Source organism: Chionomys nivalis, chromosome 19 (assembly GCF_950005125.1).
Source record: "Chionomys nivalis chromosome 19, mChiNiv1.1, whole genome shotgun sequence".
NCBI lineage: Eukaryota > Metazoa > Chordata > Mammalia > Rodentia > Cricetidae > Chionomys > Chionomys nivalis.
In genome coordinates, this window is record NC_080104.1 from 12,748,960 (window position 1) to 12,820,158 (window position 71,199).

The window sequence follows — 71,199 nt, forward strand, 5'->3', positions numbered from 1 at the left end:
GTATTAGCTTAATCTGTAAAATTTGATCATATGGGCTGGACATGGTGGTACACACTTTAATCCCAGTATTTGGGAGGCAGAGGCAGGAGGATCTCTGTGAACTGGAGGCCAATGTGGTCCACATAGCAAGTTCCAGGACAGTCAGGACTACATAAAAACCCAGTCTCAAAAACAACACCCCCCTCCCCTGCCAAACTGAAACCAAACCAAACAACAAAAAAAGTTGATTACATGGGAAATTCAAGGTAAGTAAAGTTGGCTCTTGCATTGTTCTCTTAAAGGCACAGTAGACAAATAGGCTGAGCACATAGTAGGACAGCAGTCTCAAGTGACCTCAAGGTGTATTACTAACTCTGGCTGTGAGGTCCAGCAAAAGCTCCATTCTCTTAGAATATAAGACCTATTTTTATGAATGCATGGCCACAGTTCCTCCTTTTTATTTTATTAAAGAAAAAGCATGTTGATTTAGATGGTCACTGGTTGGTCAAGGCATAGTGTGTTGTAGGGCCAGCCTGAAATCTGCACCACTTCCTTCACGGTTCCTTTTGAAATGTTAGCAAAGGCATGATAAGACTTTGAGAAGGAAGACAATCAGAATGGCTACCCCTGTAAAAGATCACACCTTGAGATTTAGTCCTTGTGCATTCATAGTCACGGTTCTCTAGAGTCAGAGAGCTCACGGAATGAATCTCACTCTATAGAAAGGGGATTTATTAGAATGACTTACAGGCTGCAGTCCAGCTACTCCAACAATGACTAGCTGTGAACAGACAGTCTAAATTCAGTAGTTGCTCAGTTCTACAAGTTTGGTGTCTCAGCTGGTCTTCTGCGTATGCTGGAATCCCAAAGAAGTATGCTCCAATGCCAGTGAGAGAACAGATGGGCTAGGTGAGGGTAAGCAGGCAAACAGCAAAAGCAGCCTTCCTTTATGTCCTTATATAGACTTCCAGAAGAAGGTGTGGCCAAGATTAAAGGTGTGCCTTCCCACCTCAAGATCCGGAACAGAGGTGGATTCCTACCTCAAAGGTTTGGATGTGAAGTGTACTCATCCACTTCAAACTAAGCAGAAAATCTCTTACAGGTGTGCCTTGCACTTCAAGATTGTAGTTCATTCCATATATAGTCAAGTTGACAACCTAGAATAGCCATTACAAGTCCACCTCTTGTTAACTTGACACACAATCATATCTTCTTATGTCATGATTAATTTCCAAATGAAAACAACCAGGTCATAATATGCCTAATCATTATAACTATCTCATGTACAATCACAAACACATTTATTATATATTTAACCAGGTCATAATTACACCTAACATGATATAACTATCCCTCATATAATACAAACACATTATAAATTTAAAATATGTGGCAAGGTCCCTTGGGGGACATCCTATTAGTATTCTTTTAATTGATGTTACAACATATAAGGAATTAAAAGAAAACACAAATATCTGTACATGTGTTAACAAAATACAGCAGAAATACTCATGACAACTATAATCCTCATTTTTTGCAACTGGTCATGTGGCCTTGGCTGGTATTTATAACTACCTTCCTCTCCTACCCATTCTGTATTTCCTCCACCATTGGCAAGCACATTAGCAAGTCTTGGTTTTTTTTCTGGAGGTGAGACCCATACCTTCATTCCTGATGTGTCTGTATCCCTTGTCATCCTGCCTGGATTAGGCTGTTGTAAATTTCCCATTGACTTTAATCACAGGGCATGGTGGCACCAAAAGATGCTCTAATGGATCTCCTGTACTTCAGACAGAATCCTTATTACTTCCATTGTAGAGAGTCAATCCAATTTCCCTTTGGTAATCTGGATCAATCACCCTCCTAAAACTGCTACCCTTTTCTTAGCCTGTTGGTTTAAGGGCATTAGAAGCACAAAGTGACCAGAGGGAAGCTGAACTTCCAACACAACGGAATGTCTGGAACCAAAACTTGTAGGTCAGCAGAACTTAGGGTCACGGGAACAGGAAACAAATTTTTTCCTAGTGGGTCACCAGGGGTGATACTAACTGGAATTATTCCCCTTTCTACCTCTTGATCCCTAGATCCATGGATCCTCGCTATGGGAGTGACTGTACCATATATTAGATGTTGATTCAAAGCATATATGGCCTTTTGGAGAACCCTGCCCCAGTCCTCCAGGCTGCTGCCATCTAATTGGCACTGTAACTGTTTTCAAAAGGCTAGTCCATCTATCAGGCCGGTTGTTTCAGGATGGTGGAGAACATGCTAAGATCAGTGGATTCCTGACTGTGGGCCCACTGTTGCATTTCTCTGGCTGCGAAGTGAGTTCCCTGGTGAAGCAATACTGTGTGGACTACCATGTCGGTGGATCAGGCATTTTCTAAGTCCACAGATGGTATTTTGGCAGAAGCATTATGTTCAGGAAAGGCAAAGTCATAACCAGAATAAGTATCTACTCCAGTGAGGGCAGAGCGTTGTCCTTTCCACAGAGGAAGTGGTCCAATGTAGTCAACCTATCACCAGGTGCCTGGCTGGTCAACTTGGGGAATGGTGCCATATCTGGGGCTCAGTGTTGGTCTCTGTTACCGGCATATCTGGCAGTCAGAAGCAGCTGTAGCCAGGTCAGCCTTGGTGCATGGAAGTCTATGTTGAGCCCATGCACAACTCCCATCTCTGCCATCATGGCTGCTTGGTTCATGGGCCCACTGGGCAATGGCAGGAATGGCTGGGGAGAGAGGCTAACTGTGCAGAGAATGGGTCTTACTACTTGATTACTGAACTCCTCCTCAGCTGAAGTCACCTTTTGGTGAGCACTTACATGATAACTCATACCTGTCTTCCACACTGGCCAGATAGGAGGGCTAAATGGAGATGTGTGGGAACTACCACCCCTTGATGGTGGCACTAGTTTCTGCAGTTCCTCCAGGGATGTGTTACTGTTTCTGATTCACTATTTTCTTTGGCAGTTGCCTCTGGAATTCTAAAGGCTTCCATTTAGTCTTTCTAATCATAATAGCCCTCACGCCACAGGTCAGGAAACCAATGTGATATTTGTACCAACTTCTAAGTATATCTATCCCAATTACACGTTCTGGTACTGGGGAAATAACTAGAAGATGAGTTTGGGGACCTACTGTGAGTTGGACTTCAGCCAAAATTCCATTAACCACCTGGCCTCTATTAACCCATACTTTAACTGGAGGGCTAGTGTTTCTTGGGATCTCCTGGAATCAATGTCAATTCAGGACCAGCATCGAATAGACTCTGGAAAGTCTGATTGTTTCCTTTCTGTCAGTGTACAGTTGCCCTTGTAAAAGGCCATAGGTCCCTTGCAGGGAAGCCTGGAGAAAGACTAACTGTAAAGCTTTTAGCTATCTTTTCAGGGTCTTTCCTAGGGGAACCTGGCCATCCGTTTATTTAAGAGGTTCTCGGTCTGCAAATTGACTCAAGTCTAGAAATTGATTCACTGGCCAAGAATGTCTTTTGTCAAGGCCCAGTATAGCCCTTCTTTCATTTGTTTGAGAATTTTTCTGCTTATACAGATCAAAGAGAAATGCAGCAGGCTTCTTATTGATGTCATGCCTGGAAACACCATGATTAGTCAGTACCAAAGGTCCATTCAAATCATGCCAAAATAAAATTCACTTTGTCTGTGCTGACCATTACTGGTTAGGCCATTATGAACATTGTTTTTTCTATGCTGCCGATATAATTATGATCATCGTGCCTTGGGCAATTCAGTGCTGCCACCTGGTCCCTGCTACCTTGGGGCTCAATTAAACCCATTGCATTTAATTCATCCAACTGAGCAGCAGCATCTCCAATCCTAAGGTTTGGCACGAGGAACAGGGCGACCACAAAGCTTTTCAAATGTGCTGGTGCCCCTCTCACCATTTTGCGCCTTATAGGACTAGTGAAGGGCATGTCTTCTGGACCCTCCCATTGAGAAGGTTCAGATTTTACACAATACACCCACTCTAGCATTGCAATTTCCCTGAGCCTTAAAATCCCTTCATCAACACTAAGCCAGGAGAGATCAGGCATCTCCAACTCCTTTTCAGTAGGCCATCTTTTGATAAATGCTTCAACCAACCACTCAAACAAACTTTTGACCCCCTTTTTAACTGTGCGAGCTTCCATATTAAACCTACAATCTCTACTCAGAGGGCCCATGTCAATAAACTCAGCCTGATCTAGTTTTATGTTCCTTCCACCATTATCCCACACCCTTAAAACCCATTCCCACACATATTCCTCAGACTTCTGCTTAAATGAAAGAGCAAACACGTTAAGCTCCTTAGTAGTGTAGTGCACCTCTTCACCGACTACACTTTCTACCTCCCCTCTAGAAGCCTTCTTTGCTTTAGGTCCAGTTATACATCTAGAGGCAACTCTTGGTGGGCTCTGAGGGACATCAGTATTGCCTTGATTGGCATCTCCTTCAGAGAAAGTCACTGCTGGATTAATTTCCTCAGTGAAAGGTGAAGAAGGCAGTATCTCAAGGGGTGGGGCCGAGGGTACTATTTCCTGAGGTGAGATAAGCCCTTGAGAATCTGAGGGTTCAAAGTTCTCAGCTTTAATAGGGTCCTCCCACACATCCCCATCCCAAGTTACAGGATCCCACTCTTTACCAACTAATGCCCTTACTTTAACCGCTGACACCCTCTGGGGCTGAGCCGTGGATTTTCGCTGTAGTTCAGCCAATCTTATAATGAGGGCTTCAGTTTGATTTTCCACAACTCGAGCTCTGTGGCTGCTGGCAAGAAAATTCTCTTCCAGGGCACACTTAGAAACCTTTAGACTATTTATTCGCATCTGGAGCTGGTCATTTTTGTCACTAAGTTCTTTGTTATCCTTCTTCATTTTCTGAAGTTGGTTAATTTTATCACGGAGCTCATTCCTATCCTTTATCAGTTTATCTAGAGATAGTAAGAGAAACCAACCAGCAGCATTATTTTCCTTATTTTCCCCCAAACTGTCAAAAGTTGCATATACAAGGTTGTCAAATCCACTGTCGCTTACAATTGGTGAATCAGGATAATCAAATGCTTCTATCTCTTTAAGTTTGTAATACAGTTCACACCATGGGCTTTCAGCATTCTCCAAGATCCCAGGAGAGGGAGTGGCTGTAGTTGAAGGTGCTGGTGAATTGAAAAGCCTATTCCAGATACTTAAAAGATTCATCTTTATACTTCTCTTTCTCTAGAACCACTGCTGGCACTAAAATCTGTACTAGTCAGAGTTCTCTAGCGTCACAGAACTTATAGAACGAATCTCTCTTTCTCTCTCTGAATGACTTACAGGCTGCAGTCCAGCTACTCCAACAATGACTAGCTGTGAACAGACAGTCTAAATTCAGTAGTTGCTCAGTCCTACAAGTCTGGTGTCTCAGCTGGTCTTTGCATACGCTGGAATCTCAAAGAAGTATGCTCCAATGCCAGTGAGAGAACGGATGGGCTAGGCGAGGGTAAGCAGGCAAATAGCAAAAGCTTCCTTCTTCTATGTCCTTAGACTTCCAGCAGAAGGTGTGGCCCAGATTAAAGGTGTGCCTTCCCACCTCAAGATCTGAATTAAAGGCCTGTGTCTTCCAGCCTCAAGATCCACATCAAAGGTGTGTGTTTTATTCCTACCTCAAAGGCCTGGACTAGAAGTAGATTCATTCATTTCAAACCAAGCAGAAAATCTCTCATAGGCGTGTCCTCCATTTCTGGATTGTAGTTCATTCCAGATACAGTCAAGTTGACAACCAAGAATAGCTATCAAGTCCTGAAAATCACAGAAGGGTGCAGTCAGTTACTAAACACCATCTTAAAGTGTTCATTCTGAAAATAGAAATTTACAGTTGCTATGGCTTGGCTAGGAGTTAAGGCCACTGGAACAGCTGGAGTGGTAACTGTGGCAGCTATGATAGCTGCAAGAATCACTCCAATGAACTTCATATGTGTATGTTCTCGTGCATAACTAAATTGTATTTTTTTTTTTTTTTGAGACAGGTTATCTTTGTGTAACAGCCTTAAGCTATCCTGGCACCAGCTCTGTAGACCAGGCTGGCCTTAAACTCACAGAGATCCACCTGCCTCTATATCCTGAGTGCTGGGATTGTGTGTATCACCACTGCCTGGCATAAGTAAATTGTTTTAGAGCAGATTCCTCCATGCCACTTAAAAAATCTTAAAATCACAATGTAGTAAGAGGAAGTTTGGTGAATGGGGTAAGAATTAGACATGCACAGGCCTTTTCTGGTGAGGACTCTGATCACTGGCTAGAGTTAGGTCCACACCAGTATGATCTCATCTTAACTTGATCACATGTGTCAAGACTCTACAGTATTTCCAAATGAAATGTACATGTTAACATGTATAGCTTTTGTTATTGGCTTTAATCTTGGTAAAGTGGAGGATGGGGAATGCTACTTTTTTTTTTAAGTGAAATCCTGAAACATATTTATGGAGTTTTCCATGTGACTGATTTTCTGAGGGACATTTGAGGAAAAGTATGTTGGATAAGACGTGGCGCAGTTCTCTTTAGAAGTGGCCGCTTGCTTTGCTGAAGGTTCACAGTGATAACAGTCTGGCTACTTGATGGTGACAGTCCCTGTGCTGGAGGAACCCTTTTTTGGGATCTCATTCTGACTGATGAGGCTGGAGTGGTACTGTGAGGATAGCAGATTTATGTGTGGTGTTTCTGGATGTGGGGCTCTGATCTCAGGGGTTCCAGACTTTCCATCTATGGAATCCTGAAGGGGCACAAAGTCTATGTGTTCACAGGTGTTCAAAGACAGCTGACAGGGCTGCTGTGCTCAGAAGGGGCAAGCATATCACTTGGAGGCCCAGTTCACACAATAAAAGGGGCAGTGTTGGTGCATCTGACTCAGATTTTCACCAAAGACATGGTTGTCTCTATAGTTCAAAACACAGGCAGTCCACAATATCTAATGGGAGGTTAGAGATTCGCAGGCCAGCAGGCACAGAACTTCACCCCACACTAAGCACGAAGAGTATTGGATACCTAAATCCAGTGGCTGAATCCAAAAGGGGACGGTGGAAGCAGCTACGACTTGAGAATGATCTCGATCCAGGGGACCATGCTGAGGCCAGAACCTACTTCTAAGTCTTTAGAGTTTGTGTTTTGATTGTTTTTCACTTTATCTGTGATGCCTTTTCTTTCCATCGTTGTCTCTATAGTTCAAAACACAGGCAGTCCACAATATCTAATGGGAGGTTAGAGATTCATAGGCCAGCAGGCACACTGACCTCTTTTGGATCCTGCTGTAAAAATTCCCAGGGAGGTGTCTTTAGCTCTGCTTTGATCTGGTCAGCCAACTGGTGTGCATATGCGCATGCATGCGTGCCTTTGGGTGTGATAATAACAGAGATGTGTTGCTGGCAAGGTGGGCACGAGCGAAGGGTTATACATCTCTACAAGGAAGCAATGCAGAGAGTCCCAGAGGCGGAAAACTGCTTCTCACCCGGCATACTGCCAGTTGACAGAGCTGAGTGAAATGGAACTGTAGCTGGCTAAATCCATGTGTAACCTAATACATTACCCCCTTCCAACAGAAAGCAGTGCTTTTTTTATTGATACAATTTCTTATTTCAAGGAAAAAAAACAACAAATCGAATCAGGAAATTCGTCACGTGTTCTCGAAGAGGCAAACGGAAGCACAAACAACAACCAAAACCAAAACTACTATTTTTCCCTAGCGACCTGGGGTGGCGTCAAATAACTGCTTTGGAATAGTGAAGAAGTCTGCGTGGGGAACAAGGAGAGGAGACGGCAGAGGGTTTGACAATGCACACCTTACCGAGGTTTTGCTGACTCGCAACCGGGCTCTGAATTTACGAACAAGCGAGTCCTTCGTCCCACTTTTCAGTCGCCGCCGACCCAGACTGCAGGGGCAAGAGTCGGGCAACTGACAGAGCCCCAACGGCGAGCGACGAGTGAAAGACGCCGGCGTGATATTTTCATGGGGTTCTAGGCCATCTTCTGAGCCCCTCCGGGGCTGCGCTGAAGTTTGCGTGGCTCTTCCAGGAAGGGCGAGGGACGTCCTGGGGGAGCAGTCACGTCGCTCAGATGGACGATCTCACGGAAGCAAGCGGTCCCGCACCCAGCGCTCGGCCCTGATGGCTGCCCTTTCCCGAGGATCCCACGAAGGACCCGTGAGGATCGCCGAGACGCCCGGCACGGCCCGCGCTCCGTTAAACAACTTAACCACGCCGTCTTCGGGTCCGCCCGGGGTGGGAACGCCACGCCCCTGTCATTCCCACTGGCCACCCCCGCGTGACGCCAGGACCAATCCCGTCCCTGCGCTCCCAGCCAAGTGCCACCTCTGTCATCTCGCGAGAGTTTTGTTTTTCCTCCAACCTGTCTCGGACCTGCGCGCGACGTCGGACGCTTTGGCCCCAGCGGTTTGATGATTTTCTGTCAGTCTTAAGGTTCCAAACAAGCCGCGTCTTTTTCCCTTCGGTCATTGAGATCTCGCGAGATTTACCGGGCTGCCCCAGCTGCGCCTGCGCAGACCTCTTCAAAGCGAAGGTCGCTCTTGGAGGAAGTGGCCTCTTTGCCTCCCGTGACCGGAGCGCCGTTACTACTTTCTCGAAGCTCCTCTCGGCCGCTTGCCGGGACACTCCGCCGCCAAGATGCCTCGGATTATGATCAAAGGAGGCGTCTGGAGGAATACCGAGGTAAGGCAGCTTTTCCCGCCGTCCGCTGCCCTCAGCCGGGTCCGGTAGCTTGTGCGCACGCGCGGGGAGGTCCGGGGCGCCGTGGCTGTCCCGCGGGGTCTCCGTGGGGCACCGCAACTGTGAGGGCCCCCGGGGATCCTTGCCCTGCGTGGGTGCGGCCGCGCCTCACCTGAGCACCTCGGGGGGGAGCGAGGTCGCGACTTGTCGCCCCGCGCTCGCCGCCTGGCATCTGCTAGGCCCTTGGACACTTATTTGTTCAGTTAGGGACGCGCCCCCTCACTCTCTCCTGGGACCCCGAGGCTGCCTAGACTGGACCTTTGCGGAAGCGTAGTTTTTCTCCAGCTCCTTTCTTTCTTGGCTCTTACCCAGTGCTTCGCTCTGATAGAAGTCGCTTTGGCTGCAACTTTTGTTTTTCATTGACTTCCTTACAGTGGGGCAGGTGGCGCGTTTTCGCCTGCACCTCTCTGCTTCTCTGATACAGGGGCGTAGCTGTCCGCTCTGCAGATGCCAAGGTCTTGTCTCTTACCTTGCACCGCCCTTGCCGGGATAGGAGCCAGTTAGGACAAACTACGTATTTGCTTCCAGAAATGTAGTAGATCATGCCACGGGTGAGCGGAACGGGAGAAGAAAGGAAGTAAAATAGAAATTAAGTTTTCGTGCATTTAATCAAATGCACTGAATGTATGAATACCCTATGTCTGTGCCTTATTGAGATATCTTCCTATTGCTTGCCATCTTCCTGACCATCCTCCAGACTTAGCTCAGAACACTTCTTTTGAGTCTTTGTCCTGTTAAGAGTTAGATGTACCTGGGCACACACCTTTAATCCCAGCACTTGGGAGGCAGGGGCAGGCAAATCTTTCTGAGTTCGAGGCCAGCCTGGTCTACAAGAGCTAGTTCCAGGCACCCATTTTCATTTGCTACAGCTTATTTTGTTTTTGCAAGCACTTCAGTGGAGTTTAGCTTCTCTAAGTCTCAGTTTACTCAATTTTTTTTTTTCTTCAAGACAGGGTTTCTCTGTGTTAACAGCCCTCGCTGTCCTGGAACTAGCTCTTGTAGACCAGACTGGCCTCAAACTTACAGAGATCCACCTGCTTCTGCCTCCCGAGTGCTGGGATTAAAGGCGTGCGCCACCACCGCCTGGCCCCAGTTTACTCATTTTTTTAAAAAATAAGTCAAATAACACTGTTTACCTCTTGCAGTGAGTTAGTAGTTTGAAATACTGAGAACACTGCTTGGCCCATTAGTAGACTTTCAGTAAAAATGGGTTGTTTTCCTCATCAGACATCACTGCAAGAGGACCAGACTTTGGAATTGTAGAATTAGTATGAATAGTATGAAGAAGGTTGCTTGGTGATGTTTGGGAATCAGTCTTGTGGGATAGGTACCTCCTGTGTATACGTTGGTTGAAGTATAGAAAAACTTCATTAAAGTCATAAATGAAGGCACTGAGAAGGGACCTGCTTGCATTGAGTCTATTTAAACTAAAGAAGAGATGACTTCTGAGGCAGAAGCAGAATCACAAAGTCAGGTAGCAGCGGGATTCCTCTGTGTTGGTCAAAACTTTGCAGGTATGTGTGTTTTGGAGATATGGTCTCATGGAGCCCAGAGTGGCTTTGAACTTGGTATGTAGATGAGGAGAACCCCTTTAACTTCTGATCCTCCTGCCTCTACCTCCAGTGCTCCGATTACAAGTGTGTACCATGCATAGTCTCTTGGGACTCAAACCCAGGACTTCATGCATACCAGGTGAGCCTTCTCCCAACTAGCAATGAAAGATGAGTGGAGAGACTCAAGGACAAGGCTTGCAGTTCAAGTTCCTTGTGGAAAAACCCGACACTAAAGTGCTCAGCTGCATTCATGATGACTGTGAGCTCTAGTGTCTGAGTTCGCCTGGCAGGTTGTCCTGGTTTGGGATGTGTTTTGGGTACCCTGGTGAAAGAGCATTTGGAGATTGGAGTATGCAGAGAGAATTGACTGAGATAGAGGGAGCTGTGCATTCCTGGGCTGTTGTGGTAAGTAGGGTGCTGGAGAGGAATGTCATGTTGAATTACAGTCTAGGTTGCTTCTTGAGGCCTGGATAGGACATCTTTGGCTCTCTTTCCCGGAGTACTCAAAACCTGGTTCAAGGTAGATATTCAGAAAACTTTTTTTTTTTTGAGTAAATATATATATGCGAACTTTACCTTTGTGAAGAGAATGATAGATGCACACTGAGAGGTAATCTCTGTGAGTCTGTCATAAAGTAGTGTTTTCAGCCCTGACTTTTTCTACTTCCAATTTATTCAGGGGGCAAGTAAAATGTCCTTCAAAGGATTTTTTTTTCTTCTTAAAAAACAAAGATTGTTGGGGACCAACAATCTCAACAAAAATACCTTTTGCCAGGGTAGAGGTGTGGCGATTTAGAAATATAGTAAAGAATATAAAGATGTGAATGAACATCATAAAACGGAGAATCATATAGGATAGTATCGGGAAGGAATTCCAGTGAGTACTGAAATTTGCCCGTGTTTAGTTTCCAATTGCTTTAAATACCCTGACCCCAAAAGAGTACCTTTTGGTTCAGGTGGAAATAGGCTCACATTTTCAGGCCTCCACAAAAGATTATTTTCATTTTTTTAAAAAAGTGTGTGTCGGGCTGGAGAGATGGCTCAGTGGTTAAGAGCACTGGCTGCTCTTCCAGAGGTCCTGAGTTCAATTCCCAGCAACCACATGGTGGCTCACAACACTCTATAATGAGATCTGGTGCCTACTTCTGGCCTGCAGGCACACATGGAAGGAATGTTGTATACGTAATAAGTAAATCTTTTAAAAAAGAAGTGTGTGTCTGTGTATGGACATGTTCACATGAGTACAGCTGCCTTCAGGAGCTCGAGCTTTGGGTCCAAGGAGCTGGAGCTGGTAAGCCGTCTGACGTCAGGTCTCCTGCAAAGAAGTGCATGCTCTTAACCACTGAGCTAGCTCTCCAGTCATCTTCTGATTCTTTTTTTTTTTTTTTTTTTTTTTTTTTTTTTTTTTTTTGGTTTTTCGAGACAGGGTTTCTCTGTGGCTTTGGAGCCTGTCCTGGAACTAGCTCTGTAGACCAGGCTGGTCTCGAACTCACAGAGATCCGCCTGCCTCTGCCTCCCAAGTGCTGGGATTAAAGGCGTGCGCCACCACCGCCCGGCTCATCTTCTGATTCTTTTATGCTATTTATCATTAACTGTTAATGAAGTTTTCACACCACCCCTTTCTAAATGGTTGTGTGTATCTTTATAGGAAATCTGTAGGAGTTATTTAAATTTTGTCTTTTCTCATTTGGAGGCTTGTGACTGAAATGTACTCTTTTTGGCAACTCTTTTAGGATGAAATTTTGAAAGCAGCGGTAATGAAATATGGGAAAAACCAGTGGTCTAGGATTGCCTCATTGCTGCATAGGAAATCAGCAAAACAGTGCAAAGCCAGATGGTATGTATCAGCCAGTAAGTGGAACACAACAGGATCCTGAGTGTGAGGAATGAAAGGTCTCTTTGAAACATTCCTGCGATGAGCAAGGACTGTGATAGAGAGGGAAGTATGGAAAGAGATAGGCTTCCTATGTGGTCTTAAACAAACCATTTTTTTTTCTCCCTTTTACCTTGTCTGTTTTCTCACAGTTTAGCATAGTAATACTTAGTACTAACTGATGGGTTGTGAAGCCCTGTCTAAGTGAGTTTGTGTATTTATTTCAGAATGCCTTGTGAGACAAAATACAAAATCTTATAAAAGAGATAGCTGGACCTCAGCTCAGTGAATGAGTTGTGTTCTGAAAGTTTATAAATTGGATGTCTTAGGACTTGCTTTCCCAAAGAAATAATAATACTAAACAATGCTTGATTTTCTTGGTCAGGTTGTGATTGGTTTCCTTGTAATAGGGTTGCAGTATTGCATATTTGCTACACTAAATGCAACAGATGCCAGCATTCCACTTGTGTCACCTTATTAAGTCACAGAGTAGTGGACACCAGTGTGTGTTCTGGCCTTGAATGAATAGGCCCCAGCTGCAGCCTGCGTTCTTTGGGTCGTATGAAGTGACCCCATTTCTCAGGCTTCTGGATGGTGGGAAGGGTCAGGTGCAGAGCAGAAGGAAAGTGGTTCTCAGGTTGCAGTAGTTTGATTCCCTTTTCCCAGTGACTTTAAGCTCCATTCCAGCTCCAGCCCCAGTGGTGGAGAGGACTCTCATCCAGCCAACCACGTGATAGACAAGGCAGATGGAGCGGACAGTAGAAGACGGAGGATGATGTAGTCGTTTTACTGTAAATTTAAAAGTACAGCAGATGAAAGCATACAGTGCTAGAGAAGTAGTCAGGGTATTGTGAGACTCAGACATAGAAAGTACAGTGAGGTTGTAATATAGAAAATGCAAGATAATTTCAGAACTTCTGGAAAAGAACAAATGCAGGGTGTGGCGGTGGAAGCCATTAATCCTAATGTGGGAGGCAGAGGCAGGCAGATCTTGAGTTCAACACTAGCCTGGTCTGCAGAGTGAGTTTCAGGACAGCTGGGGCTACACAGAGAAATCGTGTCTACCCTCCCACCCCCCCCAAAAAACACCAAAACACAAATGGGAGAAAGTTAAGAACAAATAAAAAGAAGTACTAGCTGGAAAAGAAGATGTATGATTGCATTTCAATCAAATTAGATTTTTAAGTATTACTAATTTTACATACGTAAAATACACTGTAATGTGATGAGGGGAGGATGAGTCAGCTTAACTTTACAGTGAATATTCTCTTGTCAGAAAGACTAGTGTTAGTAATTGAAGGATGAGAGCATGTGATTTTAACAGTCAGTACATCTTATGTGTAAACTGGAGATTTAGTCTGGGTAACTGACTAATTTAGTTTGAAATGTTGTCTCTAATAGGTATGAATGGCTGGACCCAAGTATTAAAAAAACTGAATGGTCTAGAGAAGAGGAGGAAAAACTCCTGCACTTGGCCAAGCTGATGCCAACGCAGTGGCGGACCATCGCACCCATTATTGGAAGAACAGCAGCCCAGTGCTTGGAACACTATGAGTTCCTCCTGTAAGTGGACCTCTTAGAGCATCTTGAAGAATATGGACATGTGTTATTGTGTTGAACAAACTTAACAGCACTTCCAGCTTAATTATGACTGTGATTAAAGCCAGAGAAACTAAAGACATTGAATTCTTGTTCCAAATGTCACATGGTTGAGGATAGTATGTCTTCTGTTTCCCCTTTAAAAGGACAATTTACAAAGTATTCAAGCCATCTCATCTTAGAAAAGTGAGAGAGTGAGTGAGGTCATAGGGTCACCTGGCACCAACTACTGAGGATTTATTAGGATGTTTTTGTTCTGTTCCAGTAATGTCTTTTTGTCTGAATGTTCTGCATTTGTAAGGACTGCTTGTTTTCATCATGAATTTCACTGAAATTAGAGAATTTTAATGCTACTTTATTCATGTGAAGCATTAGTAAAGATGCTGCTTTTCATAAAACTCATCTATTGGTTATTTTAGCAAAGAAAGAGTACCAGAGCTGGGTACCTTGATAATTTTTTCTCATACCAAATGATATGGTAATTAACTCATTTGGTCTGTGTCCTCCCCCTCTGCCCAGGGACAAAACTGCCCAAAGGGACAATGAAGAAGAAACAATAGATGACCCCCGGAAACTAAAACCCGGAGAGATCGATCCAAATCCAGAAACAAAACCAGCTCGTCCCGATCCGATTGACATGGATGAGGGTAAGTGGATGCTTGGAAGCACTTTAACTGTAGATGACTCTGGCCTACCTTACTCTTTGTAGTTCCTGCTTGAACTCCTGACTTTTTAGTTTTATCAGAGGTTATTATTCTAAGTTTCTCCCTATTTATGTCTGACCTCCCCTTTTTCTAAAATTACAGAGTAACTGTGGGTTTTTGGCTGATACTACTTTCCATTTCTTCATTTCTTTTGATGAATTGAGTTGTGTAGTAGACAGATGTCCCAGAGATGAGTGGTGAGTTTTCAGGATCCTGTTTCTCAGGATCTCTCTTTCTAGAAGACAACAAACTAATGTATTGGATCTCAGTGTTTCTTTGACTTTAGGTTGATTTCTTCTCCACTTAAGGGCTGCACTGCAAGACACTGCTGGAAGCACACTGCAGTTCTGTGAAGTAGTGCGTCAGGAGTAGAGGATCTGCCTCTGCTGTTTACTATATGTTTTACCTCAGCCAGTCACACAGGCTCTCTGAGCTTGATTCGCCCCTGTTGCGGGTGGAGAGTAATTATCTATTTCACCTTTCTGCAGGCATACAGTAGTTTTTCAGATTTAAAAGTCTGAATGCAGAAGTTCCCAAGGGTAACTAGTTAGTGACTAGCTGTAGACATCCTTGTGACTTAGGAAACCTTTAAGCTGTAGGCACCAGGCCTTCCCGTGTTCTTACTGAGGGAAGAGTAGAGGAGGACAGTGATGTGGGTGGAATCTTAAGTCTTGTGTGTTGGTGACCAGCTTCGCAAAAATAGCTCTTGTCAGGGTAGAGGCGTGGGGCTTTAGGAATATAGTAAAAAATATGAAAATAATAAGACAGAAACATCTAGTGTAGTATCGGGAGGGAATTCCAGTGAGTACTGAAATTCACCTGTGTTTAATTTCCAATTGCTTTAAATACCCCTGACTCCAAAAGGTAGGAGTAAGACAAAAAACTTCATTTTTTTTTTTTTTTTTTTTTTGGTTTTTTCGAGACAGGGTTTCTCTGTGGTTTTGGAGCCTGTCCTGGAACTAGCTCTTGTAGACCAGGCTGGTCTTGAACTCACAGAGATCCGCCTGCCTCTGCCTCCCAAGCGCTGGGATTAAAGGCATGCGCCACCACTGCCCGGCCATTTTTTTTTTTTTTTTTTTTTTTTTTTTTTTTTTTTTGGTTTTTCGAGACAGGGTTTCTCTGTAGCTTTGGAGCCTGTCCTGGAACTCCCTTTGTAGACCAGACTGGCCTCGAACTCACAGAGATCCGCCTGCCTCTGCCTCCCGAGTGCTGGGATTAAAGGTGTGTGCCACCACCGCCCAGCTGTGACAAAAAGCTTCATTAACACGATGCTAGGAAATGAACATGCCAATTGAAGGTCTCAGGCTACATCCACAGTTAATCTTGAGAGAACAGAACTCTGATTTAAATCTAGTTGGGACCGTTGAGATAGAAACTAGAGGTAAGTTCTGACTCTTTGACCTTTGGTCTAGGTGGAAATAGGCTCACATTTTCAGGCTCCACAGTCTTGTTACATGGATGGCTGTCAGAGCCCCATGAGTAGTTATTGTAGGGTTTCTCTATTTGTTATGTGCAGTTTGCTGATGATAAGGATGTTACAGTAGAGCTTCCAGTGAGGGTGAATACCTGCTGCATGCTCGATAGCTTCATTTTCTTTAGCTCTTCTCAGTATCTCTGAAGTAGGATGCCTTATTCTTTTTTTAAAGGGAACCATTTCACAGAGTAAATATGCAACCAGGCTTACATAGCTAGCAAGTTAGTGATGGGATGATTTGTAACCTGACTTTCTCTGATTTCACAAGTTTTCTTTATCTTGTACTAGTGGTAAGGACATTCATGTTCTTGTCTGTCATTGTAAGCACTCAGGTGTGCTTGACTGCTGATGTTGGAGAGGAATTTACGTTTCCTTATCTTTACTTTTGCAGATGAACTTGAGATGCTTTCCGAGGCTCGAGCCCGCCTAGCTAATACTCAAGGAAAGAAGGCTAAGAGGAAAGCAAGAGAGAAGCAGCTGGAAGAAGCAAGGCATGTTTTTTCATCCCATGTCCAAGAATTAGTTGTGCGTTCTCAGGAAAACTTCATGGTTGTCAACTCTGGCCAATTCCTATTTTGCTATTACTCTTCAGTTTATTTATTGTTCTGGAACAAACAAAAACAACTTTTGTATGTTCTCCCTAAGCATTTCAGAGTAGTTATAGGAAAAATACACTTTAAAAAAACTTTACAAAGCATGGCATTTGATCTAGCGTACTATGTTTGATCTATTGTAGCATTTTGGCATTAGGTGGGCTTTTACATGACTGTCGGTTGCCAGTTCCTCACCCTCCTTGATAAGTGTTGCGCAGGTACTGGGTGTGAGGCAGGAATCCCAGCTGAGCAGAGTGGGAGTAAATGAGCCTAGAGCCAAATTCTAGGCTCTCAGAAATTTTCATTTAAAAAGTGTGTGAACTACATTAGGCATTGTCTTTTATTCAGGCTTTTCCCTACCTTTTCCTTGCTTCCTTCTGGTTAAATTCATAATTAATATCATTCTGTTGTCCAGAAACCAAGATAAATTTGGTTACGATAACATTGTTATCATGTGCAGCTTGTTAGCTTGTGGGATTTGGTTATTGGACTATTTCCTCACCCCGCAGTCTACGCAGGGCCTTTTTTGGCTCCTGGGCTGTCTAGAAATTACTTCTTGACTTGGTGGGAAGTAAGAACTGTGTTCATATTTACAGTGTCAGAAGCTTGAGATGGCAAATGCTTTTTGGCATAGCTGACCATTTCTTAACTGTAATCAAATTGATGGGAGTGTGACTCACGGAGAATGAGCAGAAACTAAGAGGAGGCGCTCTCTTTCCAGCTACCTCCCTGTTTTGTATACTGTTGAGGGTTAAGTAATGTAAGATTTCCATTTTTGTTTAAGGCTATTTGGGAACCCAGTTTTTTGAACACCTTTTTCTCATGTGAATTGGCAAAGAATACAGTAAGAGTATCTGTGAAAGGCTTTTAAGTTTGATTAGGATTGATTGATTGAAGTACATCTGTGCAGATTTTAATTTCTTGCAGCATCTGTGTGTTTATGTAAACTGTGCACTGCATATGTCCTGCAACAGGTAGGACTGACCTGTGTGTGAAGTGTGGTACAAGAGTACTCCAGATGTTAAATTGCTGTTTAATCTGTTTCTTACAGCTTAAAACCACTTTCACGAGTATGCTTTTCTTTCTACTTCTGTTAATCTTTTCATCTTAGGATGTGGTTGATGCAATAGCATATGCTCTTGTTAGATTCACTTAGCATGATGTTGGGAATGTTCTCTAATGTGTTTAGTCTTTGTTTCTGTCATTTAAAGAATGCAATTTACTTTTTGGAATACATCCTTCAAGACTTTTCATTGTTGATGTCTGTAAACCCATTAACATGTATACTTAATTGGATCATTCCTTAGACACATCTTTAAATAGTCATTTGTTAATCTTACTGGGGTTCCCCTGTAAATGTCTGATTTCTTCACAAGTCTCATATTTTTCTTAAAAATGATGTTTTATATATGGTAACTTTATAATATTGTGGGTATTGTACCCTTTTCCCATCCAGTTTATTGTTAATTGTTTTGAGACCAGCTTCATTACTTTAGTGAAACCTGTTCTTTTGCTGTCCTCGAGAGATGAGCAAGCTCTGCTGTTGCTATTCATGCTCAGGGAAGGGGAGTCTTGGATCCCACAGTCACTGGGAAGGCTTCTTGTCGATACCTTTTCCTGATGGCATCCAGCTGTCTGCTGTAGTGCTTCAGCAGTGTTCTGGGGTTATGAACTGTACTGACAATGGATCTGATCTAGTTTGGGGGTCCTTTGAAGAGATAGTTCTGAGATTAGCCTTTGAGATTTCTTCTGACTTCAGGAGAGCTCTGTCCTCCCTTTCAGTCTCTATCAAGCGGGTGCCCACAGTCTACATGGAATCTGTTCCCTTTCCCGGTTGCTGTTTGTCATAGCTTCCTTTGCTTTTGAAAGATTCTCCTTTAACTGGAGTTCATGTTGTAGATAAAGTCAGTGCTTTTAGGTATTGCTTCTTCTCCAAGGCTCTGACTGTGTACACTTCTGGTTGACACTCTTGCTTAAGGAGCTGAATGTGCTGGGGAGCAGGGGTAGTAGGCAGTCCTTGACACTCTCCTAGGGTGGAATCTTCATTCCAGAAGCTGGAGCAGAAAGAGCTCTCAGGGCTGTATTCCCAGCTAGTGTGCCCAGGGAAGAACTCTTGTTTGAGTAGAAGAAACCTTGCAGCTGGGTGTCTGGTGGCAGAGTGAGAAATGCTGACATCCATCCTGTTCTAGCTCTTCTGGACTGACAACGCTATGGCTGCTAGCTGTCAGGGAGAGAGCCATGCTGTTGGCTGTACCTCTGTGGAGTTTCCTCTTCTAGGAGCTGATGGGTAGAAGGCAGATGATCTCAGCTGCTTGTCTTTCTCACCAAGTTTTGGTAGAGTTTCTTGAATGTTTAATATATTTGCCATGACCTTTTTTTCCTCGGGAGTGTTTATTGAGTTCCGTGTGCTTTTCACATTGGTGGTCACTCCTGTGTATGTGCTGCTTTGTGAATGTGTTTTCTCACCAACTCTCTAAAATTATAGCACCGTTGGGAAATACAAAGGAAAACTGAATCAAATGGAATTTTACCCTCCATTGACTGCCACTGTTCATATTTCTGTCCTTGACTTCTTCACAGTGGCTGATAGAAATGCATGTAACTTTTTGCATGCTTCTCTATCTGTCCATTTAACTTGACTTTGCTATAGACCTCTTTGTGTAAGAGTGAATTTTTGTATGAAATGCTTTCTCAAGATTATACAGAAGTTACGTACTCCAGAATTTATTGGTGAATTAGATTGTGGCCAGTGTCAGCAAAACAGTCTTTGATTAAGTCCTTGCTTGTGTTGATTTATTTTCTTGATTGACGTCAGAGAAGTGACTTAAAAAATATGAAAAATGTTATGTTTTTAATGTATGTATGTATTTTTTTTTCTTTCTCTTTTTTGAGACAGGATTTCTCTGTGTAACAGCTCTAGCTGCCCTGGAACTAGCTCTATAAACCAGGCTGGCTGGCGTTGAACTCACAGAGATCTGCTTGCCTCTGCCTCCCAACTGCTGGGATTAAAGGTGTATACCACTACCTGCTTAATGTATCTTTCTAACTTCCTAACTTCTGTTTTTTGCTTTTTTTTTTTTTTAACTTCAAAATAATGTTTCTCTGTGTAGCCATTGCTGTCCTAGAACTTGCTCTGTTGACCAAGGTGGCTTCAAACTCAGAAATTTGCCTGGCTCTGCCTCTTGAGTGCTGACATTAAAGGTGTGCACTACTACCTACTGGATCTAAATTTGTTTTGAAGAAAACCATTTGATTTTCTCATTGCCTTTGCTGGAGACTGTTTTCTTCCTGTGACACCTCCCTCCTTTTTTGAGAGGGACTCATTGTCATTTCAGAGGACCACAGTTCTGTTCCCAGCTCACAATCACTTGTTCTAACACCCTTTTTTGGCCTCCTTGGGCATTGTGTGCACGTAGTATCCACTCACATAGATATACATACACACACATAAATAAACATAATAAGCCAGGCAGTGGTGGCACACGCCTTTAATCCCAGTACTTGGGAGGTAGAGGCAGGTGGATCTCTGTGAGTTTGAGGCCAACCTGGTTTACAAGAGCTAGTTTCAGGACAGGCTCCATAGCTACAGAGAAACCCCCTCTTGGAAAAAAAAATATTTAAAAGCTTACATAAATTTTAAAAATAGTATTTTATTAATTCTTTGAGAATTTCATACACTGTATTTTGATTTTATTCACCTTCAATTCCTCCCAGGTCCACCTTGTACGTAAACTATTTTAATCAATTTTGATTAGTAGTATTTTTTAATTTTGTTTTATGAATTTTTGTGATGCAGTTACAAAATTTAAATCTCAGCATTTGCTACTTGACTTATTAGTAACTATATTCTTTTTTTTTTTTTTTTGCTTTTTTCGAGACAGGGTTTCTCTGTGGTTTTGGAGCCTGTCCTGGAACTAGCTCTTATAGACCAGGCTGGTCTCGAACTCACAGAGATCGCCTGCCTCTGCCTCCCAAGTGCTGGGATTAAAGGCATGCGCCACCACCGCCCGGCAGTAACTATATTCTTATTCAGAGAGAAGGTGCACATTCACTCACAGTTTCTCTGCTTTCCCTTTTTGCGTTGTTGTGTTTTTAAATCAGAGCTGGAATTTAGCAAATAGGGTGAGCTAATGGCTTGAGTAAATACTTCTTTTTCAAATAACAGATGGCTTTCTTAGCACTGTTGGATTAACCCATCCCTGCCTGGCAGTGTTGATTTTCAAAGTGATTCTGCATTTTTTTCTCCAGGCGCCTTGCTGCCCTCCAGAAAAGACGAGAGCTTCGAGCAGCTGGCATAGAAATTCAGAAGAAAAGGAAAAAGAAGAGAGGAGTTGATTATAATGCTGAAATTCCTTTCGAAAAAAAGCCTGCTCTTGGTTTTTATGATACTTCTGAGGAGAATTACCAGGCCCTTGATGCAGATTTCAGAAAATTACGGCAGCAGGATCTTGATGGGGAACTAAGATCGTGAGTCCCTTTGAGTTTGGAAATAGGAGCAGTGGGGCTTTGGGAAAGCCTTTACTTCATCAGCTGGGTTTTTAAGCATTAGAGTGATGGGGCCTCCTGATGCTCTTAATTGTTTAATGGATTTACCTTTGTGAGAAAGTCAGTGAACCTAGGCTCTCATGGTTTTAGTATACAATGTGATATGCAGTTATTTAACAAAAACATTTCATCTGTTTGTTGTATTTGTGTATGTGTTCTGTATGTATATATGTGACATGTATGTCGTGGCATTCATGGAGGTCAGAAGACAACAGTAGTTTCTCTCCTACTATGTGGGCCATGGGGTTGTCAGGTTTGGGAGGCAAGTAGCTTTACCTCTGCTAAACCATCTCACTTACCTGATGTATGTTTCTTGAATTAGTCCTCGTTTTTTAGTAGATTGTTTACTCCCTGATGACTTTTTTTTTTTTTTTGAGCCTGCATGGGTATTTTGCCTGTATGTATGTGTATGTATGTGTACCTCTTATGTGCCTGGTGCTCATGGAGGCCAGAAGAGGACATTGAATCCCCTGGAACTGGAGTTACAGATGCTTATGAACCACTAAATGGGTCCTGGAAATTAAACTAGGGTCCTCTGGAAGAGCAGCCAATGCCCTTAACCACTGAACCATCTCTCCAGCCTGATTACCATTACTAATGACATCTTTTTTTTTTTTGTTTTAAGATTTATTTATTATGTATACAACATTCTGCCTCAATTTATGCCCGCATGCCAGAGGAGGGCGCCAGATCTCAGTACAGATGGTTGTGAGCCACCATGTGGTTGCTGGGAATTGAACTCAGGACCTCTGGAAGAGCAGCCAGTGCTCTTAACCTCTGAGCCATCTCTCCAGCCCCCTTATTTTTCTTACAAAGAAAAGAAGAAATGTTTGCTTCATTCTTAAATCTTTTTTATGTACTTAATTTATGTTTTTTGTCTCTCTTTGACCATTTTAGAGATATTTGAGTCTTTCTGTGAGTCTTAAAACTATTGGCATGTTGTAGGGTGGGTTTTGTGATTGTCAGAGGGTTTTTTATTTGCTACTTAGATCACTTTGTTTCTGTTGATAGGAATTTTACTTAACTATACCAATATAAATCAAAATATTCATTATATAGTATATAATAGCATATAATATGAATTATACTTTATAATATGTATTTATTCTCTGACCACTATAAGATGGAGTTTTCTTGAGTGTTTAGGGCCTTTGTTTATGTGGGCTCTTCAAATAGATCAAAAAGAAGGAAACTGATCATTTGGAAGGAGTAGACTTGACTGGGGTAGGGAAGAAAACAAACAGGTAGAACTTTAAAATACTGTCTGAGGCAGGTTTAGGCTTTCAACAACCTTTGGGTGGCATTTATCATTATGAACATACTCTTAATAGTTTTTTCTTTAATTGGGCAGCAAGATGGTGCAGTAGGTAAAGGGACCTACTGTCAGACCTAATGACCTGAGTTCGCTATATGGTACTCACGTGGTGGAAGGAGAGAGTCAGTGCCTGCCATTTGTCCTCGGAATTCCACATATGCATTATTCTACATGAGTGCATTCCCAACCTCCAAATAAATAGATAAATTAATAGATAAAATGTTAAAAAATCTTGTATGAACTTTTAAAATCAAAATAACTTAATAACTGGCGATTCAAATATTTGTGATGTGTTTTAATTCTGTCTCCTTTATCTTTTTCTTCATCATTTCTTCATCATTGTACATTCACATGTATTTCTATGTGAATATAAACATAGTAGAGTTGTACTTTTATTTTTATTTTGGTTTTTCAAGACAGGGTTTCTCTCTGTAACAGCCCTGACTGTTCTAGAACTCACTTTGTAGACCAGGCTGGCCTTGAACTCACAGAGATCTGCCTGCCTCTGCCTCCCAAGTGCTGGGATTAAAGGTGTTCTGTAGAGGCATTTCATTTGTATTTTATTTATTTTTTATTTTTTAATTTTTTATTTTTTTCTGAGACAGGGTTTCTCTGTGGCTTTGGAGCCTGTCCTGGAACTAGCTCTGTAGACCAGGCTGGTCTCGAACTCACAGAGATCCGCCTGCCTCTGCCTCCCGAGTGCTGGGATTAAAGGTGTGCACCACCATCGCCCGGCTTCATTTGTATTTTAATAAATAAAGTTTGCATGAAGGTCAGAGTAAAACAGCCACACTGGCCAGCCCTTCAGACCAGGCAGCAATGCTACCTTTAATCCCGGTAGCAATGCTAGCTTGCCATAGAAACCAGGCAGTAGGGGTGCACACCCTTCATCCCAGAATTAGAGAGGAATAAAAGACAGGAGATAGCTCTTAGTCTCAGTTTCATTCTGAGATTCCTGGAGGCAGGATCGCCTTTCGGACTGAGGTAGAGGTAAGAGCCAGTGGCTGTTTTGCTTTTCTGACCTTCAGGTTGAACCCCAATTTTTATATCTGGGGTTTTATTTAATGTGTTATAGCGTGTACCCTCATTGCCTGGTGAGTTGGTTGTATTTTTGACATAATGTTTTACTTATCTTTCTAGTTTTAGGTTTTAAATTTTAGTACTTAAGTTAGTAACCTTTGTTTTGTTAATAATTCTGTTAAGTTTGTATTCTTAGATATTCTAAATTAGGACAGCCTAACATTGTTTTTTTTTCCTTCTTTTTTGTTTTTTTTTAATTAAAAATTTCTGCTTCCTCCCCACCTCCCTTTTCCCTCCCCCCTCCCCCCACTCCCCACTCTCCTCCCCCTCCCTCTCCAGTCCAAAGAGCAGTCAGGGTTCCCTGCCCTGTGGGTAGTCCAAGGTCCTCCCCCCTCCATCCAGGTCTAGGAAGGTGAGCATCCAAACAGGCTAGGCTCCCACAAAGCCAGTACATGCAGTAGGATCAAAATCCAGTGCCATTGTCCTTGGCTTCTCAGCAGCCCTCATTGTCCACCATGTTCAGAGAGTCTGGTTTTATCCCATGCATTTTCAGTCCCAGTCCAGCTGGCCTTGGTGATCTCCTAATAGATCAGCCCCACCGTCTCAGTGGGTGGGTGCCCCCCTTGCGGTCTTGACTTCCTTGCTCATGTTCTCCCTCCTTCTGTTCCTCATTTGGACCTTGGGAGCTCAGTCCATTGCTCCAATGTGGGTTTCTGTCTCTATCTCCATCCATCGCCAGATGAAGGTTCAACCACTCTGATGGGTCCCCCGGAACAGGATCAGGTTCCTTTTGCCGTAACATTGTTTTTGTATTTAAAAAATTATTTTCTTAGAAATGAAATTGTTTTAAAGTCTTAATATTTATGTAGCTTTGGATATTTGTAACTCAAAATTTTTTTTCTGTCTTCGTCTATGGTGAAGTGAAAAAGAAGGAAGAGATAGAAAAAAAGACAAACAGCATTTAAAAAGAAAAAAAGAATCTGATTTGCCATCAGCTATTCTTCAAACTAGTGGTGTCTCTGAATTTACTAAAAAGAGAAGCAAGTTGGTGCTACCTGCCCCTCAGGTAACTGGATAAGCCTGTGGTTGTGTAACTTTACATGTGTATGTCATATTGAGCAAATACTGATTTCCAGTAGCATTTTCTTCTCATTAATAGTTTTGTACAAGTACTATGTTCTTGGTGCAAGCAGTCTTTTAATATATTAGTATAAAACATTTTAAGTATAGTGAGCACATACAATACAAAGATTAGCGTGACTCCTGTGCAATGGTGGCATTCAAATTTATGATCCATTCCATATTCAAAAAAGAAAACATGAAGCCGGGTGGGTAGGCAGGGTGGAGTAGATCTGGGAGGAACTCGGGGTGTTAAATATGTTGAGAAAACATTGTGTGGAATTTTGAAAGAATAAAAATACTAAAACACTTAAGTACAGAAATATAACTATTGTGGCCAGTTGTTTATAATGTGAAAATTTTACCCCATAGTAAAAGAGGAGCTTAATTTTTTTTTTTTTTTTTTCTGAGACAGGGTTTCGCTGTAGCTTTGGAGCCTGTCCTAGAACTAGCTCTTGTAGACCAGGCTGGCCTCAAATACACAGAGATCCACCTGCCTCTGCTTCCCTAGTGCTGGGATTAAAGGAGTGCGCCACCACCGCCCAGCTATTTTAGAAATTTTAAAGCCAGGCAAAGTTAAGTGGTACAGTGAGGTCTGCCCTTGGCCCAGGTCCAGCAGATCATCCTTCTGAAACATGGTGCTTTGTTCTCTGTGGAAGAGTTTACCGGGCTGCTTGTGTCGTTCAGATTTCAGATGCAGAACTCCAGGAAGTTGTCAAGGTAGGTCAGGCCAGTGAAGTTGCTCGGCAGACTGCAGAGGAGTCTGGAATCACAAACTCTGCTTCCAGCACTCTCCTGTCTGAATACAATGTCACCAACAACAGCATCGCTCTGAGAACACCACGGACACCAGCCTCCCAAGACAGAATTCTGCAGGTATGCTGGCATATCGTATAGTGAGCCTTTCGCATTGTTGATCTTTTAAAAGTGCCACTGTGGAGGACAGACCATGGTTTGGTTGTATATGGGTAAGGCCCATTTGAACCAGTCTTGCTCCCGAAACACTTCTATAGCACAGAAGCTGAACTAGCAGGCCTGCTCAGTGATGACAGTTTATTCACAGCATTTTGGAGCTGGCCTGACCCTCTTTCTTCATTTTGTCCTTGTCAAGAAGGTGCAGGCCTTACAGTGTCATGCTTATAAATTTTGTGTGTATAGATGTTTTGTCTGCATGTGTATATGTGCACCATGTATGTGTGATCCCTGCATAGGTCAGAAGAGGGCGGTGGATCCTTGGAACTTGAGTTGCAGACAGTTGTGAGCTGCCTTATGGGTGCTGGGAATTGAACCTGGGTCTTCTTCAAGAGCAACCAGTGCTCTTATTCTCTGAGCCATCTCTTCAGCTCTCCCCTCCAGTTGTTGACTCTTGGTGGCCACTGTATCTGAAACTTTGAGGAGCTGCTGCTGTTGGTCCCCAGAGCTGCTCAGAACACTGGACATGGAACAGAGCAGTGTAAGGATCTGTGTGTGTCAGCACCTCCCACAAATGGCAGCTGCTCCCTCCTAGTGCATTCTTACCTTCATTTTGCCTTTGATGAACTATAGGGGAGGGAGCTTGTGGGAAGATTTCAGTATGTAGAATATACAGATTGTCCTGCTTCTCCATCCTAGGTGCTGGGGATATGGACAGGTGGCGTCCACACCTGGTGACAATAGCTTATCTTGACATGTAAACTGTATTCAGAACTCCTGATGTGATGTGTTAGGTTGACAAAGGAATGAAAGTGCTGAAATCCATTATGGAAGAGTATTCACTTTCTTGGTTTTCATTGATAGAATGTGTACAAATTCTGTCTGTGTCAAGGTTTGTGTAATAGGACCAGAGGGAAGGCTCTGCTAGCCTTTCTGAACTATTTTGCACTCTTCTTTTTCTTCAGGAAGCTCAGAACCTCATGGCCTTGACCAATGTGGACACTCCATTGAAAGGTGGGCTTAATACCCCACTGCATGAGAGTGACTTCTCTGGTGTGACCCCACAGCGGCAGGTTGTGCAGACTCCAAACACGGTTCTGTCTACCCCTTTCAGGTATTGTGAATATAGCATGTTTTATATTTTTAGAAAAACTTGAGTCTAAGGACCTGGGTAGCATGTTTTTTTTTGTTTTTTTTTTGTCAACTTGTCTTTCTGATGTTTCCTAATTGGGTGTGCCTGGTGTCTTTGGAGGCCGGGAGAGGGTAATGGATCCCACAGAACTGGAGCTAAAGATGGTTGTGAGCCACCATGTGGGTGCTAGAAATTGAACCTGGGTCTCGTTTGCAAGAGCAGTCAGTGCTCTTAACCTCTGAGCCATCTCTCCAGCCCTGGTATTTATTTTTAGGTGGTAGCTCTGCCCTTTATGGGTTATTTAGGAAAGAAATCCCCACGGTTCATTAGACGTCTAAATGACAGCAGATTCTAAATGATTCTTAAGAAACATTGGAAGCTAGTGTTTGTATAATAGTTATTGCTTCCTGTGAGGCTAGAGAGAGCCTAATCTCTATTTTCCTGTGCATATCTTGTCTCTCAAATAGATTGTAAGCTCCTTGGGGGCAGGGACCATGTCTTAAATGATAACACCGCACCTGTTGGGAACAGCTGTCTGGCAGTATCATCAATCTGGAACACAGCCAAGATACAGGAAGTAAGCACCCAAAACTAGAAAGGCCTTGAATTATAAGTTGCTCCTGGACTTTATTGTTAAGAGAGTCTAAACTCAGAGCCTTTTCATACTTAGATGTGACTCTAAAAATGTGGTGTTTGTTTTCCAAACAAAATATAAAGGCCTAAACACTTAAAGTGCACATTTGATGGGAATGAATATGACAGGAAAGCTAAAAACTTAAGGGAGGCAATAAATGATGAGTGTGTTGAGCTGAGTGAATCACGGGCCCTTAGTGCCTGGGGCCAGCCTCCCTGCCAGCTGCCTGGTCTCAGTTACCCTGACGCATTAAAGTCGAAAAGTGTTAGGTGGATCTAATACAGGAAGGCAAATACTAGCTATTAGGTTAGAAGCCAATATAGTACATGTCAATACTATGTTCACTAGACCAAACTTCTATCTCAATCTAGAAAATGTACTGAAAGCAAGATAGAGGTTTTGGTGTTTTTATTCCTTATTTTATGCATTTATGATGACTTAGATTTCTGTTTGTCTAGGACTCCTTCTAATGGAGCTGAAGGGCTGACTCCCCGAAGTGGAACAACCCCCAAACCAGTCACTAATGCCACCCCAGGTAGAACTCCACTTAGAGACAAGTTAAACATTAATCCCGAAGATGGAATGGCAGACTACAGTGATCCCTCTTATGTGAAGCAGATGGTAAGTGTCAATTCTATTTTATATTTATATATTCAGTGCTAGGCATTGAACCAGGGACCTTCAATCTGCTAAGCAGGTGCTCTGTACTGAGAGTCATTTTCAGCCCTAAATTTTAAATTTTACTTTTTTTATTTTTATGTTCATTAGTGTTTTGCCTGCGTGTATATCTGTGTGAGGGTATTGGACCCCCTGGAACTGGAGTTACAGACAGTTGTGAGCTGCCACATGGGTGCTCAGAATTGAACCCAGGTTCTCTGGAAGAACAGCCAGTGCCCTTAACCGCTGAGCCATCTCTCCGGGAACCCCATCCCCCCACTTTTTTTGTATTATCAAATCAAATGTAGATCCTAACAACTTTTTTCTCTGTCCCTGAAGAGTTAGTTTTGATACATTTTGAAACAGAAAATACACAGTCAAGATTTTGTTTGATCTTCTTTAAGAAGACAAGAGAATAAACAAAACATTTCTGAAGTTGGGGTCATTTTTCTAGAGTTATTACTACTTTTAATTATTTTATTTTTATACATTTGAACATTTAGAAATTATTTTCTTATTTAGTGTGTATTCATGTGGCATATGTGGTGCACATATACTGTGTTATGTATGTATGGGTCAGAGGGACAACTTACAAGAGTTGGTTCTCTCCTCCCACCGTGTACATCCTCTGAAGGAGACTCGGATGATCTATTTTGGCAGCAAGCACTTTTACTGGCTGAGCCATCTTACTAGCCCAAGCCACTTGTTTCAGAAACTTTTTTGTTTTGTTTTTGAGACTCAAGCTGGTTTTGTGTTTGTGGCAATCCTTCTGCCTCAGCCTCCTGTGTTTTGTACTTATAGGCATGTGCCACCATGCCCTGGTGTTCTGTAAATTCTTACAGAATGTTAGTCAATACTTAATGGTGTGAATTGAAAAGAACCTATTCTTTCTACAGGAAAGAGAATCTCGTGAACATCTCCGTCTAGGGTTGTTGGGCCTCCCTGCGCCTAAGAATGATTTTGAAATTGTACTACCAGAAAATGCTGAGAAAGAGTTGGAAGAACGTGAAATAGATGATACTTACATTGAAGATGCTGCTGATGTGGATGCCCGAAAGCAGGTGAGACTCGTTAGAAAGCATCATCAGTGTGGCCATGTGTATGTTGGTAGGCATTAGACCAGTGGTTCTCATCCTGTGGGTCTTGACCCCTCTGGGAGTCCCATATCAGATATTTACATTACTATTTATAACAGTAGCAAAACTACATTATGAAGTAACAAATAATTTTATGGTTGGGGGTTCTAACCACAAAATGAGGAATTGTATTAAAGGGTCATAGCATTGGGAAAGGTAAGAACCACTGCTTTAGACGGAGGAATGGTTGTCTCCAGGTTGCTACTTTGACTTTTTCTTATATCGTAACAAAATTCTTCAAATTATGTCATTTAACAATAATATGCTCACATGTATGTTTGTGTACTCAAAATACCTTAATGGGCTTTTTAAGAAATGTTTGTGTGCACGTGTGTGTATGTTTAAACACTGACATTCATTATGCTTTTCCAAGTAACACACAGATTAGCCTTTTAAACATTGCTTCAATCTAGTGAAGAAAGGATGTTAAAGACAAATAGAAATTGGATTCATTTTGAGTAGTATTAGGTCAGTATAGACTGATAAAAATTGGGTTTGGAAATTGGAGTGTGTCAAAATATTACCAGCCTCTTACACTGATGCAGCGTACAATTGCTTGCTCATCCACTCATGGTATAGTTTTACTTCCATTTGAAAGGAGAAAATGACTTTGAGTTAGCTTTCTTTTTTCTCAGACATTACATGGCCCTTGCAGCTGTTTGTCTGCCTTGGTCTCAGGGTGGTTGTGAGAGTAGCATCACTGGAGAGCACGCTTTGTTTTCTCTAACGTGCTGCAGTTTTTCTTGCAGCAGGGCAGATGTGAGGACTAAACTGTTGGATAAAACTTTAGTACAGAAACTGCCGTGATGAATGAACTGACCCTGTTGTTAGCTTTGGTACATGGTAAACATCAGGCTCCTACCTGCTCAGGCATGGAACTTGTGGAAAAGCGTTAGCTCCCACACCTGTTTCTCTATAGGTGAAAGAAACACCGACATTGTGATGAATTGATAGGATGGTTAACCAAACTTAATTGGCATTCCTTTGAAGGTTACCCTTATTAAAAAACAAAGTGCTTTTTAATGCATATTGTTTTATTGCTGCTGCTGTGTCAGAAATAGGATTGCCAGGTGGTGCCTGCGTGTTCCAGCATTTCATGGAACTGTAGTTAAGACTTGCTCTGAGGAATACTGAAAACTTGCACTTTGACTTCCAGGACATTCATTAGTTTGCCTTTTGTGTTATTTTAAGCCATATACATTGACGTTCACATTAATTGCAGTGTGTATTTGAGCAAAGCATATTACTAGTTCTGAAGTCTAGTGGCAGTCATTGCCAGGCTGTGTGCTGTGTCTCTTTCCTTCCGTTCTTGAAAGGGCTAGTGAAGAGGGAAAACAAACAAAAACAGAAACTATTACAGTAGGCTGATCTGGAGAGATGAAGTCTCCCAAGGTTCACAATGGCACCTGATAGTTTTTTTTTATAACTTTTCTTTCAAGTAAAACTGCTCTGTTGTTGCCTGGTTTATACCCAAGAGCTGGTCATCAGAGCTAATTACTCAGCCTGTAAATTTCTTTTAAATGGCATCTTTAGATGTAGCCTTTAGATGGTATACTTTTAGAAGCCTAGAAGAATATAAATACTTCTTCTGCCTTGTTAGACTTGTTGGTGTCCATATAGCGTTATACAGAGTATTCCGACAGTCAGTCGGTGGTGGCACTTTCACAAAAAGATGTGTGGGGGTCCTCTACATTGTCACAGATTTCACCCACCAAGATCTACATGCTTCCTCTGATTGTTTGCTTTGTATACTATCATTTAAAAGGAAGAGAACAACTTTTTAAAGTTTCCTCTTGTGTTGATTTCTTCCACATCATTTGGAACTTTGTCATCCCTGGTTATAATCCCAGATGCTTCAGTGCCTGTGGGCTATAGCTGAGGGCGATTGCTCCTTAACTTTACAGGGAACCATGTGAATGTGGGGAGCAGAGGTGGACACTTTCTGTGTTTGGTTGTTTTGTTGTAGCTACTTCAGTTACATTTACTTGACTTTCTCAGAAGTGGCATGGAGTATTCATATATTGTCACATCATTGTAATTGGAAGGTTAAGGAGCATTGGCTGGCTCTAGCTTTGGGTGAAAGTGAATAGGTGGGTTGTGGGAAATCTCTTTGCTGTTTATAACTCTATTTAGACAAGAAAGGTGGTTATGGTGGGCAGAGCCAGGGAAATCTGGAGAACACTCTAGTGTACTTCAGTTGTGTTAGTGTCTGATGTCTAATGAGAATGAATAAATTGATTTCCTGGGCTTCGACATTACCTCTTTACATCCGTACACTGATTTCAGTAGCGTAAGCTTTTGGAAATAGTTGATGTTAGCTGCTGTAGAGCTCCAGTAATGGTTATAAATTCCCTTTTCAGGCCTTACGAGATGCTGAGCGTATGAAGGAAATGAAGCGAATGCACAAAGCTGTTCAGAAGGATCTACCACGGCCATCTGAAGTAAGTGAAATCTCTGATTTAGGAAGTTATTTTCTTTATATGGTGTTAGTGCTTATTTATCTCAATCATAAAGACTATCACAAAGTTTCATCTGCTTTCTGGAATATAGTACACAGTTCTCAAAATCAGTTTTGAAAACATTGCACTAATACCACTTTGAATTTAGAAGTGGGAGGGATGTAGAAGTGAGGAGAAATCACTCTTGAAAATATGAAATTGCTATTTAGTTCATGCTGTTAAAGCAGGCACAGTATATTATAGATATGTCTGATAATTTTACTTGTTTTAAAATTTTAGGTAAATGAAACTATTTTAAGACCTTTAAATGTAGAACCACCTCTAACAGATTTACAGAAAAGTGAAGAATTGATCAAAAAAGAAATGATTACTATGCTTCATTATGATCTTCTACATCACCCCTATGAACCATCTGGCAATAAAAAAGGAAAAACTGCTGGATTTGCTACCAACAATTCTGAGCACATTACCTATCTTGAGCATAGCCCTTATGAAAAGTTCTCCAAAGAAGAACTGAAAAAGGTAGGGTTGAACAGGAACATCTACATGGTGAGATTTAAGCACTTGTTAGATGCTGTGTGTCACAAAGTCAGAACTTACATGGCTACATTGTTGCATCTCAGAAACAAAGGTAGTATGGCTAGGGGGTAAATGTCATGTGATATCTTTGCAAAGGATTTGTTGTTTTTCTTTTTATCTGTGTGTGGTGTGTGTGTGTGTGTGGGAGGTGCTTGAGCCTATGTTCATGTGCAGAGGCCAGAGGAGGTGTCATCCTCTGTTGCTCTGTACCTTATTTTTGAGCCAGGATCTCCCTTACCAGACTTGAGGCTTGTCATTTTGGGGTTACAGGGGTACACTATTGCATCCAGCTTATGTGGGTGCTGGAGTTCCAGACTCAGTACCCTGTGCTTGTACAACAAGCATTTTGCTTACTGAGCTGTTTTCCTAGCCTCCAGGATATGTTTTTGGTTTTTTTCGAGACAGGGTTTCTCTGTGGTTTTGGAGCCTGTCCTGGAACTAGCTCTTGTAGACCAGGCTGGTCTCGAACTCACAGAGATCCGCCTGCCTCTGCTGGGATTAAAGGCGTGCGCCACCACCGCCCGGCCTCCAGGATATGTTTTAAACACCCTCTTTGCTATTAGTTTTAGAAACTTTGGTGGCAAGGTAGTTTGGATTCATGGATGTTACTTGCATGGTTGACAGGTTTTTTTTTTTTAATTATTATTATCATTTTCCTGTGCTAAAATCTGTCTTTGAATTCTTTTAATACTTAAGTGTTATTTAGAGTAATACCAAAGGCATGAATTTCTATTTTATATAATAAGTAATAAGTTTCTAGTTGGAAGCAGTAATGGTTTGAATATCCCTTCTACAACTCCTGTTGAGATTACCATTGTAGCAGTATCGAGATGTGGGGCTTTAAGAAGTGATTAGTTCTTGAGGGCTCAATCCTCATAAATGGGTTAGTTGTTCCTGGAACGAGCTAGTTCTTTTGTGAGTGATGCTCTCTGTCACTTTGTGATTCAATCAGAAGGTCCTCACTGGATGTGATCCTTGATCTTGTACTGCCTGGCCTTCAAATTACCCTGGAATAGCAGTGGAAAATAGTCTTAGACAAGAGCCCTAGTTTCATCAGCTTTAAACTAAAGTCAGTATTGTCTAGTTTGTAATGTGTCTAGAATTATATTTAAAAGAGAAACTCAGTAATTACTATGTAGCCTTGGCCACTTTGAAACTTGCTATGTAGACCAGACTAGCTTTGAACTCCCAGAGATCCACCTGTTTCACACCTGGTATGGTGAAGACTTTTGGAGGTAATGGAAGTTGTACTTTTGAACTGAGTTTCTGGCCCATAGTAACTGGAATATACCTAAGATGTGTTGCTGTTATGTCGAGTAACAATAGATGTTTTACTCTTGGAGAACCATGCTTGACTTTTGAAAATCATTTTGCATCTTAGAGCCCTTAGAGCCTTCTCTGTGTGTGTGATTGTATGTATGTGTTTGTTGTATGCGCCCATGCGCATGTCTACAGAAGACATGAAGTATCTTTCTCCACCACTCTCTGCCCTATATCCTTGAGACATAGGATGTATCCTATATTGTCTTTCACTGAACCAGGAGTTTTCTGTTTTGGCTGGGCTGCCTGACAGAAGGTCCAGACACATATGGTTATGTCTGATCTTTTCTTCAAAGAACAAAACAAAAGCCGGGCGGTGGTGGTGCACGCCTTTAATCCCAGCACTAGGGAGGCAGAGGCAGGTGGATCTCTGTGAGTTCGAGACCAGCCTGGTCTACAAGAGCTAGTTCCAGGACAGGCTCCAAAACCACAGAGAAACCCTGTCTCGAAAAACCAAAAAAAAAAAAAAAAAACACCAACCTGGGTTGGAGATGATAACTCAGTGGTTATATGCATTGACCATTCTTCCCGAAGTCCTGGTTCAATAACTGCACCCACTTACGAGTGTCTATAATAACAGTCCCAGGGGATCCTATGCTCTCTTCTGGCCTCTGAAGGCACTGTATGCATGTGATTCACAGATACCCATGCAGGCAAACACCCATACACATGAAAAGAACAAAAACCCTCAAAACATGGGTACTAGGGATTTGAACTCAGGCCTCCAAGCTTGCAAAGCAGGTACTTACCACTGAGACATCTCCCTAGTCCCTACTTAGATGCTTCTTAATCCATTTGGTTTGGGTATTGTCTGTCGCGTTCTAGAAAATGACCAACTAAACCTTGCCTTTGGTTTAAGGAAGAAGGGAAATAAACTAGTCTTAAGCTTTGTGGTGGTGGAAATTGTATGCTTCAACTTAGATTATTACTGTAAACAGGCCCAGGATGTTCTGGTACAAGAGATGGAAGTGGTAAAACAAGGAATGAGCCACGGAGAACTCTCCAGTGATGCTTACAACCAGGTGTGGGAAGAATGCTACAGTCAAGTCCTGTATCTTCCTGGTCAGAGTCGCTACACAAGGGCTAATCTTGCTAGCAAAAAGGACAGGATAGAATCTCTTGAAAAGAGACTAGAGGTTGGTATCCACTTATTTATATATTTAATACTTTATTATTATTGTGTGTATATGTGCATGATATGTATGTGGGTGCTCAAGCTTCAGTGGAGGGCAAAGGAAAGCTTTGTCTCGGAGTAAGTTTATTCCCTTCTAAGTGGGGTCTGCCTAGGGTTCAGGTTGCCATGGTTGCACTGAAAGCCATTCCATTGCTTCTAGTATCCCTTTAAAAGTCTAGATGTATTTAAATTGAAATTGTGAACCAAGTAATACCTGTGGTGACTTCAGTAAACTTGGCCCAGGCAGCTGATGGCTTTGGTATTCTTGACAGCTTCACTGTCAGTCAGAACCTTTTACACAGGCAGAAGTTACTAAAGTGATGCTGGTTGCTGAAGACAGTTTAGGTCAGTGAGATCACAGCAGTGGGAGTTTGAGCCTGTAGCCCAGAGAGCATTTACAGACCTTCAGTAGATTTTTGTGTATCCTGATATCCAGAGTTAGAGTGGAGCTGTTCTGTAGACAGTGGCTTCTGTGATCTCCTATGTCTGTAAAACATGAAGCCTTTTAACAGCAGTTCATGGCATGTGGTTTCTTAATATAATGTGCATATTTTGAATTCCAGAATATCTGTAGATAATTTACAGTGGCATGTAAACTGTGATTCACAGCCCACCAGGCTGCTTTGTGGGGGGTCTTTATTATTACTATTTTTTTAAAATTTTGAGACAGGGTCTTACTATGTAACTTTGACTGACCCTGGAACTTACTGGGTAGCCCAGGCTGGGCTGAAACTCAGACATTCACCTGTGTCTGCCTCCCAAGTGCTGGGGTTGAAGATGTGTACTGTACCATTATACCCTGCATGCCTTGTGGGTCCTTAATGGTGGTTTTAGAGATACCTCTGAAGCCATGATGGGATGGGGAAAGAAAAATGGATGCAGAAAATGGCCTCAGATTCCTCTTTCATGTGATTGTCAGTTTTTCTTTACAGAAATCAAATTTGAGAGTATTTTTGTTAAGGCCTAGATCCATATACTAGAATTACTTGGGGTGGTTGGGACTGTGTGGAACCAGAGGAACGAACGGGAAAAACAGTATCTTTTAATATGAACATCTTAATTTAACCTTTACAACCACATGTATAAGACACCTATGATCATGCCTGCTGAATTAGGAAATTAGTCTTTCTAAAGAATTCTTGCAATGCCGGGGCCGTTGAGTGTTGTAGTTTTATAGCTTCCAGCAGGTGGTGCTGTTGCTCTGTTTTAATTCATAGTTAAAAATTCTTGGAGACAGAACATGAGCGGTTAAATTGTAGGTTATACTTTGTGTTGTGCAGGCTTTAGTTTCTTGTAAATGATAGGTAGTGTAATCCTGATCTAAGGCCAGCTTTGTAATTGATTGGTAGGCTGTTTGGAATGCTTCCTTGTAACATTTATATAGAAATACTTCAATCTCTCACTTAGTTTGAAAATCTTCTCATTTTGAGGAGGGTAAACTTTTTCTGCTGCAAATGACAAGGACATTTTGTACTGTTTAGAAAAAAAATTTCCCCCTGAATCTCATTTAGTCTGTTGAGGTACCACCAACCTTCGCGACAGCAAATAAATGTTCCAGAGTGAGTGGTGCTTTAAAGTACCGTAATTCTTACTTCGCTGTCAAATCAGTCTGTTGAATTCTGAAGGGAAAAGTACAGAAAGAGCCTCTGCTAACTCCGTTGGAGATTTATTTGGGTCGTTTATGAGCAGTCATTAAAAACATGTGGTTCTCTTTGTTCAGTTCAGTACCAGGAACTGAAATCTTCCGTTGAACTATTTTTGTTGAAGGGTTGGTGATTTTGGAAGAATATTAGTAAAACAGCCTGAGTAATTTTTCTCTTACTCCTGGTTAACTTGGCTCATTGTTAGCCCAGCTAGTTACTTTTAAGGAATATTTAATATAAATCCTTCAATTGGTAAACTCTTATTATTTCAAAAGAGAGTTTATTAGATCTTCAGAAAGAAGCAATCAGAGATCCAAATAAACAAAGCTTCCGTCTTTTATATCCTTCGGTAATTCACAGATTTCTCAAAGCTTCAGAAGACACAGTTGTATTGGTTTGAAATACAAAGTATTTTATTTTAGTTGTGTGTTGATTCATCTTCTAAATTGATTGCTAAATTATAAACATTGTTCGGAATTTGTCGTGGGAGGGATGGTGTAGTTAGATGGTGTAAACTAACTGCTAAGCCTTCACTGAGACTCAGGGAGGTGAGCTTTCTGTGTAAGTACAGTGTTCTGTGGCTGCTAGTGTTTGACTTTTGCAGCCTTGAATTTTGGAATAGTGATTCCAAATTGTTGCCCCATCTCAAGCCCATCACGCAAGATGACATCAAAAGTTGTCATGGATGGTATTTCCTAAGTATACTAAAAAATAAGTTCTAAAGTTTATACTGTGGGTAGTTTTTGAGCCACACTCATGATTAATATTCGGATCTTAGCATTTAAATAAAAATTTAGTAAGATAGTTAAAACTAATAGAGAACCATCTCACTTGATGTGGAATGTGGTTGGGTGTGTTGGTGCACTGCAGGGCCTGTTAAACACACACACTGTAGTTACAGATCAGAAGTGGTAAAGACTTTTGGACTATAACCAAATGCAGGGATTCCATTCTGCTTTGGAGGCAGAATTAACTAGAAACTCGTTAGACATTTGTTTGTAAAGGCACAAGCAGAAATGAGAGCTCAGGAAAGTTGTGCAAGCCCAGCTTACAGAAGGCATTTTCACATGCAGCAGAAAGTCCTGTGCCTGGGCCATTATACACTCCTTTGGGAGATTAGAGCTTTGTTGTTTCTAGTGATTCCTCCAGAGTAACTGAGCGGCTCAGTTTCTGTTGCGAGCATAACTCTTAGAAAACAAGGGATGGCTGTCATTCATTGTAAAACAAACTTCATCAGACTGTTAAAAATAAAATAATTTCCCCTTATTTACTCACGCATTTAGTGAATATTACCAGATACCGCTGTGTTCAAGTCACTGCTGTAGGCTGAACACAGCAGCTCTGTGGGCTTCAGTTATCTGGAAAATGCTAGTAGAGGGCCTCATTTTCGGATGATGCTAGGTGCTGAGTCATTTCTGTATTCGGGAAGTGCAAAGAGAATCCGAAGTGTTCTAATTTGTTTCCACTTCAAGTGGAAATAGGAAATCATCTGAAGACATAATTAGTTTGAGTGAAGCAATTTCCAGTAGGTGCAGAAGCAAAATGAAAAGTCTGAATTTAGGTCCTGCCATTAAGTTTAATAGTATTTGAGATCATAACTAAACTGCTGTATTGAGGAAGCTTGGCTGAAAAGTGGATTTTGTCATGTTAGTTATAAAAATGGAAAGGCTTTCCTCAGAGGTAGAAACCGGGCCCAGTGGGGACACTGTTCTCCATATGTTATTGGCACAGTCAATGTAGTCAAGAAATATTATGTAATGTTGACTTCTTGGAAATAAGTGGCTTAAAGAACACAGATAGCAATTTAAAGGCCTTTCTCAGTGTATTTGTAAAACTCTGCCAAGGACCCCGACTTTCCTTGAGGGTTATATTTCAGCAGAATTGGCTGTACTGTGAATCCCATCTTTCAGGGCTTTTCATTATAAAGGCAGGTATTTTAACATGGGGAAAAATGTGCTTCATACTTCAGAGTAAAAACTTAGGCTAAGGATTAAGTTGGTGGACAGTGCTGGATGGAGAAGTCTGCTGGAAATGCCTCTGTAGCTGTTTCTGTTCTGAGGCTGTCACAGCTGGAAGAGGTGCCATGAGGTACAGAGTAGGGCTCTTCAGTCCTTTGTAATTCTCCTTCCCCTATTCTGCTGTCATGCCCTTTGGGGCACAGGCAGATTTTTTAGTTTCCTTTCTGACAAGAACTTAGATCAGAGCTGGACGCCTCAGGTCAGAGATTGAGCAGCAGAGCCGTTTTAGTCCTCCTTGGCATGAACTAAATTCGTTACAAATTGTGTTTCACTTCCTAGTCTATGCAGATGCAACATGTTCTGTGTTGCTCTGCCTTATGGTAGCTTACTTCACTGGAATGTAGTCTGACGCCTGCCAAGTCTGATGGATGCTGACTGTAATCATTTACTTGAACCTGCATATCCATCAGTAGAAGGGAGGATCGCTGGAAAAACTTGATGTTATTCAGGAGTATGGTGATGAGAGGAGAGGCACTCTTGTCTGTGAGTGTTGTTGTGACTGAACTGCATCCTCACTGTGACAGAATCATCTAGCTGAGTGATAGACTGGGTAGTAAGCTGCCGTCCGCTGTGTGTTTATTTTGGGTGTCCCTAAATCTCTTTTTATATAAGGATATATTCTGGCCCTTAAGCAAGTTTCAGTGAAGGATGCTCTGAATGCTTCTGAACCTCACTGGAATGGACTTAAACTGCAGACACTACTGGAGACCTAAGGAGAATATGTTTATTTTGGAATTACTTAAGCTTAGTAACCTTAACAAACTCAGTGAGCTTGAAAGTAACAATTACACTTTTATAAGTCCCATACAGCTCCCTTTGTAATGACCCGAGGAAACACTTATGGTCCACTGATTCATCTCCTGGGGACCATCAGTTTTCCATTGGTCTCTGGCCAGTCTTTTTTAGACAGTTTCTCTTCTATGCACTTAAAAATAACACTTCTAGACGTTTTTCTAAAAATAATACCTGTGCTTCGTAGAAAATTTGAGAGAATTAGAAAAACTACAGAAGAAACTTACTATTCATAAGCCAGCTCTCTAGATGTAGTCACCTAAAACTTTGTACAGTACACACGTGTGCACACATACTTTTCTTATGTTTAAAAATTTTTTATTTTTTAAATAAAATGCACATCCACCTGATTGTTTGCGTATATGTGTGCCACGTGTGTGCCTTGTGGCCCTGGAGACTAGAAGAGGGTGTTGGATCCCCGGGAACTGGAGTTACAGATGGTTGTTAGCTTCCTTGTAGGTGCTGGGAACCAAACTGGGGTCTTCTGCAAGAGCAGTACTGTCTCTCCAGCCGTACTCACAACCTTTCAGTGTGTAAACTCAGTATGCAAAGGAAAGGAAAGTCTTAAAACTAAGTTGAAATTATGTGCCATGTTTTTCATAGTGCAAATAGAAATTTCACCATTTAAACTCTACGGGAAAGTGTAGCTTTTGTAACATTTGGATAAACACCGATTATGTTTATGTTTGCTACTGCTTAAAAAGTTGTGAAATGTAACCATTTAATCTTGTGAACCATCTCAGAGGTATTTTCTATAGTTTTATAGGTTGTGTAGAATAAAAGAATTAGAAATATTAATAGCTTCATTCAAGCATTGAAATCTTGTTATGTGGGGGACATACAAGTTCATGTCTTGTTTACGTGTCTGGAATTTTTTTTCCTTTTTTAAGGGAGTTGTCTGGTGGCATCAAGCCACTCACTTTCCCAGTGTGAATTTCTTCAGGGATGTTTGTATTTGAGCCCAGAGGACATCTGGTTTATTAACATTGTGCTCAAGTGTAGGCCAGTTAGATAGTGAGAATGCTGAGGGGCCAGGCTGACTAGAGGGTAGCCTATTCATATTCGTCTTCGTGTTGTTGGTACTGGGGATTGATTAAACTTAGAGCCTTAGGCATGCTAGGCAGATGCTCTGCCACAGCTACATCTCCAGCCTGCCTTTTACTTTTTGAGACAGGGTCTCTCTGAATTACTCAGGCTGACTTTAGATTTAGAATACTTTCCTGAAGATTGACGGACCTGCACTCCATGTTTGTTTTTTCTAGGGAGCCTGCATGGTGGTTTGTGTAGAGGAAGGCACCTTCTCACAGGTGGAAGCCTGGCCCACTTGCACATGTGATCCTAATTGGCTATGTAAGATGCAGACCTCAAAGACAAAGATCGTTATTTATTTGGGCTTTTCTTGTCTTGAGTAATTTGTACACGTGCAGTTTCTAACATATATCCGTCAGACAGGCTGGGTAGCTGCCAAAAAGCCCACCACCAAATTCAGAACTCAGGTGAAAGAAAATGAACTTCTCCTGAGTTCTGGAGCTAGGGCATGAGGTTAAAAAGCGAGGCATCAATAGAGTGCATCTCCCCTGCTCCTGCTGCATGCCGGCTGAGTGCCCCTTATCCACGACTGTTAAGAACCTGCAGAGTGTGAAGTCTCTGCATGTGCATAGTGAGAAGCCTTGGGATGGCTTCAGTGTGTTTCTTATATTCCTTATGCAAATAGCATGAGGGTAATTTTATTTTTTAAATTTTTATAATATGGCATTTTAAATAATTTTGTGACCTATCAAATGAGGTTAAATGTATCCACTTGAGGTAAATGTCAGTGCCCAGTACTTGTTAGATTTTAGAATATTTTACATTTCATATTTTCAGATAGAAGATGTTTATCCTTTAAAAATAATTAAATAGTACTAAAACATTTATTTGTTTGTTTGTTTATTTTGGTTTTTCTCGGACAGAGTTTCTCTGTGTAACCCTGGCTGTCCTGGAACTCCCTCTGTATACCAGACTGGCTGCAAACTGTAAGACTGGTCTGTTTCTGCCTCCCGAGTGCTGGTATTAAAGGCAAAGGTGTAAAGGTGTGCACCACCACTGTCTGTCAGCTTTTGTGTTTTTATATATGTGTCAGTGTATGTGTACATGTATGGGTGCCCACAGAGGCCAGAATAGGGTTGCAGGTAGACGTGAGCCCCTAAGTGGGTGCTGAGAACCAAACTCAGGTGCTCTGAATCTGAAGCAGCGTCAATAGCTTTTTAACTATTGAGCCATCTTTTCAGCCCCCTGGAATGGCAGGTTTTGAAAGATGTTGATGAGTGACTTTTTTTTTTTTTTTTTTTTAAATATAGTGACTCACTGTGTAGGCCTGGCTGGCCTAGAACATTTACTCTGTCCGTAAAATCACAAATGTCCACCTGCTTCTGTGTGCCGTCACATTTGGCAGTGTAATCATCTTTAAGATGTAATGGTTTGGCCGGGCAGTGGTGGCACACGCCTGGAATCCCAGCACTCAGGAGGCAGAAGCAGGCCGATCTCTGTGAGTTCGAGGCCTGCCTGGTCTACAAGAGCTAGTTCTAGGACAGGCTCCAGAGAAACCCCGTCTTGAAAAGCAAACAAACAAACAAAAATGATGTAGTGGTTTGAAAGCCTACTCCCCTTCCCCTTTTAGAAGAACATGGTAAATCAGCTATAGGAGGGTGTGTTATTTCCTTAAGCCAGTATTCTGTCATTCAAAATAAATTTCATTAAGTCCAACTAAAAAAAATTAACTTAGCATCCAGAGTAGTGAACTTTATTATGGCAATTATACACATATGTCAGTGTATATAATAATTAGATAACAGGTGTCTGATAGCTATCTTTCATTTTTATGTCTGATGACTATATTTATAGTTAGTGACAATAATCTTTTTCTTGTGTTTCAGCTTATTTTATCTAAACTGTAGTTAAGCCAGAAGATTTTTATAAAACTTGAGGTGAATGAAGTGTAATTGTTGGCAATAACTGGAAACTAACAACTTTGAAGTTTTAAAGTCTCTGGTGGTTTGGGAATAATAAACAGCTGAACTATATGAGTGAGGTAATTCCCAGAGACAGGGGACTCAGTGCTAAATGTACCACGATGGCTAATTAAATGGTTTCTGCACACAGGTATTAAGCTGTTAACCAAGCTGGAAACTGAATATCTATGGAGTGTGGTCAATGTAAAGCTAATTGAAATATCTTAACCAATGAAAATGTTAATTTGTATAACTAATTTTTAAGACACACCGTACTAACTTGAAATTTGATGCTTTTAAGGATTTTTGAGTATGTATTGAAACCCACGTGTGAGTGAAGTCTTATATGGGTGTTAGATTGTGTTGCATTACAGTACAGACCTTGATGTAGCTGTGGAGTTCGTTGCTCAGCTCCTGTGGAAGGAGGACTGTTAGTGGGTGTGGCTGAGAAGACAGCTGGTACTAGTTCTCTGCTGATCCCAGCTGGATCCATTCTCCATCCTGGCTACTCATTAGAACTTTCTGGGGACTTGGGAGACAGTGGTCTGAGATCATTGAATCAGAATCTGGAGCTGGTCAATTTGAAAAGCTTCACAGATAATTAGAAGTTTAGCCATGGTCGAAACCACTAGTTAAAAAAGATCTGCTCCAAGAATGCTTGACTTGGGGAGAGGAAGTGTAAAATACTGTCTCTCTCCTTGACTGTGTTGTGAGACAAAATTACGAGAAGCTTTAATTTTTTTAAATTTATTTTTGATTCTGTGTGTGGGTATGTGCACTTGAATGCAGGTGCCTACAGGAGCCAGAGGCATTGGGTACCCCAGAGCTGGGATTAGAGGAGGTTGTGAGCTAACTTGGGTGCTGGGTCATTTGCTCCAGGGCTATGAGGATAGTTTTTTAAAAATATTTCTTCTTAATGAAGCGGGGGAGGTTCTTCTGTTATATGGAGAAGAACTAATGGTGAGGATTGTTTCTCACTTGGGAATAATCTTTCCACGGTTAGGACACTCTTTAAGATGTAAATCTCACAGCCCAGACAGCTTCCTGAGGGTAAACAGATGGCTGTTTCTCCTGTATTCGCAGAGCTGTGTAGATGCCACTACGGTTACCTTTAGGACATTTTCCTCACCCCAGGAAGAAACCCTGTACCTGTGGCAGTCCCTCCGTTTTCTTAACCTGTGCAGCTGTAGACAGCACTAGTTGCTTTTCATGCTGTAGATTTATCCATTCTTGGTACTTCATGGAAGTGAAATCATGTAATGTGTTGGCATTTGTGATTGACTGCTTTTGCTAAACATCGAGTCTTGCAAGTTCACTGAGTTGTAGCATGTTCTAGTACTTCCCTGCTCTTTATGGCTGGGTGCTGCTCCGTAGTGTAGGTAAGAGCTCATTTTGTTTACCATGTACAGTAGGTAGATGATGGGGTTCTGAATAGTGTTATGAACATGGTGTATTTGTTTTTTTGCCATGACATGTCTTCACTTGGGTATATGCTGGGAAGAAAATTGCTGGTTCATTGTACTCAGGAACCCTTCACCTCGTTTGAACTTCATGGTTAGAAAATCTTCTCTTCAAGTCAAAGAAGTACCAAGACTCCATGTTCTGATAACACTGCATTGTAGTACAGAGGTCCAGTGTATGGCATTTGATACGGTGGTTTGCAGAAGGCACATTGCCCACTTAAAGAAAGCACAGATGTTCTCTGCTTTCCCCCCCCCTCAGGACATCCACATTGTCTTTTGTTGAAGCTGGAATTTAAAGTTTTTTAAGTTGTTCCCTCATCCCTTTAATGATTAGAAAGGATGAAATGATTGGACTCTTCATATCTATAAAGCAGTCATTGTAATTAGAGCTCACAGTTGTTGATTGCTTATTCTCTGCCAGGTTCTGGGTGTCTGAGAGCATTTACATACATTATCCACTTTAAGTTTCATAGTTAACTGTCAGCAGTGACTGCCATTTTGCTAAGCTGATGGGAAAATGAAGGCAAAGAGGCCAGATAGTTTGCTCCATCATCACAACAGCTGGGTGGCATGCGGGGTAGTCCCAGTGGTTCTTACCCACATTCATGCTGCCTGCCCCACCAGTAGTTGGTCCTCTTGGCAGATGTCATGCTGTAGAACTTACTTGATTTACTACCCACGAGAGTAAAATAAGGAACAACAGCATACATGGGTTCAAGTTAGTTGCAGAAGCATAAAAACTTGTATAAAATGTTGAAAGAATGATGGGTTTAAAGGAGCTTCATTTAAAGTAGTTTTAGCTCCACCTAATGTCCCAAGGTACATACATGTACCTACCCCAGTGACTTACTTGACTCTTGACTTCCAATAAAATAAGCTGGGGGTAAGTGGGTATAAAAATACTTTTCCAGTGGGCCTTTTCTGTACGTGAGTGGAATATTATTCAGTATAAAAGGCGAACAGATGTGTGGTTCTGAAGTGAATTTTGAGACGTAAAAGAAGACAATAGCTAGGTGGCAGTCTAGAGTGACTGTGGATGAGTGGTCAAAGACATCATGCACAAGGTAGACAGCATTTCCCCTGCTCCAAAACTAGTCTGCTTTGGGATTGAATTGTGGGTGAAGGTACGGAGGAGTGTTTGGGTGTAAGGTAATTCCTGTTGAGGCCAATTTTGTGTTATATATCAGTGAAGTGAGAGGAGCCCTGGTGTGTTTTGTTTTTGTTACTCTGTCTTGTTATTTAATAATATGCCCTTTTCATGTATATTGATGTGATTCTCCACTCCCTCCCCAATTCCCCAGATAAACAGAGGTCATATGACAACAGAAGCCAAGAGAGCTGCAAAGATGGAAAAGAAGATGAAAATTTTGCTTGGCGGTTACCAGTCTCGTGCTATGGGGCTCATGAAACAGTTGAATGACTTATGGGACCAAATTGAACAGGCTCACTTGGAGCTACGCACTTTTGAAGAACTCAAGAAACACGAAGACTCTGCTATTCCCCGGAGGCTAGAGGTAACTCCCTGTGTTGCCTCATTGCTCAGAGGGAGAGCTGTGGAGATTTGCTCAGCCTCCCCTTTTTCCTCCTCCTGGCAGGTTATCTCTGAAGTTGGTTCTTGCAAGCACTGGGTTTTGAGTCTGTAGTCTAGACCTGTCTGTGGGTAGATGGTAACAAACAAGTGATTGCTGTTGGAAAGGCTTTTCTCATTCTGTTCTGTTTTCAAGGATAGATAAGTAAATCTTGTAACTAGTTCCCCTGAAACTTAGTGACTTGCTATTTATGTGGCTCTGGGGAAACTAAAGCAGCTTCCTTTAATTTTGGGATTGAAGATGCTGAGAGCCTAAGCTGCTCATTCCAGGACATCCGATCCTTTGGCCACATTGGGTTTAGATTGAACTCCTTCGTGTGCATTCTTGCCCCTGCCCCTTCAGGGCAGTCAGGGCTGTCTGCAGTGTGTTGAGTATTGAAAAGACTATAGTGACTTGTTTATTGGGATAACAGCAGTGGTTTTATGAGATGGTAATCACGTGACCAGAGCAAAGAATGACTGCGGTGTTCATTTCGTAGCAAAGATATCAACCGTGTCTCTGGGAAATGTATCCTTTCTGAGACCTGTGAGCTAACCAGCTGTTTGTAAGATAGATGAACGTAAGTAGATTAGGTTTGATGTAACTGGAATGTTGTTTTCTCTTTAAGTGTCTAAAAGAAGACGTGCAGCGGCAACAGGAACGAGAGAAAGAGCTTCAGCAGAGATACGCAGATTTGATGATGGAGAAAGAGACTTTACAGGCAAAGTTCTGAAGCACAGTGGATGCTCTGCCACAGAAGAACTAGTTGCTGGTTTCATACTCTGCAAGCCTGAAACTTAGGTTTCTCTTCATTGACAAATTTACCCAGCACCTGTGGTTTCTCAGTTGTTTGTTTTGAATGATAGCGATCTTGCGCGTTCCGTGTTACAGACTTGGACTCCAGGATAATGAGGGTTTAAATTATCCAGACGCTCATTCTTTGCCAGTGTCATATTTGCAAAATTTCGTAGTTTAGGCCTTTAATTTAAAAAGCCTGACTTTAAATACTGCCTGTGAGTAAACCCTTGAATAAAAAGAACATGTGAAAAACTGAGAGCGTAGCCTCTGCTTGAAGTAATTAGATAGTTAGGGTGCCCACAAGCCTCCAGCTGTACTTCTGTGTGCCGCACTTAATGAGCACCTCTGGGCAAACTGAACGATGATCGACTCGGTGTAAGTCCTTAGGAGGCAATCCTTTGTGGTTCTCTCTCCACTGGCAAGATGGACGGGCTTGTTAAAACCTAACATTTTCCCCCCAAGTATCACGTTAGGGAATGTTTCTTTTCTGCTGGTTACTGACATGAAAGTTTGTGGATTATAACTTGAAAGATTTGCTTTTTTTACTTCTAATATTTTACATGAATTTTAAAAAGACATTTAAAGAATAATTTCAACAAGACCATCAAGCTTTATTTAAAGCTTTGCATTTAGCTTACTATGTCATATCCATAAGTTTGGAACTTAGAGGGCGGGTAGGTGTAGGGAGACCTAACTGTATAGTAATTCCTAATTTCTATAAAGAGACTTAGTAGCAGAGTGTACAGGCATTTGAACCTAACACTTGGGGAGGGAGGAATGGGGAGGCTGCTTCAACAATAACAGACAAAAAACTAACAACCAAAGACAACAGTGTAGGCCAACAACGTATGGGACTTGCAGAAATACTCGCCTAACCGTAGACTATTAGGAACTAAAGGAAGAAGGAAGCATTCATTCATTGACCAGGATTTGTTGAGTTCCTAATCCTGTGCTAGAGTCCTGTTTTCTTGAGTGTAACAGCCAGTCTCTTGAGAACGACATAACCTTTTTGTTTTTTTGAGACAAGGTCTTGCTCTGTAGTCCTGGCTGGTTTGGAAAATGATCCTCCTGCCTCAGCTCCTGAGTTCTGGGATTACAGATGTTAGCTGCCATGCACCCTGTGACAGGTGGCTAAAACTGAGTGTTGGAGAAGAGCGTTAGTTAGAGCAACGCTCTTGCTGCTGACGCTAGTTAGGAGATACGAATGTGCACAGGGAAAGAAGCTCCTTGAATCTTAGATTCTGTGAGGAAACTAAGAGATGACATGAGTATGATTAAAGAGGGTGCCATTTTAGAAAGCCAGGACCTTGTGAGATCCAGGAAAGGAACATCCTGGATTGTCAGCCCTGTGCTGCCACCATGTGGAGAGCAAAAGGAGGCTAGTGTGGCCTGATTGTCAGGACTGCATTGATACGGGGCCTGACCATATGGACCCATGAGGAGAAACCGGGCTTTATTTTAAATATTAGAAGCCATGAGATTACTCTAGGCAGAGGAATGACAGGTCAGCTGTGGGTTTGATTCATTTTGTGGCCATATTGTGAAATGTCTCCCTGGGTGGAGGTCAGGAAGCCACCGTAGGAGCCAGATGCAGTAATCTAGACAATTCTGGGAGGCTGCCTGTCGGGACGGGATACAGATCCTCCTCAGGATTAGACCACAAGTTCAGAGTTTTATATCTAGTCACATGTGTGTGTAACTCACTTTATAGACCAGGCTGGCCTCGAACTGCCTGTGCCTCCCTAGTGCTGGAGTTGAAGGTGTGTCACCACACCTGATTTGGTTTTGATCACTGTTATGTTACTGTTACGTGTATGTTTAAATGATCACTTTTGCATCTTCAGTGTTTTACTAGAGGGTTTTTTTGTTTGTTTGTTTTGTTTTGAAACAAGGTTTCTCTGTGTAGCCCTGGCTGTCCTAGAACTTGCTCTGTAGACCGGGCTGGTCTCAAACTCAGAGATTACCTGCCTCTGCTTCCTGAATGCTGGGATTAAAGGTGTGCACCACCACTGCTTAGCTCTCATGATTTTTTTTTTTTAGGGAATATTTGATACCATCTTTGAATAGTGATACTATTTTTTAATTTTATTGCATGTTTTGTTGGCTCAGATGTCTATGTTAAGAGGTCTATGTCTAAGTTAAGTAACGGCAGTCTTGTTCTGTTTCTGGTTTTAATGGGGCTGTCCACTGTTTCACCTTTAAGTTGGCAGTTTTGACATAGATGCTGTATGGACAGGTAACTTCCCTTTGCTCTTAGTTTTTTAGAAGGTTGTGGAATCCTGTCGGAGGGAGCTCTTCAGTCTTTGTTAAGATGGCCTTGCTGTGCATAGCTGGGCATGGTGGCAGCCTGATTCACAGAGTAAGTTCCTAGACAGTCAGGGCTATGCAGAGAAACTGTTTCACAAAACAAACAAACAAACAAAATACAACAAAAGAAAAATCCAAACAAACAATAGCAACAAAAAGCTGGAAAGACGGCCTTGCCGTTTTCTCACCCAGTGCTGTTTTGACGCTAGTAGATCATCCAATGTGAAACCGTCTCTCTACTCTTGGAGTCAGATTCATATGAAACAGAAAGACTCATAGTTCATTTGTGTTTTCTGTAGACTTTAAAGTAACTCTATTAATAAAGATTCACTGTCCTTAAAATTTGGTCGAATGCACCTACAAAGTCTAAAAAGAATCTCAGCTCACCTCTGATGAGCCTGGGCAAGATGGGCTTTTCCTTCAGAAAGCTGGTGTTTTTGCTGTATTGTGGCTTTGCTTTAAAATACATTTCTCAACGTTACTTTGTTTTCTGTTTTTGTTTTTTGGTATGAACTGCTGTGTTGAAGGATTTGAGTTTTCTCTGAATAGTGTGAATGTTCTGGTCATTTTTGTGTGCTGTTGTTTTGTTTTCTAAATAGCTTACCACTGTGTTTTAAAAATTGGTTCAAAAATTGAGAATATTTAAATATTTCTATGTGGCTAGCTTTAAAAATACTTTGCTATTTTGTTACTTGTACGATTTACATTGTTAAAGAAAATATGGCTTATGTAATTTTTGCTTGTTTAGAACTTACTGAGATTTTGGGACCTAGAATCTTTGAGTGGTATTCTATGGATGGTTTATCTAAAACATTTTTTATTGTGTGTGTGTGTGTGTGTGTGTGTGTGTGTGTGAGAGAGAGAGAGAGAGAGAGAGAGAGAGAGAGAGAGAGAGAAAGAGAGAGAGAGCACATACACACAGCACATGTGAAGGTCAGAGGACAGCTTGTGAAAGTTTTGTCTTTCCTTTCACCACTTGGGTTCTGGGAATTGAACTCAGGGCTTCAGGCTTGGCAGCAAGTGCCTTTGCCTGCTGAGCCTTCTCACTGGCCTCTGTAGATGCTTTAAATGAAGGTATATTCGGTTTACACAAGATGGGTGAGCTTGAGATTTCTCAATTTATCAAAATTTGATTTAATTTTTGAAATATTATGCACTTAATAGTGCAATTTTAAGATCTCCTATTGTAGCTATTTCTGTTTGTCTAGCTAGAGCTTGTGCTCTGTGTATCTTGATACTGCTCTGTGGATTACTTTTTTGCTTTGAGTTTTGCTTCGATACTAGAGTTTCTCATGTTTATGATGGCTTGTCTTACTGTGTCCTTTACTTTAACTTTCATATAGCATTTCAGTGTCTTAGGATTGCCTTGAGTCCATTACCACCCTCCCTTTTTGGTTTTCTACCTCTCTCTAATTCTTTGGAGGCTCAAGAAACCCTTCTGTTCCAGATCAGAGTGCTTTGCCAGGCTCCCTGGAGAGAAAAGAAGACCGCAGGCTGACCAGGACCCTGCCTGCCCATACACGGACTTTCTGCCATTGCCTCCCTTACCCTTTTGTTTTGTTTTGATCACTTTAAGATGGGAGTTTGTCTTCTCCAGGTTTGCTTCTTTTTTTCTCCTGATTTTTGTTCCCCAGCATTGAGACGGGTGGCGTGAACACCTCAGTCAAAGGACAGTTTCTTAAAGACTTGAGGACCTGTGCTTTATTAGGGTCTGGCTGATCCGATTGCTTTCTGTTCCCTGTTGACTGGTCCTCTGTGATGTGTGCCTTCTCACCAGCTTCCCTGTTTCTTAAGTGAACTCTAATTTCCTGGCTTTAATTTTCATGTGATTTAGGAAACAATGCATCCTCTTTTAAACTTCTCAAATAATTATTCAGGCATTGTTCAGGATTTAAGATCCGTTCAGGACCTGGAAACCACAGTGGGAATTTGAGGACCAGCCAGAGTGAAGGATTACTAACAGAGAGTTAACTTCTAAGGAGGGCAAAGCCAGTTCTGAAGATTGTAGCAATAGTAGATGGACTGGGAGAGTACCCAGGAAGGACAGGCTTGGAAGAGCCTACCCCCCACTGAAATCCACATCTCATTGGAGAAGATGGGCAGATGGAGGAGCCTGCTGGGGTGCTGATGGTGTTTGATGCCTGTTGGGAAGCCTGCAGACAAAAGCTGTATGTGGACAGTGATTTGGTTAGCTATGAGAAATGTGCTGGAATCGGGAGAAGTGAAGGCTCCTCCACTAGGAGTATTCCTCTGTGCCTGACATCCCTGGTGCTGTGGGGTAAGTGCATTTCCCAAGGTTAGGGTTTGGCGGTGAAAGTACTGTTGCAACACTGTTGATGGGCTTTTCAACTCTGCCTTCATGCACACATTCATGCTGCTAGGAAGGGAGTGATAAGAATGGGTTTGTCCTGTGTGTGTGCTCTCTGGACCTTTGACCTCTTGCTGTGACGTGGCAGCAAGATAATGTGACCTTGGAGGTGACCATTTGACCTTGAACCTCAGGCCTTCAGAACTGTAAGAAATGATCTTTTCTTTGTACACTACCCAGTTTCAGGTAGCTGTTGTGGCCCCATGGAACAGAGAGATCTTTGGCAAAGTAGGAATGCTTCTGAGTTAGGCTTTAGAGACCAAGCACAAGGCAAAAGGGTAACTGTGAAGGTGACTTTGTTCCCAGAGGTGATGATCCCTTTAATGACATCTACAGTCTCATTAAGGTGGGCCTGTGGGGGATTTATCTTGATTAGATTAATGGAGATGCAGAGACCCTCCCACTGTGGGTGGCACCATTCCTTAGTTAGGGATCCTGGAGGGTATAAGAAGGAGAAAAGACTGAAGATAATTTTTCTCTGCTTCCTGACTGGCTGTGGTGTACCCAGTTGCTACCGGCTCCTGCTGCTGTTTCTTAGCCCATCACAATGGACTGAAACACGGACTGTGGGCCCAGATCAGCTGTGGTAGTTTAAGAGAAAATGGCTGCCACAGAGAGTGGCACTATTAGGAGGTGTGGCCAGTGGAGGAAGTATAAACATGATGTGATATAGATGGCACAAACCACCTTGGGCCAAGGCCGGCGTGTCTCTTGTGTCTGTAGGGAAGGCAGGCGGAGTATAGCCAGAGTAGACAGCAGGTGCTCATGGTCATTGTGGACCCGTTTGAGAACTGTGGCTGAAAACATTGGGTTTGCCCTCTCTAACAGTGTGTAAGAAAAGAGTTTGAAGACAGGCTAGCAACATCCATTGGTGGAATGACTTGGTCAGGGAGGCTTAACTGTTTAAAAAGTCCTGTTAGGTCATAAGATTTTTTCCCCTTTGAGGAAAGATACAGTAACAACTTGCTAATAGGTGAGGATAAGGTGACTGTAACATGTTGGTTTACTGTATAGAATTGTGCTGTCCAGCTGGCTGGTACAGCTAGTGGGTGCTTGAGCAGGGCTGCTCCAAATGGAAATGCACTGTTAACTGTCAAGTATCGGATTTTGGGGACTTGGCATGAAAAAGGATACTTAGACTTGTTATGCTGAATAAACAGGCTCAGCAATGTCTTCCCCGTTTGTGGATGGTAGAACACTTTAAAAATGATGTTTGCAGCTTGCATTCTGTATCTACTGTACCACACTATAGTAATATTTTGTTACTGAGTTCTGATTGCATTATGGGTTGAGACTATTCCTTATATGGTTTTACATGATTTCAATCCTTGTATTTTTTAAAATAATTTTGTTGATTTAAATTTTACACATATAAGTTTTGCCTACATGTATGTATTGTGCACCACATGCATACAATACATATGGAGGCCAGGAGAGTATCCAGTCCTCTGGAACTGGAGTTACATATGGTTCTGAGCTGCTGTGTAAGTACTGGCAATTGAACCTGGGTCCTCTGGAAGAACAGCAAGTTCTAGTCTTCTTTCTAGCCTCCTGGTTATTTTATTTTATTTTTATCTGAGAAAGGATCTCCAGGCTGAACCAGAACTTATCGTCTAGGTTTATGTCTTAACTCATGACAATCTTCTTGTCTCATACTCATGAGTCCTTCAGTTCTTTAAATGATCAGAACGTTATGGTCTGGGGTATGTTCTATCTTGGTGACGCAGTCCACTTGGAAATAATGTCTGCTTTGTAGGCTTCAGTGTCTCTAAATAGAATAAGGTCGGAGTCAAATTGATGGGTAGAGTTTGAGTTTTTGGCGGTTGGCTTTTCCTGTCTGTCTACTCTGAGTTGCCGAGAGACTGTTATGTATCTGCACATGTGCAGTCTTGTCTGTTTCTCAGATGGCTTGAAGCTTCAAAGTCTATGTGATCTTGTCATTTTGTCATACTGATCAGTCATTTTGTGATTAGCATTTGTCCAGTGTGGCTCTTCCATTCTCCTGACTTCTCACCTTTCTAAGATGCGGAGTTGGGGCCCTGGGACCACTCTCCCGCACTCAACCCTTCTCTGCGAAACTTCTAATTCCAATAGAGGGTGGTTAACATAGAGACCCACCACTGATCAAGATGCAGAGAAAGAATGCAAAATGCTTAGCACTAAATGAAACATATAGACTGTGGCCCCTCCTCCCAAGGCTCAGGGATCATTTTGGGAGAAGGGGAGAAAGTGTAAGAGCTGGAGCCAGTGATGGCTACAAGGAAGTCTTCGAGACACAGCAGGGGAGCTACATATATGGATTTACGGTGGTTGCCATAGCATGCACAAGCCTTGTGCAAGCCCATGCCAGACCAAATTCCAGCATGAAGATGGGAGTTGGGCCCCAAGTCCACCCCCTAACCATGAAGCTGTGGGCAATTAATTGTTACCTGTTAAGAAGGAACATCAGCTTTTGGTTTTTTTTCTTCCCCTGACTGTAGCCTCTGGTAATTTGACCATACTTTAATGGAAGAGGACACATCCAAGAATGTTTGGGCAGCATAAATTGGTCTTTATGGGTTAAAAAAAAAAAAAAAGGATACAAAGATGTGAAGTTGGGTGGATAGGGAAAGGGGTAGATCTGGGGCTGGAAAGAATTGGAGGGGAGTGAGCATCAAAATGTATGAAACTCAAAGCAATTTACATTTTTTTATGATTTAAATTTTTTTTTATTTGAAGTTGGCTTAACATCACTGAGATTTGTTCCTTAAAAAGTATTCATTTTCCTTTCTTCATTCTGTGTGCATTCCATTGTAGGTTTTGAGTTTGATGTATTTCGAGATATGGTCTTTCTATGTAGTTCTAGTTGGCCTGAACTCACCATGTAGACCAGGCTGGCCCTTGAACTTGCAAAGATACTCCTGCCTCTGCTTCCCAAGTGCTGGGGATAAAGTTATGCCCTACCACATGACTCCTTTGTAGTTTTTCAAGTTCCCTGAATCTCCCTGTAATACCCCTCCCCACAAGGTAGGTTTCTCTGTGTAGCTCTGTCTATCTGGGAACTCACCACTCACCAGGCTGGCCTTGAGCTCGGAGATCACCTGCCTTTGCCTCCCCAGTGCTGGGATTGAAGGCGTGCATCCGCACTGCCCAGCCTTCTAGCCTCCTTTTCGTACTCTCTCCTTGTCTGTCTCTGAGGCTCTTTAACTTGAGTAAGTGGTAGAAGTAGCCAGCTAGATTTTGGTTTGATTTATTCATTTTTCTATCTTGGTTCAGGACTGGTATGTACAGGCTCAGGGGGAACCCTAAGCAATTGATATAAGAAAGTTTCATTTGCAGATTAAGTGATGCATGTATCTCAATAGGGAGGGTTTGCCCAAATGACGAAGTTAGTATTCAAGGTCAGTGGCATTGGTAAATGAGTCATTGGCAGATTTGAGAGATAAGCAGAGGTGACCAATGTGGGGAGAATTAGGGTAGGTAGCATTGACTTTTCCGTCTTGGTGTCTACAGAACATGGGAAACAGAAGATTGTAATATCTCTCTCTCTCTCTCTCTCTCTCTCTCTCTCTCTCTCTCTCTCTCTCTCTCTCTCTCTCTCTCTGTGTGTGTGTGTGTGTGTGTGTGTACGTGCTACTTGTACTTGGAAGTTGTGGTGGCTTGAATAAGAATGGCCTTCATAGGCTCATAGATTTGAATGCTTGATCACCAGGGAATAGCACTATTCGAAAGGACTTGTAGATGTGATCTTGTTGGAGGAAATGTGTCTTTGGGGGTGGGCTCTGAGGTTTTCAGAGGCCCAACCCAGGCTCAGTGGCTCGCTCTCTTCCTGTTGCTTGTGGATCTGGATGTAGAACTCTCAGCTCCTTCTCCAGCACCATGTCTGCTTGCTGATCATCATGAATGATGGGCAAGTTCCAACTTAATGCTGTCCTTCATCAAAGCTGCTGTGGTCTACATGCAGAGGTGGACCCGACATTCTGTGCAGAGGCCACCATTTGCCCTGCCCTGTGTGACTGTTCTGGTTGGCTTCTGCCTGTGGCTTAGGACTTCCAGGCCCTGCTACATCCCGCTGAGACTAGTGAGTCCACTCCATGCCCAGCCCCAGTGTCTGCACACAGGCTTGCAGGTGTCCTTGGAGGCCAGGAGAGGAGTCAGATGCCTGGAGTCACAGGTGGTTATGAGATGCCTGTTGTGGGTGCTGGGAACCAAACTCTGGTCCTCTGCAAAAATATCAAGTGTTCTTAACTATGAAGCCATCCCTTCAGCCCTGGATCCTTCGTTTTAACACAAGTCCACATGAGTGTGCATATGTGATATGCATATTAAAATTTGGGAAAGGCTACCAGGTCTCACCTAGGAGCTGCAGCACTTGTAGAAAAGAAGTATGTGTTTGTTCTGGTTGCCCCTCACTTTTGATTAATACTCTCTTCCCCATGGTAGCTCTTCCTGCTCTGCCCTTTCTTCGATCACTCCTATTAACAATTTGTCCCTTCTTTGGAACCAGTGAAAAAGCCTTCTGCAAACATGCCCTGCAGCTCACGGGCAGATGTGATAACTTATTCAAACCAACCTGATACTTATTTAATTTCCCTGGGTCGTCCACTCCAAAGCGTTTTTAAAAAGTCATTTCTGAAACTTTGGATAGGCCATTTGTTGGTCTGTAAGACCTCCCCAGAGAGGTTGGTAATTATACCTGGAATGAGAAAGTTCTGTTATTAGAAATAATATTTGGCCTTGGAAAACTCTAGATACGTTGGGTGGAAGAGGACTGAAAGCAGGGGGACAAGCTGTGCCCACAGCCCCCACTTCTGTGCTTTGACAAAGAGGCCAAGAGACCCACTGGAAAGACAGATCCAAGAAGCTGCTGGCTCTTTGGGAAATGTGTTCTCCAACATAGCTGCTAGCTATGTGCAGCTTAGAGGGGCATCTAATTTAAGTAGCATCAAATGTCCAGTTTTGCCCTAGCCACCTCTCCACCATCATGGAAAGTTCTGTTGGATTGTGTTCTCTGGAAAGTCATTTAGTGGCCATGTTCCTATTGTGGTGACAGAATTCCTGAAACAACTTGGAACAAGAAGGGATTTAATTCAGCTCTTGATTTCTAAAGTTTAGTCTGTAGTCTTGGGCCCTGTGGTATTGCCTGTGGTGGGGCAGAATGTCATGGAGGCCACAGAAGCATGGGGCAGAAGCAGGGATGGAAAGGCGAAGATATCATTCCCAAGGACATGTCCCTAGTTACCCACTTCTAGCAAGGCCCCATTTTCTGAGGTTTCTAGAATCTTCCTCAAATAGCACCTGTTGCAGCATATTTGATCACACTGTGAACCCTGAGATTGTTATTTAAATAAAATCAACCATATGTCAAGAGGTGGAGCAAGAAATCAGTTGACTGGAAGTAACCATAGAGAGTGAGGGGAGGTCAGAGAGAGAAAGAGAGAAGGAGGAGGAGGAAGAAGAGGGAGAGACATTTTGTTGGAGTTTTGTTTCAGATGGTGTAGGAGAGAACTCTCTGGGGCAGCCACAGAGGAGGAAGGTATCAGCCAGCTGCTTTCTCTGCCTCTCTGAGCTAGCAGGTTTTCACCACAGCATCTGACTCCCAAGTCTTTATTGGTCAAATAAGACAGAGACTCAACCAAAACCAACATTTGCTTCCTTGTGTGGAGGCAGCAGCAGAGGTGGTGGCAGTGAGGTGAAGGCTTCCCCTGCTGCAGCTTCAGCTGCAAGATAGCAACAGCGATGGAGTTATAGTCAGAAGCAGCGGTGGGTTGAGGTACAGCCGCTGTGCTGCCAGTGAAACAGCAGGCACCCTTACTGGGGTACAAGCTTTTGATATTATATCCATACCATTGTGATCCAGGGTACTAGATTATTTTCTCAATCGAGGCTCCCTCCTCTCAAGTGACTAGCTTGTGTCTAGTTGACATAGAACTATGCTTCTATAGTTCCTTGTGTTATATGAAGGGTTTACACAGAGAAAATGTGCATATAATTCCTTGTTGAAAGTCAGTGTACATGTTCTTAGTAGTTTTCCTCGGTATCAACAGGAGAAAGGCCTCCATGCACACTGGCCAGCCTGTAGGCTGTCTGTCTGTGTACAGGTAAGTATCCTGGCACTGATTCACATGTTTTTGGCATTGGTCTTTGAAAGTGTATTCCAATGTGATTCAGCCTCAGTTGATCTCATGTGCTGTAGCTACTGTGCCAACACAGGGACAACTGAGGACGAGGTTAGGACAGTGCAGCTCAGGTCAGCTCTGTCTGATGCCACAAGGTCTCAGTAGCGTCTGTCTGGGAACGTGCAGGTTTCCGTTACAGCATCCTTATGGGATGGCTAATCCTGGTGGTTGACCACATCTGGGACCAACTAAAACCTAAACTGCTAGCCGCTTCCCTGCGGGATTTTCTTCCACAGATTATCAGAGTTCTTGAAGCAGAAACACCCACCCTGAATCTGCTACCTTCTGCTGGCAGCCGCTTAAAAGGACATGGAAGCTTGAAGTCAGGAATGGTGATGCTTCTGGAAGTCCCCTTATTGTACAAGGATTGTTTTGGCTATCCTGGGATTTTTGTTTTTCCATATGAAGTTGAGTATTTCAAGGTTTGTGAAGAATTTTGCTGGAATTTTGGTGGGTATTGCATTGAATTTATAGATTGCTTTTGGTAAGATTGCTTTGTTAATTCTACCTATTCAAGAGCATGGAAGATCTTTCCATTTTCTGATATCTTCTTCGATTTCCTTCTTCAAATACTTAAATTTCTTGTTATACAGGTCTTTCTATTTTTTGGTTAGAGTTACCCCGAGATATTTTATATTGTTTGTGGTTATTGTAAAGGGGAATGCATCTCTGATTTCTTTCTCAGCCCGTTTATTATCTGTATATAGGAGGGCTACTGATTATTTTGAGTTATTCTTGTATCCTGCCATATTGCTGAAGGTGTTTATCAGTTGTAAGAGTTCCCTGGTAGAATTTTTTGGGTCACTTATGTATATTACCATATCATCTGCAAATAGGGTTTGACTTCTTCCTTTCCAATCTGTATTCCCTTGATCCCCTTTTGTTGTCTTACTGCTCTAGCTAGAACTTCAGATACTATATGGAGTAGATATGGAGAGAGTAGACAGCCTTGTCTTCTTTCTGATTTTAGTGGAATCGTTTTGAGTTTCTCTCCATTTAGTTTGGTGTTGGCTTGCTGTATATTGCCTTTATTATGATTAGGTGTGTTCCTTGTATCCCTACTCTCTCCAAGACCTTTATCATGAAGGGATGTTGGATTTTGTTGAAGGCTTTTTCAACATCTAATGAGATGATCATTTTTCTTTCATTGTGTAATTTATATGGTAGATTACACAATGGAATACTACTCAGTGGTAAAAAACAATGACATCTTGAATTTTGCAGGCAAATGGGTAGAACTAGAATAAACCATCCTGAGCGATGTAACCCAGACCCAGAAAGGCAAACACGGTGTGTCCTCACTCATGAGTGGATGTTAGACATAAAGCAAAGGTAGCCAGCCTACGGTCCACAACCCAGAGAAGCTAGGTAGCAAGGAGGACACTAAGAGAGACATAAATGAACATGAATTCCCCATGGGAAGTTGAAATAGACAAGATTTCCTGAGTAAACTAGGAGGAGGGAAGAAGGAGGAGAGCTGGGAAGGGAGAAGGGGAGGAGAACATGAGGGACTGGGAAAGTTAAACTGGGAAAGGACAGAGGGGCAGAGCAAGGAAAGATAAATCTTGATAGAGGGAGCCTTTATGGGGTTAGCGAGAAACTAGGCACCAGGGAAATTTCCAGGAATCCACGAGGATGACCCCAGCAGAGAATCGAAGCATTAGTGGAGAGGGTACCTTAACTGCCTTCCCTAAAAGCACATTGGTGACTACCTTGTCATCATAGAACCTTCATCCTGTAACGGATGGAAGTAGATGCAGAGATCCATAGCTAAACACTGGGCTGAGCCCCTGGGAGTCCAGTCGTAGAGAAGGGAGAAGCTATACTGTGAGGAAAGGGATCAAGACCATGGGGGAAACCCACAGAAACAGTTAACTAGAGCTAGTGGGAGCTCGCTCACTCTGGTCTGATACCTGGGGAATCTGCACAGGACTGAACTAGGCCCTGTGAATGTAGGTGACAGTTGTGTGGCTTGGGCAGTTTGTGGGGCCACTGGTCAGGAAACCAGTATTTATCCCTAGTGCATGAACTGGCTTTTTGGAGCCCATTCCCTATGGAGAGATAACCTGCTCAGCCTAGGTACAGGGAGGAGGGCCTTGGTCCTGCCTCAAGTGATGTGACAGACTTTGTTGACTCCCTCTGGGAGTCTTCCCCTTCTCTGAGGAGTTGATGGGGGAGTGGGGTAGAGGGAAGGTGGGGGCAGCAGGAGAAGGGGAGGGGGAAAGAACTGAAATTGGTATGTAAAATAAAAAGATTTTTTTTTCTTTTTTTCTTTTTTCGAGACAGGGTTTCTCTGTGGCTTTGGAGCCTGTCCTGGAACTAGCTCATGTAGACCAGGCTGGTCTCGAACTCATAGAGATCCGCCTGCCTCTGCCTCCCGAGTGCTGGGATTAAAGGCGTGCGCCACCACCGCCCGGCTAAGATTTTTTTTTTTAAATAAAAAATACATGGAAGAAACAAGCTTTTGCTTTTTGCCTATTTTCCCCTATTCTTGCTGGCAGGTTCATCTGTCCTGTTGCTGTGGTTGGTATTAAATCCAGCTTCTTCAGGATTCCAGTGGAGGCTGAAGACTGGCAGCTCTCCAGGAACATCTAGGAATCCAGCACCACAGTGAGTCTGCCAAGAGATCCAGGCTCATGAACAGCTACTAGATTCTTGACTTCCCACTTTCCATGGGGAGACAGCCATCTTTGGACTATCTGGACCACATCCTAGTCAATCTAGTATTTCTCTTTTAATATACATACCCACCCATCTATTTCTTCTGTTCTGTTCCTTCTGAGGATGGCTAATACACCTCCTTATACCATTTTAAGCTAACTCTGGAAATGAAACCTGGGCACTTCCCCAAAGCTCATGGCAGGGAGAGAGGGACAGTGGAGAGAGATTGTTTACTTGTCCAGAAGCCCATGAGTTCATTGATCTTCCTTGTGTCCCAGTGCTTTTGAAACTGGTAGGGACAAGCATGCTGATCTTGATTGCTCTGTTGTTTCTTCAGTTATACAGCTGGGATGCAAATACATTACTGAGTTGCAAAGGACTCTGGACTGTCTCTGTTCAGTGAAGACAGACATAAACGGGGCAACAGATTCTACCTAACCTGCAACACAGGGTGTCTCTGAAACACGTAGGGAACACTCTCTGAGTAGCTCTATAGCTAGGTCAGTCTAGAGATGTGCCAATAAGGAGAAATCCACATGGCGTATACTATCAGCAAAGGTGGGGAGGAAGCCAGATGCCCACCAGTGAGTTACACTCAGCAGCGCCCACAGATGATGGAACGCCATGGCTCTCTACCTCAAGCCCTCTCCAGCTGCTGTGCTCTGTGCCCTCTTACCAGGCCTGCTCCACTGTCTTCCTGTCCCTCGTGCCCCTGACCTACATGGTGCTGCCCACCTAAAGAAAGCTGTGAGCCAGGCACAGTGGCACACTTGTTGGGGAGGCTGAGTCAGGAGGATTGCCATGAGTTTGAGGCCATCCATTCTGGATTATGTGAGGCTCCAATGTTAACAAACAAGCAAACAAATAAAGCAACTACAACAAGAATGAACAAATAACCCGTGGGTGTAAGTTCTGGTCCACAGGAGAGAAGGAGTTTAGGAAGGGGAGGCATTGCCCGTTCTCTCTCCCTCTTTTCTGTCAACCACACCAAGGACACCATGGAGATATTTTGTTTTTTTTTTTGTTGTTGTTGTTTTTGTTTGTTTGTTTGTTTTCGAGACAGGGTTTCTCTGTGGTTTTGGAGCCTGTCCTGGAACTAGCTCTTGTAGACCAGGCTCACAGAGATCCACCTGCCTCTGCCTCCCAAGTGCTGGGATTAAAGGCGTGCGCCACCACCGCCCGGCGAGATATTTTGGAGAAGACTTAGCCGGCGAGATATTTTGGAGAAGACTTAGTTACATAGCTGGCTCCTGACACTTGCCACACATCTCCATTTGGACAGTAAGTTCATAACTCTTTGAATTCATGCAGGCCTGGGAGCAGTTCTTGCCCCAGACTCTGGGGGAGTCTTCCAGATTTGAAAATTTGTCTCAAACCATCACAGCACAGTGATAATTATAAAGAGGAAGAATAGCTGGGCCCCGGGGTTGTGGAACAGGAGGCAGAGGCAGGAGGATCAAGAGTTTCTGGTAAGCCTGGCTACACAGTGAGATTCTATCACATTCAGACACATTTTCATAAAAGTGCACTTTTTTCAAAAAAATTATTTTTTGAATTGCTGTTATCTTGCCTTCTAAAATTCCTTCTTATCTTTTACCTTCTTGATCACACCATACTCAATATCAAATTCCAGTGGTTTTAAAGACTTACCATGCAAAACAGGCCCTGAAACCATTAGAAAAAAATAGCAAACTATTTTTAAGATCTCAGTCAGAGAGGTGTTCTTAAAAGAGACCCCCATTCCTCACCCCTTGACCACAAAGGACAAGAGCAGTCTGATTGGTTTTATTTTCAGGATGGCAAAAGGTAACATCTGAGAAATGAAAGGCAAATGTCCTTGTAGAAAAAAGGTGAACCGGAAGTTTGCAGAGGAGCAAATCTCAGTGGCTAAGGCACACAGGGAAAGATACTCAGCTGCACCAGTCATTGGGAAAATAAATATTAAGCTGGGTGTGGTAATTCCAGCACTTGGAAGGCTGAGGCAGGAGGATCACTATGGGTTAGAGAGGTCACAGTAGGTTTCAAGACAGCTTAGGCTACAGAATGAAACTCTGTCTCAAAAAACCAACCAACCAACCAACCAACCAGCCAGCCAGCCAGCCAGCCAACCAACCAATCAATCAACCAATCAACCAGTTAATAAACCAGCCACCCAAGCAACCAGCCAAGCAACCAACTAACCAGCCAATCAACCAGCTAGCCAACCAATCAAACAACCAGCCAGCCAGCCAATCAACCAACCAATCAATGGACTAGCAAATCAACCAACCAGTCAAACAACCAAACAACCAGTCAACCAATCAACCATCCATCCAGCCAAGCAACTAGTCAATTGACTAACCAGTTAATCAACCAGCCAACTAACCAACCAACCGACCAGCCAGTAAACCAACCAGCTATCCAATCAGCGTGGCCAGCCAATTAACCAACCAACCAGCCAACCAACCTACCAACCAATTAGCCAACCAGCCAAGCAGCCAGTCAAGCAGCCAACTAATCAATAAGTCAGCCATCCAACCAACCAAGCAACCAAGCAAGCAACCAAGCAACCAAGCAACCAACCAGCTGGCCACACAACCATTCAGTCATTCAGCCATTCAGTCAACCAGGCAGCCAAGCAAGCGAACAACCAATAAACTGCCAAAAATAGCAAAACAACACTGAAATGTTATTTTTATTCATCAGACAAAATGAAAGTGTAACAATACCAAGCATCAATAGCATAAAATGAAATGGTGGACAGGTACATGGCTGAGGGTCATCCATCAGAGTTCTGTGAGATGGGAGATGCTGGTATCTTGTGACTAACAACTCTGTTTCCATCTTGTCTCCCTAAAGCACCTCTTTAGCTTGTGTTTAGGAGGATCACTCAATGTTAGAAAGAGCCTGGATGTTCATCAGGAGGGGAAGGATGAATAAGATGTTGAGGAGTGTCAAAAGATTCCTCTCAAATCTAAAATGGCTGAAAGACATGTAAGGAAATGTTCAACATCCTTAGTCATCAGAGAAATGAAAATCAAAACAACTCTGAGATTCCATCTTACACCTGTAAGAATGGCCAAGATCAAAAACACTGATGACAACTTATGCTGGAGAGGTTGTAGGGGAAAGGGAACACTTCTGCATTGCTGGTGGGAGTGCAAGTTTGTACAGCCCCTTTGAATGTCAGTGTGGAGATTTCTCAGAAAATTAGGAAACAACCTTCCTCAAGACCCAGTAATACCACTTTTGGGTATATATTCAAAGGATGCTCAGTCATGCCACAAGGACATGTGCTCAACTATGTTCATAGCAGCTTTGTTTGTCATAGCCAGAACCTGGAAACAACCTAAATGCCCCTCGATTGAAGAATGGATAAGGAAAATGTGGTACATTTACACAATGGAGTACTACACAGCAGAAAAAAATAATGACATCTTAAATTTTGCAGCAAAATGGATGAAGCTAGAAAACATCATTTTGAGTGAGGTAACCCAGACACAAAGACAATTATCACATGTACTCACTCATAGGTGCTTCTTAAACATAAAACAAAGAAAACCAACCTACAAACCACAATCCCAAAGAACTTAGACAACAATGAGGACACTAAGAGAGACTTACATAGATCTAATCTACATCGGAAGTAGAAAGTAAGATCTCCTGAGTCAATTGGGAGCATGGGGTCCTTGGGGGAGGGTTGAAGGAGGGAGGGGAGAGGCAGGGAGGGGAGCAGAGAAAAATATAGAGCTCAATAAATATCAATAAAAAAGATTCCTCCCTGCAGCAATTAAAAAGTAGTGCTGAGCTGGGTGGTAGCGGCACACTCTTAACCCCAGCACTCAGGAGGCAGAGACAGGCAGAGCGCTGTGAGTTCAAGGACAGCCTGGTCTACAGAGGCTACACAAAGAAGCCTTGTCTCAAAAAACAAATAAAAATAAATAAATAAAAATTAAAAAGCCTCTGAAAAAGAAGAGGATGCAGAATGACACATTGAACAAGATAATTAAAACCCCTCACACACGACACTTTTTTCTTTATTGGGTACCATGAAATTGTTCTAATATTTAACTGAAATGATAATGAAATCACCCAATCACTTTCTTCTTTTTCTCTTTTCATGTTTCCTAAGGACCCTTTTTTTTTTTAAAAAAAAAATCATCTCTCATGCAGTCCTTTCTACTGTTATGCTCTATATACAGACATACACAGATATACTACACTGCACCGCCCCCCCAGACAGACACAGAAATAGACACATAAGACACATGGAGATATATACACAGATATACACAGAAATACAGACACACACATACACACAGGCACACACAGACACACAGATAAGTACACACAATACACAGACACATACACACATAGACATACACATAGGTACACACACAGAGAAATACATACACAATACATACAGATATATACACAGACACACACAGAGATACAGACATACACAGACAGATACAAACACATGTATATCTCCAGACAGAGATATACACAAAAACCACACAGAAGCTCAGACACCTGTACATATGTGAAAAGTGAGTCTAGGATCTGCGTGTGAGAGAACCACATGGCATCATCTCACAACCAACTACAATGGGATCTGTTGCCCTTTTCTGCCAGGCAAGCACACATGCAGACTGAGCACTCATATATAAGACACATAAATAAACGAAAAACAGTTTTTTAAAAATAGAATAATTTCCAGGTCCTTCCATTTTCTTGCAGATGTTATTATTTCACGCCATCTTATGGCTGGATTAAACTGTTGTGTTTCTTTATCTGCTTGCCGGCTGATGGGCCTCTGGGCTGCCTCTATTTCCTGGGCATTGTGAACAGTCCAGCAGCATGGCAAGTGATCAACAATGAAAAGGTATTCTCCTTTGTCCTCTAAGTCACAGTACATGCTCTTCAGTTAAATCTTACTGTTTCCAAACTCAGCTAAGTTTTAGGAAGTTTCGGGTGAGCATTGCCTGCTGTGTCGCCGTCCTGGCCCCAGCGAGGTCCTTCACAGGCGCTGTTTTGAATTCTGAAGATTCCTCAGAGAAAATGGGGATTAGCTAATTTTTTTTTTTTTTTTTGAGACAGGGTTTCTCTGTGGTTTTGGAGCCTGTCCTGGAACTAGCTCTGTAGACCAGGCTGGTCTGGAACTCACAGAGATCCGCCTGCCTCTGCCTCCCGAGTGCTGGGATTAAAGGCGTGCGCCACCACCGCCCGGCTAGCTAAAATATTTTTGAAAGACTCAACAGTATAACGTTTGATTATCATATTATAGTTATTTCATTTTATTAATTAACTGACTAATTAATTACTTTTTTTGGAGACGGGGACTAGCTACATAATTCAAATTCAAATGGGCTTCAAATTCACAAACCTTCTGCCTCAGCCTCTCAAGTTCTGGGTTCACTGTTCCTGACTGTGTAGCATTTGGGAAAAAACAAAAATGTAGCAAAAAGTCTTCTAAGGTGTTATTTGCCATTAACAACTTAAAAAAAGATTTATTTATTCTTATTCATGTTGTGTGTGTGTGCAGGTTCCCAGGAAAGCCAGTGGGGACGGAGCCCCTGGAACTGTAGCTGCAGAGGCTGTGAGCTGACATGTGGGCGCTGGGAACTGAACCCGAGTCCTCCAGTCTCTCCAGTCCCTCATTTTCTTCTTTTCTCTCCTAAATGTGCTTTCCCTTGGCTTCTTTACTTTCCCTGACGCTTCCTTCCATCCCCGACAACCTCAGCACCAGCTTGACTCAAACTGCTTGGCCTTTTTCTTTCCTCTTCTCCATCTTCCTCCTTTGGACTAAGAACCCCAAGAGGGAACCTAAATTTCCCAAGTAACACGTTGACTCTGGTGAGACTCCCCGGAATTTCTGCTTAAAAGTGCTCCACCACGTGTCAGCGGGAGGCAGCTACTGTACCTCAGGAGTTTGCGCACAATCGCCTTTTCCAATTACCCGGCAGCCTCTGCGCCTCTCTCGGAACAGACCAGGAGGTGGTAGCTTATGCTTTGGGAAGGTCAAGTTCCCAGAGCTGGAGAGTCTGGCAAGGCTAGGTTTGAATGCACGAGGGCCCTCCTCCAGGCAAGCACCCCTTCTGGCCTGGGGGTTGGTCCTGGTCCTGGAGCCCACCCGGGAGCTAGCCAACTGGCCCTGGCTGCCCTGGGTGGTGGAGGAAGGGCTCCCTGGTTCCACTGCCTTTCTGTGGCTTGAACAGGAAAGAGACAAAGGTTCCATTTTAGGGCTGAGGAAAAGCATTTGAGGTATTTCCATGGGAAGTGGCAGCCAACAAAAGCCACGCTGGGTGGTGTTCTAGTTAATTGCAGGAAGGCAGGCAGGCCTCTAGGATATTACCTTTCTCGACTGGAAAGTGTTTCTTTGAAAAACGTTTTGGTTGAGCCTAGGCCTCCTACGTTTTAGCAGATCTGCTAGTTCATAACTATCAAGAGAGTCACCAAGTTGGTCCTCAGGGACTGGGAGGAGGGGAGGTGGAGGCAGCATGGGGCTTGAACAAACCACCCAGATGACAACTCTCTCTTGAATGATGGCTGCAAAACACTGGATTAGATTTCTCGGCCCATGGAAAGCCCTAAAGGGGGCTGCTCCCCCGAGGCCTGCCCCCCCCCAGATGGAAACAGAATCTGCGACCCTGAAGGAAATGTCTCCTGCCCCTGCCATGGAGGAGAAGGCAGGAAATGAAGCCAGGGTTCTTCTTAAACCTTCCCCCCCCCCTTTTTAATAATGAAAAAAAAAGGGAAACGTTTACAAAGTTATGAGTACCGGGGTGTTAGGCTTGATGCATTGCTTTCCTGGCTGATTTACAGGATGCTTGCTATTTAAAGCGCTGGTGGGTGAGGTGACTAAGGCCACCACCTGAAAAGGGCATTACCTGCCTTACATTTCAGGTCACCCCGCTTAGCAGGAGAGCAGCTGGTTGTGATCCCAAGCCCCGACTATGTCTTCTATGCCCGCATGAGGTATGTGTGCGTTTACATGCATGTGAAGACCCAAGGTCACATCAGGCATCTGCCTCCATGGCTCTCCACCTTACTGTTTGGACACATGGTCTCTCACTGAATTGGGTACCAATTCAGCTAGACTGGAAAGCCAACAAGCCCCAGAGATCTGCCTGTCTTCATCTCCCCAGCACTGGGCTCCTATTGGTCTGCTGTGTGCTCTTTCACCTGACCCAGGTCCTCATGCTTCTTCAGCAGATACAGTACCGATGGAACCACCTCTCCTGGCCCTCCTTGCTGCTTTTAGTTTTCCATGCTGGGGATGGAACCTGAGCTTCCTATGTACCAGACAAGTGCTCTGGCATCCAGCTTCCCCACCTGGAGCAGGGCTTCTTGAAGGAGGCAAGAACACGTATCCAGACCACTGAGCCCTGCATGGGGCTCTTCCACAGACCTGCCCCCTAAACAGAACACTGCCGTTGCTGAGAGCGGTTTTCCCTGGGCCATAGGACATGTGGACACACAGTGTGTGAGTAAAAACCCAGTGTCACTCCCTCCCCACAGCATGGACACTGTCACAGTCGAGCTCCTTGGCATCTGTCCTTAGAATCCTCAAGTCCCCACTCTGCCTAGGCTGCCCCAGTTCCTGCTCCTGCCTCAGCCCTGAAGCTGGGATCCCTTACCACTGCCCTGTGTGGTTGGGAAGTGCCACTGGGACAATGGTCCCTCTTCTGGGCTCCCTTTCTCCTCTGCTGGGGTCCCGGCTCCTGTTAGTGACCCTCCTACACAGACCTTTCCCCTTACCGTTAAGGCTAGAGACGGTCAGGGACTCTGGGTGCTTTGCCTTCCGCCTTCCCTGGCTGGCTTCCTTCACTTCAGCCCTGTAAAGTACGGGGAGCTGGCTCCCAGGGAGGCAGCTGATGGCTCCAGGCACATCCCATCACTGCTATAAGCTGCAAAAATACCAGTTTATGAAGGGAAAAGTTCTGATTGAAGCAGAGAAAAATGACAGTTCTGGGAAAAGCCATGGTTTTTGCAGGAAGTTTTGTGGGATCTGTTCTTGGGTCCCTGAAAAAAATGGGGGCGAAGGGTCCTGCTACTAGTTTGGAGCAGTGGCCAAACATCTTTGCTTCCTCCGAGGGTGAAGAGATGGCTATGGGCTGTGTGAGCATCCAGTCACAGGGCCCCACAGTGGTCCCCCGGGAGCCTCCTCAGGGCTGCCACGCCTATGGCCAGCAGGGGTCGCTCCTGCCCAGCGCACGGCGCCCAGGACGCAGGGACCATGGCGCCCAGAAGGCAGAGAGCTCAGAATATCTTGGGAAATTTTCTTTTCCAACAGATTAAAATCCTGCCCACTCTGCACTTCTGACTAAGAGAACGAGCGAACCCCCTTCGTCGTCTCCCCAAAAAGATCTCATGGAGGTCTGTGGGGCTGTGTCCTCACAGTGTGCAGCGGCGAGAACTCCCAGCGCCCTTGTCTGCCAGAGCAAGCTGTCTGGGCATCAGACCTCTGCTGTAGGTTACGCTGGTGGTAACATTCTCAGCCAGGCAGTAGGAGGGAAGACTTGACGTCTGGATCCAGGACACTGTGTGTCCTTGGGCTGACACTCTGCATAGAGTTCAAAATGAAGAGACTCACCAGGCACCGACTCTGTAAAATCAGCCCTGGGCACTTGGTGAGCTGCCCAAGCTGGGTGCTGTGTCCAGGGCTGCTGTCAAGCGTGTCAGTCCAGCATGTTGGTCCCTGTTTTAAGGGCAGCTGACAGATTCTTCAGCAAGTCCCTTCAGTCAAGATTAGTGATGCGTTTATCAAGATGCACGGCCAACGTGCCAACTCTTCTCCTGTGTCCATGTGGTCTGAACAGTGCCACTACTGCCAAAAATGCCCTCTCTGGATGGGCGCCGCTCTGTGTAGGAGCCTCGCTGGCACCGACCTCCTTAGTTTGACCCATTTACTTAGTGCCCAAACCGCACCACGGTACAGGCTGTTCCTACTGACAGTTGCCTTTTGCTATAAAGGAGCCTTAAGCTTCCGGGGAGGATTGATCAGAAAGGAAGGGGAGCTGGAGACATTACAACCTGGTGGTACTTTCCCCAGTGAGTGCCCTCTCCACGGAGTGATCAGCACCCCTTGGAGAACACTCAGATGTGTTACTCAGAAGAACAAGGCCCTGGGGTGAAGGAATTTACTCACCCACGCACAAGGGTGTTAAATGCTTGAGGCAGATGGAAAATTCAATGGCGGTACAGACCACAGGAGACAGGGAAGTGGGGCTAGGATGGGTGGGGCTGGCTTCTTGTGCTTCTGGCTCAGGACAGAATGAGCCAGGCCCAAGTGCAGAAGTAGCTATGGAGGCCAGGTGTGGAGGTGACTCCTTCATCTCACAGCCTTTCCTGGAGGTTTACTCCCATGTGACACCAAGGTTCTTTCTGGAAACTTCCATCAGGGGCTGGAGAGATGTCTCAGTGGTTAAGAGCACTGGCTGCTCTTCCAGGGGACCCAGGTTAAATTCCCAGTGCCCACAAGGCAGCTCATAACTGCCTGTAACTCCAGTTTCAGGGGATCCAACATCTTCATACAGACATACATACAGGCAAAATATGAATGCACATGAAATAAAAATGAATAAATAAATTGTGTGTGTGTGTGTTCGTTCTGAACTGTCTTCGGTCTATTGTTCCAACTCCTCTTTGGAGTCATGGATCCTGAGAGAAGTCACAGCTCCATACACGTGCTGAGAAGACTCCTGGGACAAAGGGTTATGACTCCTGGGACAGAGGGTTATGACTCCTAGGGGCAGAGGAATTTGACAAGGCTTGGAAGGAAGAAGCACCGCAACCGGCATGTGGCCTGGGAGGATGTTAGCCTTGCACAGGGCCTTAAATCTCTGCTGGGTGTTTGGGTTGACCCTGACCTGGGCCTGGGCCGAGTTCTCCATCCTTCCTTAGTACCCCGCCCCCTCACCTATAGGAGGGCACAACAGCCCCCATCCAGGGACTTCCGGTGTAGATTACTGGCTCTCTTCACCTGGTGGGCAAGTCATCTCAAATACCAAATTCTGCTTTACCCATGTACTGGGGTGTGGCCCTTGGTGTGACCGAGGACTGGAGTCTTGTCTTTTCCTCTGAAATTCCCACTTCTTTCAGAAGGTGCTGGAAAAGCTGGGAAGGTCCCGTTGGGCAGGGAGGGCAGTACGCAGATGGTGTTTCTGGGGAGTCACCACACAACTGGGCAGGCTACAGGGAGGTCCAGGAGTTGGGGAGGTTCCCTGCACGTGGGGCTATCTATAGGGAGGGCAGTGTATAAATAGTGTCGGGGGGGTCACCCCACACTGGGCTGTCTGCAGCAAGGGTAATAGGCAGACAGTGATCTGGGGAGGGTGTCACCCTGCACTGGGGTGTCCCAACAAGAACTTGAACTGAACTGAACCATGACCCCAAATTGGAAAACACGGCTCCATTTCACCAAACCCCAAACTGAACCCAAATATTATTACTTTTTGACTGCGCTCCGAATCCCACGAATGTTTTCTCTTAAATACCTACCAAACCAGTTTGAACTAGACACAAACATATGTGTTTTCTAAAACCATTCGCCCTGAACTTCAAAATAATCTACCACCTGAGGCGATGTGAGACTTTGTGGATTGGGTGTGTCCTGGTCACAGCAGCTGTAGAACCCCGTTCATGGCCCGTGTCCCTCTCATGCTCTGAGTGCTTAAACTTCACTTCCTAGCTTTAAAAATGGAAATAGAATTGGCGTACAGTAGAGTGTACTTAAATGCACAGTTGGATAAATGTTGACTAATACATGTATGCAAGAATTTGGCCCCCTCTAGTCAAGATGTAGTACATTCCCATCAGTCTGGAGAATTCTTTGCCCTTTCCCAGACCATCTTGCTCCCATGCACAATCCTGTTTGGATTTCTGTCTCCTTTGCTTCTCATCTGAAGTGTCTTACCAACTCTCATCGTTATCTTAGAAAAAGAGAGAACATCCAGATACCCATTTTAGGGACAGGACAACAGAGGCTCCCTTATTTCTCTGGAGGTCACAGAGATGGAGCTACCCAGGGTTCTGGCTGCTCAGTTCTGATTCTGGTGTTCCATGTTAGCCTTCCGCTAGATTACAGAGCCATCCTGGGGTGGTTGCTTCTAGCAGCTCTCGAGGGAGTGGAGCTTCTATCGCCTCTATGCACCATGGGACACATTTGCCCCCTAAGCAGGCCATTCTTTCCCCACTCACTTGTGGGACCTTGTCAACAGAGAGCGAGTGTTCCTGTACATAGCTATTTGCGCTGCACCACTTAGCACCCAGGGACTTCTAGCGCCGAGCACATCCCCGTGACGGTGTCCCGCACTGGGCCAGGTCCCCGTCTCCAGTCTAGCGCCGAGCACATCCCTGTGACGGTGTCCCGCACTGGGCCAGGTCCCCGTCTCCAGTCTGCCTGTGTGTGGTGTCAGTTGGAGGCTCTGGTGCTTGTTGTGTACAAACTATATGTGACCCCTGAGAGCAGCGCCTGTCTCTCTGAGCCACCAAGCAGTGAAACATTGAACAGGCTCCCGGGCCTGGCTTCCTGGGGAGACATTTTCCAGGTCTGCAACAATGTTGAGTTTGATTTGATTTCCCCCTTTGCAGGCGATTGTGTGGTTTGGGGTGTTTTGCTACTAGTTATAATCCCATAAAGCACAGCTGCTGAGATTTTTCCAAGAGGGCTGCTTTCAACCGCCCTCGTTGAAAAGGCTCTAATTTATTTCAGTCGCTTGTGGGAACCCAGCCTGAGCTCAAGACAAAGGCGTCCTGTGTTGATGTAATTGCCTGCCAGTGTCTCCTGGGGGAGGCTTTGCCATCCAGAGCCACCTTGCTGTCTTCCACCCCTCTCAGAGCGACACAGTAGTCCCAAGCCTGGTGGAGCTCAGGAGCCAGGACCGGCTTCTTGGCTGACCCATTTCCTGTGATCACAAGCCTTGTTCCTC

General features: G+C 43.3%; 2 protein-coding genes across 4 annotated transcripts; one reads left to right on the forward strand and one right to left on the reverse strand.

Annotated features, from left to right (window-relative positions):
• Positions 1–481: 481 nt before the first annotated feature.
• LOC130890532 (Friend virus susceptibility protein 1-like) lies at positions 482–8,463 on the reverse strand. 3 transcript variants are annotated; one of them, XM_057794537.1, is made up of 2 exons: positions 7,787–8,463; positions 482–5,748 (listed from the first exon to the last, which is right to left on the reverse strand). In XM_057794537.1, the coding sequence occupies exon 2, from the start codon at positions 5,164–5,166 to the stop codon at positions 3,652–3,654; it is 1,515 nt and encodes a 504-aa protein (XP_057650520.1). In that variant the 5' UTR covers positions 5,167–5,748; positions 7,787–8,463; the 3' UTR covers positions 482–3,651. The 3 variants fall into 3 exon arrangements, with proteins under 3 accessions (XP_057650520.1, XP_057650521.1, XP_057650523.1); XM_057794538.1 differs by lacking the exon at positions 7,787–8,463 and adding an exon at positions 7,236–7,567; XM_057794540.1 differs by lacking the exon at positions 7,787–8,463 and adding an exon at positions 6,991–7,210.
• Positions 8,346–46,049, forward strand: Cdc5l (cell division cycle 5 like). The gene is made up of 16 exons (XM_057794536.1): positions 8,346–8,666; positions 12,010–12,113; positions 13,551–13,712; positions 14,268–14,395; positions 16,318–16,417; positions 20,768–20,986; positions 24,321–24,465; positions 25,206–25,394; positions 26,396–26,544; positions 27,655–27,817; positions 28,750–28,914; positions 31,350–31,430; positions 31,728–31,970; positions 34,286–34,483; positions 44,729–44,941; positions 45,624–46,049. The coding sequence occupies exons 1-16, from the start codon at positions 8,622–8,624 to the stop codon at positions 45,726–45,728; spliced, it is 2,409 nt and encodes an 802-aa protein (XP_057650519.1). The 5' UTR covers positions 8,346–8,621; the 3' UTR covers positions 45,729–46,049.
• Positions 46,050–71,199: the final 25,150 nt, after the last annotated feature.

Coding starts and splice junctions, on each gene's coding strand:
- LOC130890532 (XM_057794537.1), bottom strand. CDS start 5,166: ATGAATCTTTTAAGTATCTGGAATAGGCTTTTCAATTCACCAGCACCT.
- Cdc5l (XM_057794536.1), top strand. CDS start 8,622: ATGCCTCGGATTATGATCAAAGGAGGCGTCTGGAGGAATACCGAG. Junction 12,114..13,550: donor AAACAGTGCAAAGCCAGATG/GTATGTATCAGC, acceptor TGTCTCTAATAG/GTATGAATGGCTGGACCCAA. Junction 31,431..31,727: donor ATCTACCACGGCCATCTGAA/GTAAGTGAAATC, acceptor TTAAAATTTTAG/GTAAATGAAACTATTTTAAG.